Genomic DNA, 72,089 nt, shown 5'->3' on the forward strand with positions numbered 1-72,089 from the left:
ATACTAGGGTGCCAACTGACGTGACGGACAAAGGACACCTACACGAGATAGTTCATATAAGCACTTTTATTGATACTTAAATCACTTATTAAGCTACTCTTTATTTCACTTATGTTAAACTACGTGTTACTTGTTGCAATAACCACAAGACTCAAGGTTTGGACTTATATATTACCCGTTGCGAGGCGAGGTGATCAGTCTCCCTCCGACTAGTTCTCTTCCACGGTGGTTGCTCCTTCAGGTCTTCATCTTCTTCGGAGCCTCCCCTTTTTATCCAGTTACTCTCAGCTTCGAGAATGTTCTTAGTCACGTAGACCCATGACTTGGTGTCAGTGCTAGTTGCAAAGCAAAACAAAATACATCTGCTGGCCTTGTTCTTCTTATCTGTCCTTGTCTAGCAATTCTTGGGAACTGCAGCAGTCTCACAGTATCATTCGGAGCATATCTTATCATACATTGCCTAATCAGCAGGCTGTGTTCGTTCAACTGCAACTTTAGCTGTTTCACAGTCCTTAGCCTTGTGTAAGGGTGGCTAATTTTCCCTTCATGCTCTGCAGATGCTTAGCTGTTAGCCATCCGGCTACATCGGCAATGTAGAAAATTGCCCAGATATGTCCTGTACACAAAAATCAGGACAAATCCAATGTGGGCAATTACCGCTCCATTACTCTACTCTTGATCATCAGTAAAGTGGTGGAAGGTGTCATCAACAGTGCTATCAAGTGGCACTTGCTTAGCAATAACTTTCTCAGTGACGCTCAGTTTGGGTTCTGCCAGGACCACTCAACTCCTGACCTCATTACAGTCTTGGTACAACCATGAACAAAAGAGCTGAACTCAAGGGTGGGGTGAGCGTGACTGCCCAGGACATCAAGGCAGCATTCTACAGAGGAGCCCTAGCAAAACTGGAATCAATGGGAATCGGGGGAAAATTCTCTGCATGTTGAAATTAAACCGAGTGCAAAGAAACGTGATTGTGGTTGCTGGATGTCAATCATCTCAGCTCCACGACATCACTGTAGGAGTTCCTCAGGGTTCTGTTCTAGGCCCAACCATCTTCGGCTGCTTAATCAATAAACTCCCTTCAATCATAAGGTCAAAATGGAGATGTTTGCTGATGCTTGCACAATGTTCATCATCATTTGTAACTTCTCAGATACTGAAGCAGTCTGTGTGGAAATGCAACACGACCTGGACAATTCCCAGTCTTGGGCTGATAAGTGGCAAGTAGCATTCATACCAAATAAATGTCAGTCAGTGACCATCTCTAACAGGTGAGAAAGTAACCATCACCCCGTAACATTCAATGGCATTACGGTCACTGAATCCCCACCAATCCTGAGTGTTACCATTGACCGGAAACTGAACTGGAGCAGACGGATAAATACGATGGCTACAAGAGCAGATGAGAGCTTAGGAATCCTGCAGCGAGTAACTCATCTCCTGACTCCCTAAAGTTTCTCCACCATCTAGAAGGCACAAGTCAGGAGGGTGATGCAATACTCTGCAGTTGGTTATTTCGTTGCTGTTCCAACAACACTCAAGAATCTCAATACCATCCAGGACAGGGCAGCTCGCTCGTTTGGCACCCCATTTATAATCATTCACCACCGACGGACTGGAGCAGTAGAGTGTACTTTCTATAAGATGCACTGCAGCAATGCACCAAAACTCCATCGGCAACATGTTCCAAACCCGTCACCTCGACCACGTAGAAGGACAATGGCGGCAAATGCGTGGGAAAATCACCACGTGCAAGTTCGCCTCCAAGCCACACACCATCCTGACTAGGAAGTATATTCCCGTTTCTTCGCCCTCTCTGGGTCAAGATCATGCAACTCCCTTCCTGACAGCACTGTAGGCGTACCTACACCACATGGACTGCAGCAGATCAACAAGGCAGCTCACGATCACCTTCTCATGGGCAATTGGGGATGGGCAATTATTGCTGGCCTAGCCAGCGACGCCTACAACCTATTAGTGAATCAAAAGCGTGTCTACTATTCATTGGTGCTAAAGCTCTTTGAGACGTCTTGAGGTTGGGTGAACCGTCATATGGAAATAAATTATTTTGTTATGTTATATTTTGCAACGAGGTGCTATGTAAAATTTCGTCCTGATCGATGCTGTATTGAGCCGACGTTATCTTCCCAACCCGTCATTGAGTTTAAATGATGCAAGAGGATCCCTATATTTCGAAGGAAGTATATCATGTCGCCAATACAATACCATGCGTTGTCCACAGCTGCCCAGGAATATTTCCTGCACAGTAACCTATGCCAAAATAACGTTGAATGACGTTCGAGATATTAAATATCGGACAGCATATTTGCGATGCTATTAATTAACATTTAAAGGGTAATTCATTGAAAATGTGCCAATGATACAGCACGCCTTGGAAAGGCAAGGCAATTTTGGTTACGTTTTACTGAAATCGGTGTTAGTTCTTGCCATTAGTGAAATCAGCTAATGTTCATGTTCTACTGCAGAGATATGAACCCAAAACATCGATGGACACTCCAGTGCCAGTACTTAAGGAAGAATGACATATTCAGAGACCCAACGTTTCAGATGACACAGGGAATAGAGGCACTGCATATCCTTTCACATGGAGGTAGAACATGCCGCAGCACTATTTGGAAGAGCAATGGATTCCTCTTTGTCATCTGTGCTAATATGTTTCCTTCATCCAACATCAATACAACTCACATTGCAGGGTAATTGTCATACTTTTGTCCGTTGGACCTCTATGTGTGAAAAATATTTTCCACTTTTCCTACATTACAACAGTGTGAACACGGCCAAAAAAAACTTAATTAACTGTAAAACAGTTGAACTTTTCTTGCTCACTCTTGATATGCGTTCACTACAGAGGTGTAACCGTTTAGCTTATGTAGACAAAAATAGAGCAGGTGTAGGGCATTCAGGCTCTCGATCAGGCTTTGTCATTAAATTAGGTGATCGTTGATAAGAAGTGTATTTGTATCTATCTGCCTTGGTTCCATAATCCTTCATAAACTTGCCAAACATAACATCTCTTTAATTAGTTTCATTGCTAGACTATCTAGCTATCGACCTCGCCCTTCTTTCCATCTGTGCATATATCCATCTATTTCTCTCTCTGCGTCTATCTGTCTCTCTTTTTTCCCACGCACGCGTACATTCTCTCTATCCATCTATCTGTCGAACTCAACTTTGAAATTTGCAGTTTATCCCAAGAATTAACAAATTTCTGAGGGTCAGTGTTCCGGATGTCCATTACATCATTTGATGAAAGCGATATTCCCCTCAACGTTCCAACCTTAATTTGAAAGTTTTGTGTTTTATTCTGACCACTTACACCTTGGGAAATAATATTAAAATTGCACAAGTATGTCAGCCGTTTATATTTTAGATGAAAGTGAATGCAAGCCTAGCTTATGGATCGGCAATATCAACAATAACAGCAACAACCTGCATGCATACGGTGCCTGTAATGTGAAAAAAAATCCCAAGTTCTTCCACAGGATCATTATCAAACAAAATGTAACACTATGCCACACAAGGATATATTGAGGTAGGAGGCAAGAATTTCGAGAGTGCAAGTTCCCCGGAGGGTTTAATGGCTGTAGACGATTATAAGGATAGGCCGGGAGAGACTATGGAAGAATGTGAAAACAACATTACGATTTTAAAAACCGAGACAATGATCAACCTGAAGCCATTGTAGCGCTAGTGTGAGTTAGGCTATGGGCAGACGACTTCTATGCACGTGTCTGAAGGGTGGAAGAATAGAAGCTCGCCATGAACGCATTAGAAAAATTAACTGCGTGATATCTGAAATTCTCTAATTCAGGCCTCTTGCACATCCCCGATTTGAATTGCTCTACCTTTGGCAGCCATTCTTTCAGCTGCTAAGGCCAGAAATTCATGACTTTCCTCCCTGACCCTGTACCTCATCTTTCTGCTATAAGATGCTCCTTACAGCTATCACTTTGTCCAGCTTTTGTTCTCGGCATCAATATACCCTGACATGGTGTGGTGTCAAACTTTGATAACATTCCCATCCTTATGGTTTTGAGTGTTCAACCCCATTATTATTCTCGTGATTTTGTGTGACGCACTTTCAAATGAGATTCGATACCTATTTAGATACGGTGGTCAAAACTGAATGGAGTACTCTAGATGGAACTAACCAGTGTTTTGTATCGCTGCAATGTAACCTCTAGCAATTTGCATTCCAGCCACTGACACAGCACAAGTTGTCAGCACTAGATGTCATGATATTTGAATCCATGATTAAAAACGACACATTTAGCTAATTAAGATGTGTCAAACGAGATCTCATGGCTTTACTTTAGGAAGGCTATTGAGAGTTTCCAGAATCTTTGATGCAAATCCTGCCTGCAAATTTGGCTAGAAATTCAATTTCTGATATCTGACATAAAACGGGCGAGAGATGATCCACCGTTTTACGCACAACCAGTTTACAGTCATGACGCTTGTCATGCAAGAATCTAAAATAGAACAATGTAAAATGGAAAGTGGATGGAGGGCGAATACAGTCAGTTGAGGAGTCTGTGATAGAAAAAAATGATACATTGTTACTTACTGGAGTGGGATTCAGCTGGTGTATGTGTCTGTGTGTGCGTACAGAGCTCCATGATGGAATTATGTTACATAAATAAATGCAACGTTATGCAGATAAAGAAGCGTCTCAGTTGTCACATGGAACCACTGAAACAATATAACAAGGATACTTAAGCAATGATATCAATGGGTGGTGTAGTCGTCTACAATGATGCATGTTAGAATACATTGAGGTCAGAAATTCTTCATGGCTAACATTGCAAAATGGGAGGGAGCACATCGCAAAACTGGTATATTTTGCCCTAATATGGCTCAATTGAACTAAATGTATGGTTTAGTTATGACATACAGCAAAAGCACTTTCACCTTTGAATATGAATGCAGGAAATTCAATTTTCAATACAGGAAATTAAACACAAAATCGAGGCTGATATTCCATCCCAATTCGGACGTGGTGTTACACTGTTGGAGATACCTTCTATTTGATGAGATGTTAAACAGAGGTCATATATACATAAATGATCAAGTGAACAGCACTGAATTATCCTTCAATCATGGACTGTATTGCCTCTTACTGTAACATCAGTAGCTGCAACATATATAATTGTTACCACTTTGCTGCATGTGGGAGCTTATTTTGTGCTGACTGATTGGCAATGTTGCTACATTACAAAAGTTACACACTTCTAAATTGCATCAATGCCCATATAGGGCTCTGTGAAAACCGGGGTCTGTGAAAGCTTATGTAAATGTAAATTATTGTACCACGTACATCCAGTTCTGGGTGAAAGTAATCAGGTTTGGTCACTGGAAAACTCATATTACATATTCAAGGTTGATCGCGTCTGATTCGATATTATACCCACTTAACTCATCTTCAAACCCAGAGCTCACTTACCAGAGATGCATTAAGGGAGACAAGAACCCATACACTAATTTTTAGAAACAGTGGGTGATGTATATACTAAAGCATCAGCAGATGAAATGCTTTTCATGTACAGCACTCTTTAGTGGACCAAAATACACGCGCAGAAATTCAACTTAGGAAGTCGCACAATACAGGAGCATGTCATCGTTCACCCATTTTATGAAGCCACAACACAGAACTACTTGTTTGCCAAACTGTGAACGCAACATGCGATAGACAGAGCTAAACGATCCCATAACCAATGGATCAGATCTAATCTCTGCAGTCCTGTCACATCCAGACGTGAATGGTGGTTGACAATTAAACAACTAATCGGAGGAGGTGGCTCCACAAATATCCCCATCCACAATGATGGCGGAGCCCAACACTTCAGTGCAAAATATAAGGCTGAATAACTTGTAACAATCTTCAGCCAGAAGTGCCGAGTTGATGATCCATCTCAGCCTCCTCCCGAAGTCCCCAGCATCACAGATGCCAGACTTCAGCCAATCCGATTCACTCCACAAAATATCAAGAAACGACTGAAGGCACTGGATACTGCAAAGGCTATGGGTCCTGACAAGATTCCGGTATTGAAGATCTGTGCTCCACACCCCTAGGCATGATGTTGTAGTACAGCTGCAACACTGGCATCTATCCAGCAATGTGGAAAATATCTTTGTACACAAAAAGCAGGACAAGTTCAACCCGGCCAATTACCGCCCCATCAGTCTACTCTCAATCATCAGTAAAGTGATGTAAGGTGTTATCAACAGTGCCATCAAGCGGCACTTGCTGAGCAATAACCTGCTCAGCGACGCTCAGTTTGGGTTTCGCCAGGGCCACTCAGCTCTTGACCTCACTACAGCCTTGGTTCAAACATGGAAAAAAATATCTGAACTCAAGTGGTGAGATGAGAGTGACTGACACTAACATCAAGGTAGCATTTGACCGAGTATGGCATAAAGGAGCCCCAGCAAAACTGAAGTCAATGTGAATCAGGGGGAAAACTCTCTGCTGGTTGGAATCATATCCAGCCCAAAAGATTTTGGTTAATGGAGGTCAATCATCTGAGCTCCAGGGCATCACTGCAGGAGTTCCTCAGGGTAGTGTCCGACAGCCAACCATCTTCATTTGCTTCTTCAATGACCTTCTTCCAATTATAAGGTCAGAAATGGGGATGTTAGCTGATAATTGCACAATGTTCAGCACCACTCGTGACTCCTCAGATACTGAAGCAGTCAGTGTAGGAATGTAGAAAGACCTGGACGATATCCAGGCTTGGGCTGATAAGTGGCAAGTAACATTCGTACCACACAAGCGCCAGGCAAAGACCATCTCCAACAAGAGATAATCTCACCATCTCCCCTTGACATTCAATGGCCTTACCATCGGTGAATTCCCCATTATCAACATCCTAGGGGCTACTATTGACCAGAAACTGAACTGGAGTAGCCATATAACTATCGTGGCTACAAGAGCAGGTCAGCGGCTAAGAATTCTGTGGCAAATAACTATCTTCATGCCTCCCCAAAGCCTGTCCACCATCACAAGGCAGGAATCAGAGTGTGATGGAATACTCTCCTTTTGCCTGTATGGTTGCAAATCCAACAGCAGTCAGGAAGCTCGACACCATCCAGGACAAAACAGACCGCTTGATTGGCTCACTATCCACAAACTTCCACTCCCTGCACCACCGATGCACAGTGGCAGCAGTGTGTACCATCTACAAGATGCACTGCAGCAATGCACCATTGGCTCCTTAGACAGCACCTTCCAAACCCGCGACCTCTACCACCTAGAAGGACAAGAGCAGCAGATGCATGTGAAAAGCACCACCTGCAAGTTCTCCTCCAAGTCACACACCATCCTGACATGGAACTATATCGCCATTCCTTCACTGTCGCTGGGTCAAAATCCTGGAACTCCCTTCCTAACAGCACTGTGGGTGTACCTAACTTAAATGGACTGCAGCTCAAGAGGCAGCTCACCACCACCTTTTCAAGGGAAATTAGAGATGGGCAATAAATGCTGGCATAACCAGTGACACCCACATCCCATGAATGAATTAAAACAAAGCACCAGATCAGCTATGAACGTATTAAACAGAAGAGGAGGGTCGCGGGGCTTTATGGTTTACTCCTGCCTGTATTCCTTGTACGGTTATGTTCTTAACTAAATTGCCTCTGAACAATATTGTCCTTATCCAACTGTTCTATAGTATTTTGATAACTGGAGCGACAACCTTTCATTCAAACTAAGTCCCGTTCAAGAGGATAAGAATTGTTAAGAATATGTGGGTCACTGTTAAGGCGAATGGACAAGCAACTGTCCCGAGAGGCCTCTAACGTTTAACAGACAAATGCAGGTATATGATATGACCAAATAGAAAAATGCACACACAATCTGCAGCCTCCAGCCTGTTTGAAAATTCTAGCCTGATCATGTACAACCGGGATATGTGGTGGAAACAGGTTGCAATATTTGTTGGTATTTTAATGTAATATCGTGGAACAATCGTATAAAGTAAATGTGTATCGTATTATTAGTCAATGCATATCGTATCTTGTTGTTTGAACCCATTCGGAGGTGAATGACGCAGGGATTATTGTTGCAGGTAAATAAAATTTGTTGCAAACTAAATCACAAAACCCCACTGACAATAACTTCAAATGAAGAGAAAGTTTCAGATGGAATTTACGTACTTGTAGTTTGTAACAAATGGTAATACTTTGTCGCCATATGCACATTTGTGACTCTATGGGTGGAACTGGTAACTCATTATAATAGAGGAAGTTGGAACAAATTATTAAGAATTTAGCACAGGGTTTAGATTTCAAATGTTTCACCGCTGAATCTGACAGGATGCACAAATGGACCTACTTTTCCTGAAAACATGCATGATTGCTCTAACTCATGATCTCCCTCTGGCTGCCTATCTAGCCAACCATCTATTTAGTGAACATTAACTATCTGTCTATCTATGTATCCATTTATCTATACATTTAACTATCTATCTATGCATCTATCTATTCATCAATCCATACATCTTTCACACTCTCTATTTTTGCATCTGCCTGTGATCTATCAATCTATCTATCCATGTATTGATATGTCAATCGGTTGGATGCACTTACCTGTTTCTTTTTGTTCTAGGTTCTTTGCTATAATAATAATAATAATAACAATGCAGACATCTTTGGAACGAAGATTGTCAGTGCAGTTATGAACATTTTTGTTATATTTTTCATATTTCAAAGTAATACGATAGACTTCTGTTAAAGGAAGAGATTAGAAATAAAAATGTTTGGTCCTATGTAGAGCTTCAATAACTTCAGTACCGAGATTATAACGCAGCAAAATAGGTCCTTAATTGTTGCATTGCGTTATGAGATGAGGCCTACCATGTCTCCACGGTTACAAAGGAATTAAGGTAAAGTAACATCTGTGCATAAAGAAAACGCTGTTTATCACTGACTTGTGGCTGAGAATAAGTTGTTTCAATATCAGAAAATGTTGGGCACAAATTCGTCTCGTGCAGTCGCACAAAACGAGTGGTCTCGTGCTGGCCGGCTGAAATAATGCAAGGCCGATGTTCAATCACATTGACTTAAATAGAAATAAATGACAGGAGTGACAGTCTACCAGACTGGTTATATTTCTCATTCTCGTTGAATTTAGACTGTAATCTAATCAATAAATTATTTGTACATGAAAAGAATACGAATAACTCAATATTCGACATATTAACTCAGGAGCACTGAGTTCTACCGCAATGTGCAGGCACTTGCCTCATGAGAATTATTCTGCTTTTGATTCATCACGACACGCGGAACAGTGATAGATGGAGTATACCGGGCCTGCACTCTCTGGGTTTTTGAGGAATGAGAGATGATGTCATTGAAATATAGAAAATTGTTAAGGGGCTTGCAAGGGTAGATGCTGTGAAAAGTTTTCCCTGGCTGGGGAATGCAGCACACGGAGTCACATTCTCAGAATAGGGGTTGGCCAATTTGCACCGAGATGAGGCGATTGCATTTCAGTCAAGCGGTTCTGAATCTTTGGAATTCTCCACCACAGATCTGTGGAAGCTCAGTCATCGAGTATACCCAGGAGGATTGATTTTTGAGTTCTGAGGGAAAACAAAAGTCTTCTTCCAGTGTTTAAGTAGCAAGCAGGTGATAAGAGGTGGAGTGCAGTCTACCGGGGACAACGAAGTAATATATGCTTAGATGGAAAGGGCAAGGCTAGCATATTTAATTCATACTTTGTCTCATTGTTTACGTAGGAAGAGGAACCTGGCAAAGTATTAGCAGAAGCGCAGATAGTACAGGCAATGGATAAGATTAAACATTAAGAGGAAGGATGCTCTTTACAGGCTGGCTATCCTTATGGTAGATATGCCTCTTGGTCCAGATGACATGTATCCCAGGCTGCTAAAGGAAGTGGGGAGGAGATAGCGTGAGAGCTTTCCAAAATCATGCAATTTTCTGTAAATATGGGGGAGGTGACAGAGGATTGGAGAGTGGCAATTGTGACACGCTTATTCAGGAAGGGATTTAAGGAAAGTTCTAGCAACTACAGGGCATTTAGTATATCATCAATGATAGGTATGGTTTTGGAAACAATACTAAGACAAAGATTAAGCGGCACTTAGAGAGGCTTGAGTTAATTAAGTATAGCCAGCGAGGATTTGTACTGCATAATCATGTTTGACTAATATAATTAAATATTAGGATGAAGTAACGTAAATGATCGATGCAAAGAATGCTTCGATGTCATCAATATGAATTTTAATAAAGCATTTTATACAGCACCGCACAGACGGCTGGTTAAAAAAACGAGGTTCATGAAATAGGAGGGTCGGTGCCAAATTGGATAAAAATGAGAGAAGACAGAGAGTTGTGGTAGATGGTTGCTTCCAGATGGAAGGATGGCAGAGAGAGTTGGTTTCCAACAGTTAGTGCTAGTGCCACTTTGTGTGTGTGTGTGCGTGTGTGTGTGTGTGTGTGTGTGTGACATACGAAGAAGGTGTATCCTGCAATACATAGTAGAATTTCAGCTTTTTGATGATAACAAACACGGAGATGGGGGACATAGTGAGGATGGAACGACTCCTGAGGCAGAATCGGCAAACGATTGACAGTTGTTATTTAATAGAGACAAGTGTGAGGTGATGCACCTTGACAGAAAAGATGGGGTGAGGCAATATAGACTTAATGGCCCAGTTCTAAAACTGTGCAGGAGCAGAGGGAACAGGGGTGCGAATGCATTGATTTTAGCAGGTGGAAGGATATATACACAGAATGGTCAGCAAACCATACGGGATCTTGGGCTTCATAAATAGAGGCATAGTATACCAAAGCGGGGAGGTTAAGCTGATCAATTATAAAGTCTGGTTAGCCTCCAATTAGAGTATTGCATCCAGTTCAGGTCAGTGCACTGTAAGAAGAGTGTGATGGTCCTTGAGAGCGGGCAGAGAAGATTTACCAGAAGTTTTCCAGGGGAGTGCATTTTAGTTACAAGGTTGCCGTTGTGCTCCCTGAGGCTAAGGAGATTGGGGGAGATTTCGTAGACGTGTGCGAGATTATACAAGGTTAGACAAATAAAACTGTTCCCGCTAACTGATGACACAACTACTAAGGGACAAAGATTGATGATTTTGGGCAAGTGATGCGGGAAATGTGAGGAAGAACTTACGAGCCTGGTGAAGCTAACGTTATATTTGTGGAATGTCAAGTTACTCCACAACGAGTGGAACATACACATATTAAAAAAAAAGTATACTTTTTTTTCTTTTTGTGTAAGTATGTTTATCTTCATCTTCCATCTCAATACAGCAATGCATTTCTTTCTCTATATTAACATTGAAATTGAACATAAAATATCTTAGTTGTTTTTCTTTTTAATTCTGCCTTCCTGTGTGTGAATAGATCAGCTTGATTGGTTGTCTGTGTGCTTACTGTCATCATCCCTTCCTCCTGATTTGGCACCGAATTTAAACTGCCAAGAGGAAACGTGAAATGCTCTCCACATAGGTCACTAGATCTGTGTGGGCAGCTTTTGTGGAGGTCAGCAGCGAATATGTTTGTTTTGCCACTAACTACAAAATGTAGGATAGTATTAAAATTATAGGCAAGACATTCAGGAGGTGCATCAAGACACATGTATTACATAAACAGTAATGGCAATAGGTATCGGAAACGAAAACTGTTATTCTGAAATTCCAGCTTTCAAGGCTGCGAATGAGTTATGTCAGTTACATTTATCACGGGACATGGAGCAATATTGGGTAAATGAAGGTGACTTGAAGATCGACAATGATCGCATTGATTATAAAATGCAATCTCATGGAACTGGATATTCTCATCCTCCTCTCAGGAGAAACCGTATTGATGCAGAGCATTTCCTTTGCATCCCTTTTGATTGCCATTGATGTCAAAGTCTAGCTATACCAGTTTAATGAATGAAATGTGATGTAATTGTAACATGTAAGATTCTAAGGGACCTTGACGGGGTCGATGTTGAGCGGAGGATTCCCCTCGTTTGTGAATCAGAAACTGGGCACAATTTCAAAATAAGAGGTCTTCCTTTTAAGGCTAATTTGCGGAGGAATTCCATCTGTCAGTGCGTCGTTAAACATTGGAATTATGTTGCACAGAGAGTAGTGGAAACCTGGTCATTTAAGATCTTCAGGGCTGAGTTGGACATATTTTTGATCTACAATCGGGTCGACGGTTATGGGTGGCAGACGGTGTAGCGCTGTTCAGGCCACAATCTGCTATCACCTTATCGAATGGCAGAGCAGGCTCGAGCGGCTGAATTACCTAGTGCTGCTCCTATTTTTTATGTTAACCATGCTAACTGCTGAGTTTCTGACACTTAAACAGCATAGCTCCAGGAGTGTAAACAGGGAATAACGATGAACACGTGGCCATTTCATCATCAAATACTTTACACCTTCACGCCAGGTGTTTAAATCTCACCCCATGCTAACTCGCTTGCCCAATTATGTGATGTCACAATAGATTCTTTTCCCCGGTCTATGCCTACCAAGTAAAGCTGGCATGCATTATTCAACTGGACCAATCAGTTAAATTCTGTAGTTACCAGAGTAAGTCAGCGGGCAGGTATTATGTAGCATGTGTTTCACCTCTTGACTCCAAAACGTTCCAGCCCCTACATAGCATATTTCTGCCATGTGGTTGGATCCTCCCCACCAGCCTACATTTGATCAGTCAATTAACATTATTTTTGCTCATCTATCTCGAGAAAAAAGAACAAAACATTTTATCAGTAATCAGTGGACTCTCGAATTATGTTTGTACCTTTTTTTTGTACTGGGCTGGCTAGAGCAGCGTCTTGTACATGGGTAGTTTACATTTTAAAGGATGCGGACCTGTCATGGAGTTCAGTCTATCCTTCTTGCTTCAATGTACAATAAACTCCAGATGGCAGTGCAGCCACGCAAATGAAACTTACACAGAACTTGCTCTCCTCTTATACACCTAAATGCGCTCTCCACGCAGATCCCATTCCACTTCAACTTCTATCTCTCCTCTGATACGTCTTATTCCCGTCTCCTCACACACCCCACTCTCTCTGTCTTCAAACACGTCCCATGTTATCTCTCCCCACATCTGTCTGCTCAATCTCTCCTCACAAGGTCCGATCTATTACTCCTCCATCATCCCATTTTCACTCTCCTCACACCTTCCACTCTCTCTGTTCTCAAACGTGCTATTCTCCCTCACCTCAGACATCCCATTCTACCTCCCCTCATATGTCCCATTCTCAATCTCCTCCCACATCCCGTTCTACCCCTCCTCACATTCGTCCAATTTGACCCCTCCTAAATCCGGTTCATTCTACCTCCTTTTATCCACCACACACTCGAACTGTTAGCTCCTCGACACAATAACTCACGCTTTCGGGCTTGCAGATGAAATGCGCAAAGAACATGAAGGTGCACACAACATGAGGGTCTGGGCTTATGTTATGAACAGAGATAACGATTCATTTATCTCATGGACAGTGAAAAGGCCAAGTGCTCATTGGCCAAGTGCCTTGTATATTATCAATAACCTCACCCTATTGGGTGTAGTGTGTCGTATCTATAGGATGCACTGCAGCAACTCGCCAAGAGTTTGTCAGCAGCGGCTTCGAAACATGGAAGTTTTATGATCATCAATGACAAAGGAAGGAGGCACATGGAGACAGCATCAACTCTAATTCATGTGTCATCCTCCCCGGGATGTATATCACTATTTGTTAACAGCACTGGGTCAGACTTCCGAACGTCTCTTCACCACACTTACCCCTTGGTAGCAGAGACAATGATATGCTTGAATTTTGCATTCAGTTTGAGCGACAGAAGATTGGTTCCAAGAACAGTATTTTAAACGTAATTAAGGGCAATTATGAGGGCATGAAAGCGGAGCTAGATAAAATGAACTGGCAATTCAGGTTAAGGGAAATGACAATAGAGATGCACTGGCAGACATTTAAGGGAATATTCCAGAATACACTGAATAGATATATTTCAACGGGAAAGAAAAATTCCACGGGTGGGACCCGTCATCGTGGTTAATTAAAACAGTTAATTTTAGTATCAACTTAAAAAAAAGCCTTTAACTGCGAAAAGATGGGAGGCAGATCAGAAGACTGGACAGAATATTTTAAAAAAGGCAAAGTATTACTAAAAGATTGATAAGGAAGGTAAAGTTCGAGTACGAGATAAAGCGAGCTGGAAATAAAAAGACAGAAAGTAAGATTCTTTTATAGAAATTGAAGAAAGAAAAGAGTTGACAAGGTGAAGGTTGGTATTATAAAAAAGTCAGACTGGAGAATTGCTTATGGTAATAAGGAGATGGCAGATGAATTGAACAGATATTTTGCATCGGTCTTCACTATTGTGTAACATCCCAGTATTAGCTGTAAATCAGGTAATGGAAGGGAGGGAGGAACCCAAGTAAATTACAATCCCCAGGGAAGTGGTACCGAACAAACTGTTTGATCTGCGGGCTGACAAGTCCTGATGGACTTCATCCCAGGGTGGCAAAAGCAGTGGCTAGCGTGATAGTCGATACGTTAGTTTTAATTTTCCAAAATTCCCGAGATTCGCAGAAGGCTCATTTAGATTGGAAAATAGCGAATGTAAGCCCTTTATTCAAAAAGGGAGGGAGATCGAAAGCAGGAAACTACAGGTCAGTTAGTTTAACATCTGTCTTAGGGAAAATGATAGAAGGTATTATTAAAAATGTCTTTGCAGGGCATTTAGAATAATTCAAGGTAATCAGGTAGAGCCAACATGGTTTTGTGAAAGGGAAATCATGTTTAACCAATTTATTGGAGCTCTTTGAGGGAGTTACATATGCTGTTGATAAAGGGGAACAGGTGGATTTATAGTACTTGGATTTTGAGAAGGCATTTGATATGGTGCCACATCAAAGGTTATTGGTGAAAATAAAAGTTCATGGTGGAGGGAGTAACAGATTGGCATGGATAGAAGATTGGTTAGCTAACAGAAAACAGAGAATAGACATAAATGGGTCATTTTCTGGTTGGCAAGATGTAACGGGCGGTGTGCCACAATGACCTGACTTTTTACAATTTATGTAAATGTCTTAGAAGAAGGGACCGAAGTCGTGGTTGCTAAATTTGCTGATGACACAAAGATAGATCGGAAAGTAACTTGTGAAGCCCACATAAGAAGGCTACAAAGGGATATAGATAGGTTAAGTGAGTGGGAAAAGACCTGAGAAATAGAGTATGATGTGGGAAAGTGTGAAAATGTCCACTTTGGCCGGAAGAAAAAACAAACATATTATCTAAATGATGAGAGATAGCAGAGCTCTGAGATGCAGAGGGATCTGTGTATCCTGGTACATGAATCGCAAAAGCTTAGTTCAAAAATACAGCACGTAATTTGTAAAGCTATTAGAATGTTATCATTTATCGCAAGATGAATTGTGTATAAAAGTAGGGATGTTATGCTTCAGCTATACAGGGTGAGACCGCATCTGGAGCACTGTGTACAGTACTGGTCTCCTTATTTATGGAAGGATGTAACTGCATTAGCGGCAGTACAGAGAAGGTTTACTAGACTAATACACGGAATGGGTGGGCTGTCTTATGAGGAAATACAGGCTAGCAATGTATCCGCTGGAATTTAGAAGAGTAAGAGCAGACTTGATTGCAACATATAAAATCCTGAGGGGTCTTGACAGGGTGGATTTGGAAAGGATGTTTCCCCTTGGGGAACAATCTCGAACTAGGGGACACTGTTTAAAAATAAGGGGTCGCCCACTGAAGTCAGAGATGAGGAGATTTTTTTTCTCTCAGAGGGCCTTGAGTCTTTGGAATTCTCTTCATCAAAAGACAGTGGAAGCAGACTCTTTGAATATCTTTGAGGCGAGGGCATATAGATTCATGATAAGCAATGTATGTTATCGGGGGTCGGTGGAAATGTGGAGTAATCAGTTCAACCATGATCTTATTGAATGGTGGAGCAGGCTTGAGGAGTCGAGTGGCCTACTCCTGCTCCTAATTTGTATGCTCGTATGTTCTGAAATTTTTCAAGAGAGCACCCCATCATGAACGTTTCAAGGGAACACGAGCATTGAAGATTAAATGATGGATCTTGTTAATGTCGTGCAGATCCCGCAGAGTGAATAAGTCAAACATACTACTGCCAAAAAAATTACTACTCCCTTGCAATTCTTACCTGTTTGCTTTAGATCTTCCGTTAGCATATGTATTTCTGAAAAACAGTATTTAAACGTGTCTTTTAATCTATTTGCAAATAAGCATCATCAGTTACTGGCACACTGCATTTAGATCGTTAATGCTTCATCCTATTTCAGTTGATTCAGCCTAAATTGCTCTGATATATGGGTTGAAATGTGCAGGAGTGCCTATCCCTGCATTTCATATTTATTTACTGTCACAGGATGAAAAACATAAAAAGAAACGTGCTGGAATAAAACACTTTTAATTAACTCGTGACATCCCAAATTGCTTCACCTGGGAATGGAAACTCATTCTATTGAAAGGTAGTCACATTTTGCAATGCGATAAAACGAGGCGTACAATGATCTGACAAACCATTACAACTAATTTCTCTTGTGATGTTGGCATTGGCATAATACATTTCTAGGGCATTGCAAAATAAAATTAAAAAACACGTTTTTTTTCCAAAATCCAATATTTTGGATTACAGGGAATAATTTCTGTGTACAGGTCACAGGTCAAACATTAGTTCAATGCCAGTCGTCGAGGGGAAAGAATGGTTGATCAGAAGTCAAGATTACCTTCAGAAAACGCTGTCGAAGTATGTTGGCATTAATTGGTTTCACAGTTAATTGGTTCACATCAGGGATGCGATATGGAGCAAGGCAACCTCACAGGACCAAACTGAGAAACCACGTACAACAGTGCAGCCGGGGGATATGCGAAAATCTAACAAAAGTATGTTGATATCCTAACTGTTGCACTGATGTTATTTCCAAGCACTGTAGCCTAACTAGGACAGATTTATCCTGGCAGGATGCAGCATAAATTTAACAGTATAACATCGGACATAGAAGGATTAAAATCTGAGGCGCTGTTGCATGGAATGGCCCTGTATATCATAAATACTGAAGATTAACGTGATCTAATTGAGGTGTTTAAGTTGATTAAATGTGTTGATCGGGTAGATAGACAGGAACTGTTCCTGTGGTGGGAACGTTTTGAACGATGGGGCATAACATAAAAAATGAGTTATGCCATTCAGAAGTGGTAGAAAGCAATTATTCAAACGCAGGGTTACAGATTAGTTGGGAACTATTGCAATAGTGAACTGCTGCATAATTTGTTCTGTCCCTATATGTGTGTGTGCTTGAGTGCTGATATATATATATATATAGCTTTACTGAAATGTACAGATTGCAATAATGTTTGCAGTTGATCTTGACTTTTATTTATTGCATTGCTTTCCTGCCACACTTTTTCTCAGATATAAGAGGAAGTGTTCCCCATGGTAGAGTGCAATGTTCCCTCTCAGGTGCGTGTGTGCAGCATTCCGAAATTTGCCATCCATTGCAATAACCAGCTGCTCACAACAGGTCGCGGGGTGGTGAGGCTGGCTGGCTGAGAACCAAACACACTGGCAAAGTGCAGAAATCTGGTGAGAGTGCAGGAAAATATTCAGCTGTGATTGCAGGAGCAGCGAGAATGAAGAGAGGCAATCGGTTATAGGATGGGCAGGGACCTCCAGCAGACAGCAGGGAATTGGGGAGGTGCGTGTGGCAAACAGCTGCAGCTGGCGAGAAGGGCAAGAGGAGAATAGCCAGACGGGGCCTCAGCTGAGAGCTTCAGAATGTGAGACCGTTCTGGAGCAATTTGCCAAGCCTTGTAGTAAGTGGAGAGACTTAAGAAAATTCCCCAGTTTCTGGGCTGCCTGTGAGGGAAGGGGAGGGATTTGGACAGATGAAAGACAGTTAGGGCCAGCGCAGCATTTGTTTGCCAGTCCTGGATTACACCGACGCTCGGGAGTGCTCCCCAATCAGCTGCTTCCAATGAGCGAGGATACAACCTGGAGTTAAAATGCTCAAAATGTCCCAGAACAAGTAAAGGTGACCAACACAATGCTTTCAGATGGGCAGGTTGGGCTATTGATCAATAATATGGAGCGTAGCCAATTAACACATACCTTTAGAATTGACTGAATGGCTTATATCAAGCTGCAGATAACAGGATAATTGAAGCTTTCTGGGTAATCCTAAAGATTGTGAGACCAAATTAGTGAGGTTTATTTGACATTTTGGAGAGAAGCATGGTTTGCAAGGCTGATTACAAATTCAACCCGGACGTACTATCTGTGTGTATCATTCAAGCTTCTTTTGCATTTCACTACACTACGTGTAGATCAATTAAAACCGAATATAAAGGAATTTCAACAGAAACACCAGAAGCGGTGCCTCTGTCAGCCTTTCTTTGCCTTGAGATTGCTGCAGGTATAAATCATTAACACTTGGTTGATTTGAACACGAGTTCCTGTGTACCGATGTTTTGGGCGCAATCTGATGAACAAAGTGTGCTGTTGGGCGCAGTGAACAGAAACTCACGATGTTGAATTGCTAGGAGTGCATTGATCAAATGAACTTTTGAACCAGCGCAAAAGAACGAGAATATTTCAGCATAAGTTAGCGTATCTCATTTAAAATGTTGCAAAAATTGGAATTCATGTATTTATTTCAGTGCACGTTGTTGAGAAGTACTTTGTGTTTCTTTTTTTTTAATTTCATGGAACATTGCAAAACACCATGTCGCTAAAAGGGAACAACAGTGCGATGCATAATGCTTGATATCAAATTGACCGCACATTATACTCTCTGCTCGGTATTCAACTCAATTGGGAATGAAATTGTATATTTTTTGTGTCCCATTACCAAAGACAAAAATGATTCAGTCTGTTTCCTAGCCCCGCTCAGGCCCAATTTCAGCAGTCAATGATTCAGGCTGCCAGTGATAGACTTAAAGAAGCAGAATGCAACTGCTGCAATGAAGATTTATGGGAAATGAAGTAAACTTGTGTCGCTGCAAACAACACATTATTAGCATGATTTAAGCATCGTACAGTATTATTTGCCTTTGTTCAAATAAATATGTGGCACAGCATTAGCTCTGTTTCACCTCTGACTCAGAGGTTGTGGCTTCACCTCTCACTGCAGACACCTGAGCTCATAATCTAGGGTGCCAATCCTAGTCTAGCACTGAGGGGGTTCTGCAGTGGTTCCATACCTGGAATGACATTTTAATGCTCACAGGTGGACATAAGCAATCGCATGGCACTTATAGAAGAAGAGCAAGTGAGTTTGCAGTGTCAAGCAACGACAAAAACAGATTGCATGGCTGTAATCATTACTATTCATAGGCTATTGCCGTATGCAAATAGCCTGTGCGATTCCATCATTGCAACATTGATTGCACTTTTAAAGTACTTACTTGGTTGCAAGGAACTTCGGGGCTGCCTGAGGTCGTGAAATGCGCTGCAAAAATGCAAGCTGTTCCATTGCTACACAGCATGTAGATTTTCATCTTGAAAATAAAATACTGCGGATGCTGAAAAGCTGAAATAAGCCCATACATTTTTAGAAATACTAACCTGGCCTGTGGAGAGGCAAACAGGGTTAACCTTTCTGGTCGGTGAGCTTTCATAATGAAAATTCGCCGAACTGCAACATTACACTCTGTTTCTATCTCCATAGATGCTGTCTGATCTAACGAATATTCCCAGAATTATCTGATTTTAGTCTCTGATGTGTTTGCATACTTACCTCTATCCTTGTTAAGCACGGCTCGAGCTGTAAATACATAAACAGTTCAAAAGTATCAACAATGATGCTTAACTCAGTGTGTCTGCCTATTGTACGAAATGGAAAGAGAGAACAATTTTTTGCAACATGTTTTTCATGTTGAATCCCAAAAACGCACATTCATCAGTGCAGCTCTCCCTCTGTATTTCATTGAAGTTCCAAATCAAAGCTTGTTATCCTGTCTCTGAATTGGGGGTTGACTCCACTAACGTTTGGCTCAGAAACCTACACACTACCAGTGAGTGAAGGCTGACCAGCTTTTTAGAAGGATGCATGTTGTGCGTTTGTAGTTTGGTTTACATGTGACACCGGTTGGGGGCTCTTTACTGCTGACTGAACTGGCATAGCACGTCAACCAAATGCATCAAACCTCTATCATCCTCAGGAACCCCCGCCACCTCCCCACACCATTCCATGTAAATGAAGCAGCTGTATCACCTGTCTTTTTCGCCTCCTGCCTCCTCACCATTGAAATCCACAAACACACCTTCCAGCTTTATGTGTACTTTTTCCTATTTAATACTGTATGTTCCCAGTTTACAATGCAGTCTCCTACTTTGAGGTGACCAAACACAGATAGGATTACTACTTTGCGGAACACCTCCATTCAATCTGTAAGTGTCAAACTGAGCTTCTGGCCCCATGTCATTTTAATGTTACGTCGTGCTGTCAGGCTTATCTCATTAACCTCAGCCTCCAGTGGTGTTCCAATTAAACACAAAGTGAGCTGTACGAACAGCACGTCATCGGATCATAGGATCATAGGAAATGGGAGCAGGAGAAGGCTATTTAGCTCATCTAGTCTGGTCTGCTATTCAAACAGATCATGGCTGATCATCTACCTTTAAGCCACTTTTTCTCACTGTTTCCATATCCCATGATGTCTGTAGTATTCATAACTCTATCATTTTCTGACTTGAACATGGTAAATGATTGAACTTTCACAGCCCTCTGGGGTAGAAAATTCCACAGATGCACGACGCTCTGAGTAAAGAAAGTCCTCCTCATCTCAGTCGCAAATGGCTTGCCCCTTATTCTGAGACCAAATGGAGTGTCAATGTGTCCCTTTGTTCTAGACTCGCCAGTGGAGGTAACATCCTCTCCACATCCACCCTGTCACGCCCTGTAAGAATTTTGCAAGCTTCAATGATATCACCTCTCATTCTTCGAAACTGCAGGTCTAGTTTCTGCAATCTCTTCCTAGCAGACAATCCCGCCATCCAAGGGATTAGTCTGGTAACCTCCACTGTACTCTCTCTGTGGCAAGTACGTCCTTCGTTAGCTAAGGAGACCAAAACTGTACACAATATTCCAGATTTAGTCTCACCAGTGCTTTATATACTTGGAGCAAAGCATCTTTACTCTTCATTTTTCAAGTGTACGTTTTACAGCCTTCCAGATAAAGCATGGATTTCAACAATTGTAAACCATAACGTTTGCCTCTCCTTTGCGTCTTTTTCTTTACTGATGTTGCCTTTCCTTTCACTTTTCTCTTGTTTTGCTTTTTGACAGCATCGATTTCATCATTTTGCTATTCAAATCTCCGCCAGACATGCTTGTGTTCTTTTTTTATTCCATTGACACTCCATTTGGCCTTTGCACAACAAACCCTTTTGGCATTTAATCTCGTCTGTCTTCCACCCTATTATTTTCCCCATCCTCCCTCCACCCCTTTCACTTTATTAAAGCCTATTACATTTCCAACTTTTCCCAGTTCTGATGAGAGATTGAACTCTGTTTCCCGCTTCACCGATCCTGCCTGGCCCGCTGAGTATTACTATCAATTTCTGCTTTTGTATCACAGCTTTACCCACCATTCAATAATAAAGCTCTTCAGAACCTTCTCTGGGCAAATACAGTAGGGCATTAAATGCTGGGCCACTGGCTGTGTTCGCTAATCAGAAAATGACCTGTAGAAATTCAGCGAGGGACTCACGTCCTTGAAATTCGTCACAGGAGTTAAATAGATTTACACAGACTGCATAGACTTTTTTTTACATAGACTTGCACAGACATTCGTCCACGCTACTTCATCTCACTCTATCACCATATTCGTCTGTTTCTTTCTTCATCATGTACCATCCAGATTCCCATTAAGCGCAACTATGCAATTCACTTCAATAATTCCATGGGAAATCGTTTTAGACATTTTTACCACGCTCTGGATAAAGAAGTGTCTATCTTGGATCATCGAGCCTGTTTTGGATTCTTATATAAATTGTAGCATATTTTTTCATGTCTCCCCAATGCAATGGCTTCCTTATTATAAAGAATTCTATAAGATACCCATCAACCTTCACATTTGCGGGGTAAATATCCCTATTTTTTGAGACTTGTTGATGGGTGCAACTTCCCAATTCGTGCATGACCCCTTCCATGCGCTTTCCTCAATGCCAATTTGCTCGATAGAGATTAGGACTGCACATGGTACCCTGAGCATAATGCACAATTTCATTTTTGTTAGTTTTTTTTACTTCTTCATCTGTTGACCCTTTATGATCTGAATTGTTTTCGCCACCTTGCAGTGCTAAGACAACAGTTCAATAGAAATTCGTCAGGCCAAAGAATAAATATGGCCCTATAGTGTTTACCACTCGTTATGTGCCAAGCCCGATAGTCAGTCCTATTGAATTGAGTATAGAACAGAATATTGGCTGTGACATAAAAAGGTGGTTGATGCGATATCATTTGTTTCACCTGACTGGCGAATTAGTGGTGACACCCAAGATGATTTTCGACGTCATGATCAAGTCAGCCTCCGACTGATAATGTCTTAATTTTATAACGTTAAAAACTTTTGGTCCTGTTTACCTACCCATATCTTGAAGCAGTTTGTCAAGATCTAGAAGAAAAGAAGCAAATGAATTGAGAGTGGATGTCAGAGGGACGAAATACAAATGGGCAAATGTAAATTTTTAGTGATAATGCAAGATATAGCAATTCAAATGAGCTATGTGTTGTGCAAATTGCCCGATTTTCGAATCCATTGACTTAAGAAAACTCATTGCCAGAAATTTATAGCAACCATGTCTCCACTGGCAGCTCTCCCCATATGGAAGAAGTAAATGTTGGGAGGGAGTTGGAAAAAAAAGGACAGGATCACGTCTCTCTGCAGAGATGCCGTATTTTGTTTTTTAGCTACGCCTACGTGGTCACTGGTCGCCCTTAAGAATCATAAGAAGCAAAAAAATGAAATTTCAGCAAGGGCCTCTTCAACAGGCGATAGGCACTTAATTTACGTAAGCAAAGGAGTTAATGAGTTTCTGAGGCTCGGGGCGCCCAAAGCAATGATCAGCCACGAATTTTATGGTGGGAAAAATGGTATGTTGATTGGGCTCTGATCGTCCAACTGTCATATGCTTTTTCTTTAATTCGAAAAACTGTAGTAATTTATTGCAATATTGACCCCAATCTAAGCATCCACATGTCAAACTTGAATAACTTGCCAGACATAATGAAATCAGCATTAAGTACATAGAATATGCACAGCAGACCAGTACCAACTGATGCCTATCTTCCCACCTGCTCATTTAATCTTTGCAAGCGTAGGGATAGACTGGATGTCAGGATGCTTTTCTTTTCCCAGAGATAATTGAGTCTCTATATATGCATTTCCCGCTGCTGCAGTGAGTGCTGAATCTTTGCATGCCAGTGATATAGAACTGAACTGAATATTGATTTGGGTCGAAATCGCAATGTATAGAAGGTAATCACTGTATAATACAGCACTACTGTAGGCCATTTTGCCTGTTTTGCAGATAATCGAAGTGCATTTATTGCTTGCATGAGTGTTCTCCTTGATTGGTTTGCTTTGTTTGTTGAACCTCTGGAAAAAAATTCTTCCATGTGGTGTTTTGTTTTTGCATGCTCACCCTGGGCGTTTTATATCTGATGCCTGTTTCTGCCAGGAGATCGCATGGCTGTGCAGGTATGGGAGGTGTCTAATCATGACACGGATGCCGTTATGGTATAGGACAGGCTTGGTGGACCAGTTGGCCGTTTCCTGTCTCTAATTTTCTCGGTGTGTAACTAATTTTGTTCTGTTATTTACCTGAATCAAACTGGCTCAAGAATCGATCTGTAATGGAAAGAGTAATTGTGAACTTTCACACAGCATCAAGATTGATGGACTTTTCGGAAAGTTGGCTCTTTCGGGAAATGCTGTAGAAGAAAGTCACCAAGTAGCAGAAGAGATTTGATTTAGAAGGAGATTGGCTTAGGTAGGAGAGAAGGTTTTTGAATCATACAAGTAACTGGTGCAAATGAATAAAAAGTGCAAAAACTGGAGGTCATCCAAAACCCGGCTGCCAGTGCCCTATATCGTCATAAATTTTGTTCACCCAATACCATTATGTTTGTTGAGCTACACTGGGTCCAGGTAAAACATCTCGATGCCAGTATTTTCTTTTTTGTTTTCCAATAACCCCTTGACCTCGCCTTTCACTATCTCAGCAATTTCGTCCAACCCAACAACACACAGATGTGTGCACTCTTCCATTTCCGGCCCCTTGAGCATACCCAATTTTAACTACTTCACCATTGGTGCCTGTGACTTCAACTGCATAGGCACTAAACTATTTTATTCAGTTCCTAAACTGTTTCCCTTCTGTAGTTCGTTGTGACTTTTAGGTTACTCCTTAAAACGTTTTTATTTGGCCGAGCACTTGGCATCTACCCTAATATCTCACTTTGTGGCTTAGAATATTATTTTACTTTACAGTATTCCTGTGAAGTGCGTTGAAGACGTTGTATAAATACAAACTGTTGTCTTTGCTGTTGATCTATTGGGTCGGCAGTGTTGTGTAAGGTGGACAGTAAATTCGAACAACACTCAAGAAGCTCGACTCCATCCAGGATAAAACAGCACACTTGATTGGTATCCCATCCACAAACATTCAATCCTTCCACCACCGAGGCACAGTGGCAGCAGTGTGTACAATCTACAAGTGTTTTTATTTATTTATTTATTTAGAGGTACAGCACTGAAACAGGCCCTTCAGCCCACGGAGTTAGTGCCGACCAACAACCACTCATTTATACTAATCCTACATTAATCCCATATTCCTACCACGCACCAAGGCTCCTTAGACAGCACCTTCCAAACCGCGACCTCTACCAACTTAAGGACAAGGGCAGAAAATGCATAAGACATCACCACCTGTAAGTTCCCCTTCAAGTCACACACCATCCTGACTTGGAACGATGTCGCAATTCCTTCACTGTCGCCCTGTCAAAATCCTGGAACTCCCTCCCTCACAGCACTGTGGGTATACCTACCCCACATGGATAGTTTAGTTTAGTTTAGAGATACAGCACTGAAACAGGCCCTTCGGCCCACCGAGTCTGTGCCGACCATCAACCACCCATCCATACTAATCCTACACTAATTCCATATTCCTACCACATCCCTACCTGTCCCCCATATTTCCCTACCACCTACCTATACTAGGGGCAATTTATAATGGCCAATTAACCTATCAACCTGCAAGTCTTTGGCATGTGGGAGGAAACCGGAGCACCCGGAGGAAACCCACGCAGACACAGGGAGAACTTGCAAACTCCGCACAGGCAGTACCCAGAATCGAACCCGGGTCCCTGGAGCTGTGAGGCTGCAGTGCTAACCACTGCGCCACTGTGCCGCCCCTGTGCTGACCTGGCCAGCGACGCCCACATCCCATGAATGAATAAATAGTAATAAAAAAACATGCAACCTCTCACTGACTCTGGCAGCATGGAGGCAACACATGCTGTAGTAAAGAATTGAAGGTTGCAGAACCATTTGTCTATACCCCTAACTATCAAACCTGTATGCTAGATGTAGTCTACAGTTTGTTGCGCAATTATTTGTCCTACTCTGCTTAGATATTCTGCTGACTCATTCCCCAACGGAATTTGCGTGTGTCAAACTTGAGCAGTATTCCTGCACAGCTATGAACTCTTCCTACTCTGCTAGAGAAGCACCCACTTACAAAGTTTCCGAATGTTTTGCAGCTGCAGAATGATTAGCTCATTGAACATATCGTTTGGAATATTTTCAACTTTCCATATTCTGTGGCTTGACACCAGCCCAGAGAGTAGCCTGGCTTTCTGGTCCAGTGACATTACCGCGAGGACACCAGTTCCCTATAGCTTGGGGACAATGTCCCAGACACCACCATCACCATCCCTGGGTATGGCCCGTCTCACCAGCAGAACAGACAGTGGTATACTGTTGATAGGGACTTCCCCTGGGAGTTCTCAACATTGACGGAGGACCCAATAAAATCGCATGGCATCAGGTCAAATGGTCAGGGAAAATTCCTTCTGATTACCACCTACTTCCTCCCCTCCTCAGCTAACGAATCAGTACTCCTCCATGTTGAACACCAATTGGAGGAAGCACTAGAGCAGGACAAGAGAAATAATGTTGTCTCGGTGGGGTACTTCACTTTGTATCATCAAGCGTGGTTCGGTAGCACTAATACTGATGGAGCTGGCCACGTCCTAATTGCCATAGCTGCTCGACTGGGCCTGCGACAGGTGCTGAGGGAACCAACAAGAGGGACAAGCTTACTTGACCACGTCCTCGCCAATCTATCTGTCACAGTTGCTTCTGCCAATGCAGTGATCAGTGCACAGTCCTTATGGAGCCAGTTCCTGTCTTCATATTGATGAAATTCGCCTGTGTTCTCTGTGGCAGTACCACTGTGAAAAATGGAACAGATTTTGAACAGATTAAACAACACGAAAAATGGACTTTCATAAGATACTGTGGCCCATCAGCAGCAACTAAATTGCATTCAACCTCGTGGCCCCCCATATCCCACACTCTACCATTACCATCAAGCCGGGGCATAAACACTGGATCAAAGAACAGTGCAAGAGCTCATGCCAGGAGCAGCAACAGGCATACCTAAAATGAGGAATCAAATTGATGAAGCTTCAACACATGACTAGATGCATGCCAATCAGTGGAAGCAGCAGGTGACAGACAGGTCTAAGAGATCCCACACCCAACGGATCAGATCTAAGCTTTCCAGTCCTGCACAATGAACGTTCACATTTAAAACTTGTCATGTGGAAGAGACACCACAAATATTTCCATTCTCACTGATGAGGGAGACCAACACATCAGTCCAAAAAACAAGGCTGTAACATCTGTAAACATCTTCAGCCAGAACTGTCAATGCACGGTCCATCTGTGCCACCACGGCGTCACAGATTCCAGTCTTCAACCCATTGATTTATTCCACGTGATATGAAGAAACGGCTAATCGCACTGGATACTACAAAGGCTATGGCCCCTGACAACACCCCAGTAATATTACTGAAGACATTTTATCATGACAAATTACGCCCCTATCCAAGCCATTCCAGTACAGATAAAACATTGGCATGTAACCAACTATGCAGGAAATTGACCAAGTATGTCCCGTACATAAATAGCAGGACAAATCCAACCCGGCCAATTACCACCCCATCGGCGTACTCTCGATCATCAGAAAAGTGATTGAAACACTTGCTCAGCAATAACCTGCTCACGGATGCCCAATTGGCGCTCCGTGAGGGTCAGTCAGCTACTGACCTCATTAAAGCCCGGGTTAAAAAGTGGACAAAAGAACCGAACTCAAGACGTGAGGTGGGAGTAATTGGCCTTGATATCAATGCAGCATTTGACTGAGTGTGCCATCAAGAAACCCAAACAAAATTGTAGTCAAATGGATTTGGAGGAATTCTGCTCCACTGGTTTGAATCATACCTGGCATATAGAAAGATGGGTATGGATGATGGAGGTCAATCGTCTTAGGCCCAGAACATCACTGCAGGAATTTCTCAGGGCAGTTCGCTATGCCCAACCACCTTCAGCTGCTTCACCAACGACATTCCCTGTTTCTTAGCTTCACTAGTAGAGATGTTCGCTGATGTTTTCACAATGTCCAGCACCATTCACGACTCCTCAGATACTGAAGCAGTACATGTTAATATGCAGCAGCAAGACCGGGATAACATTCAAACTTGGGCTGATAATTGGCAAGTCAGATTCGCAGTGCACAAATGGCATGCAATGACCATCTCCTGCATGTGACATTCCAACCATCTCCTTTGACGTTGAATGGCAGTCCCAATGGCTGGCTTCCCCGCTATCAACATTCTGATGATACTAGTGACCCGAAACTGAGCAGGATCCGCTATATGAGTACTGTAGCAAGAAGAGCCAGTCAGAGGGTTGCAATTCTGCAGCGAGTCACTCAATTTCTGACTCTCCAAAGCATGTCCACCATCTACAAGGCACAAGTCAAGATTGTGATGCAATGATCTCCACTTGTCTAGATGAGTGCAGCTCCACCAAGCCTCGGGTAGTTCGACAGCATTGAGGATAACTAGCTAAATAGGTTAAAATTTTATCAAACTTAAATAAATAAAAACACATAATTGTGCAAAGATGGGTGGCAGGCCAGTAGATTGGACAGAATATATATTTAAAAAAACAAGAACAGCAAAGAATAACGAAAAGATTGATAAGGAGGGAGAAATTATATTACAAGAGAAAGCGAGCTATAAATATTTTAAAAAATAGTAAGAGTTTATACAGATAATTTAACAAACATACAAGATAACAAAGTGAATATTGGTCCTAAAAAAATGAATCTAGGGAATTAATAAGGGAAAATAAGGAGACGACATATGAATTGAACAAGTGTTTTAGAGTTGCATACAGCACACAGACAGGCCGTTCGGCCCATCGTATCAGCACCGGCCATCAAGTACCCATATATTCGAATCCCATTTTCCAGCATCGATCCTCACTATAGAGGATACAAGTGCCATCCTGGAAATAGCTGCACTTCAGGAACTGAAAAGCAGGGAGGAACTAAAGAAAATTACAATCACCAGAGAAGTGGTACTGAGCAATGTTTGGAGCTGCGGCTTGCCAAGTCCCTGGGTCCTGATTGCACCTTCAACAGCACCTTCCAAACCCGTGACCTCTACCACCTGGATGGACAAGAGCAGTAGATGCATGGGAGATCCAGCACCTGCAAGTACCATTTAAGGCCAAAGAAAATTCCCAAATCGAATGTTATCCTTGTTCTATCACTGTCACTGGGTCAACATCCTGGCACTCCCTTCTTAACGGCACTGTGGCTGTGCCTACAGAACATGGACTGCAGCGGATCAAGTAGACAGCTCACCACTACCTTCTCAAGCGCAATTCGGATTGGGAAACACCTGCTATCCTCGTCAGGGAAGCCACATCCCGTGAATGACCGAAAACAAAATCTGCCAATTGCTGTCAACTTCCTCGCAATCACAATAATGAATCATTTTTAAAAATTCATTCATGGAATGTGGGCGACGCTGGCCAGGCCAGCATTTATTGCCCATCACTAATTGCCATTGAGAAGGTGGTGGTGAGCTGCCTTCTTGACCCGCTGCAGTCCATTTGGGGTACGTACACCCACAGTGCTGTTAGGAAGGGAGTTCCAGGATTTTGACCCAGCAACAGTGAAGGAACGGCGATATAGTTCCAAGTCATTTTGGTGTGTGACTTGGAGGAGAACTTGCAGGTGGTGGTGTTCCCATGTATTTACTGTCCTCGTCCTTCTAGTTGGTAGAGGTCGCGGGTTTGAAAGGTTATATTGATAAATTGGTGTGAAAGGAAGCATAGATCCATAGGGATGAATGATTTTAGTTTGCTCTTAGGTATATTTATATCTACATAAAAGATACTGTATAACCACTTACAATAAACAAAAACATTGTCACATTAGAAAAGTATTTTTCATTGCCTTTACCTTTCTCACACTGCCGTAGCTTTTCCTCTGAAAATATGATTGGTGCTATGCTTAACAAAAATATTGATAAATAAACAGGGACCTAATTATTAATGTTAACATTTTAGCACATTATAAGCAGATTGTAGACTAAATCTGAACTTCATTCATTTATTGGCTAACACTTATAGGCTATTGAAAAGCTGCGTGTAAGATTAGGTGATATATCGTGATGGAGTCACTGTAGAAATTGTTGGTTCCACCTGCTTCCTGGGCACTCACTTATCCAATTGTGCTTAAACTGTGGCAACATTAACAGAATTTATTAAACAAATGGATATGTGTTGTGGCCTTTACAGTATTAAGTTAAATGTAGTGGTTATAGAGTTTGGCACATGGAAACAGTGAAGTGCAAAGCACAATTCCCTGTATTGCTCCTCACCTCAGTCAACTTATCATATGATCACGCAACACAGAAGAAGGCCATTCAGCTTAGCTAGCCTGTATCAGCTCCTTGAAATGCAAACCTTGTTGGATTGGCTGTTCTGCTCATTCTACACAGCCCTGTCTAAGTTTCCCCCAGCAAATATTTGCCCAATTCCCTTTAGAACGTATCAAATGCATTTGCCTTCATCATCCTTGCAGGGAATACATTCTAGATCAGACATTTAGAAAATATATCTTCACCTGCTTGCTCACCTTTAACTTAAATCGGATTTCTGTGGTTACCGACCGAACTTACAGCTTTCCTGTATTCACTGCATGAAAACGACTTTGAAGTATGGCACATGTTCCTGCGAGACTTCTGCTGTGTGCTGGACAATGTGAATTTTGGGCAATGAAGTCTAACAGGCGATATAGGATTTGCCGCTTGTTATATTCCCCACCCCATTTTTCCCTCCATTGAGCTAAATTGCTGAGAATGTCATCCAGGATGTATAATCAGCGACAAATTGATACCAACCTTATAACATTGTCAGCCTTAGTTTAATATTATTTATGATTAGCACAATTTTGACCAACCATAGGAGAACTGAAAGACAAAGGCCTGAGCAAGTTCGCCACTTGGTTGTTTTACACATGCAAATTTAAATCCTCAGTACTGAAAGCAGACATGCTTATCACGGACTGCCCGCTACATTGAGCAAATAACGCTAACCGTTACCATTAATGTAGGTGCCAATTCATAATGTACTGCTTATGATAGGTCATGCATTTCAAGTGGTCGTCCATGCCTCATGAACACATATTACATATTTACAGTATTTCAGTGTAAATTGGTTATCACCATGGAAGACTCCAGATGCAGTTTTGCTATTGGCTCCTTTAATCCCACGGAACATATATCGAGTGGAACCTGCATCCCACATCAATCTGCAGTTTAGTGAATATTCGAATGGCAGTCAATTATTTATTCCAAGCAGGTTTTGTTAACATCACACATGTGCGCGCGATTGAATGGTTTTTTTTGAAGCTCACCTGTTCTTTCATCAATGAGACTAAATCCTAAGGATGTATTTGAAAATCAATAAACACAATTAAATGTCATACAGTGCGGAAGAACTCCCGAGAACAATTGTTCCCTGGCACTCAATTCTTCGAATGCAATAGATTGCTCTAAAATCTACTGCCATTGCATTTTTTCGTTCATCCTCGAGATATGGGCAATGCTCCCACGGCTGACATTTATTACCTAATCCTTGTGACCGTCGAGAACGTGGGCTTTGCTTTCCAACTGAGGTAGTCTGTGTGTTGACTATGCCCTCCCAAAATGCTGGCTCATGTTGAGATCCTGGATTTGTGACCTGGTACTGATGAAGGAATGCCCACATACGTTTAGGCTGTGATCGTGTGTTTGACATAGATGGGGACATTGCAGTAGATGGTGCTATTTTGCATCAGATATCATTTTCCTTTGACATTGGTGGAAGTTGTGTGTTAGGAGGCGCAGTCGATGATGATTCGGTTAGGTGTTGCAGAGCATGCTGTTGGTAGGTCCCGGTGCATCCATGGCTGGCAGATTGAACGTTTATGTTACTGCTTGCATTATTGGTCAAGTAGACTTTACCGTGTGATCTTCCATTTGTTTGGAGTTAAATGAATGAAATGCATTACCATCTGTCAGATCACAATGAATTACTTTGGATTACACTGATGCAGTTCCATCAAAACGGTGCTCTCTATTTGAGTAGCAAAACGAGGAATTTAGGGTGAATGTTTATGAATAGTCACTGGGAGAAATGAACTTGCTGAGACCCGAACGCATAAATTTACAAAATATATGATGATGAATGGCTTTGATGAAGTAGGTCTAGAATTATTACTTCTTCTAATTAGTGACAGCTAACAAAGTGGGCAGCTTTCAGATTCGATGCAGGTCAATGAGGCATTCTATCAGTTACTTTTTTTTCACAAAGCTTGGGGAAATTTGATATTCTCACATTCTCACCCACGAAGGGATGGTCAGGTTAATTCAGTTCAAAATTCCGAAACTGAGGTCGATAGTTTATTTTTATGGAGGGAATTAAGGGTTCATAACCCGTGGTGGGTAAATTGAGCTTAGATACAGATCGGCCAAAACATGATTGGATGGTGAGATATGCTTGAGAGACTGAATGGTTTCCTTCTCTTTTCGTATTGAGTAAGTGGCTTTGAATTAATGGGGTCATTTTCTCTGCTTTTATTTCTGTAATTACATACCAGCCATGAAGAATGGATAGCCCACATTGTCTACAAATTCCTTTTTATGCTGAAAATGTCCATTCCCCCTCACAGCCCTGATTCACTCCACTTTGCTGTTTTAACAGATGATTTTTGTCTCATGCACTTTCTTCCAGGAGCTGATGGCATTTTTTATTCATTCGAGGAATGTGCCATTCCCTAATCGCCCTTGAGAAGGTGGGTATATGACCACCAGAAACGTGGCAAACGGTGCAAGATCCAACAGAAATTCTTCTTTATCACTCCGCGAGGAGAAGGGACAGTGCATATAAATTCGACTTCAGCAGTACAGCAAAACAGGTGGTATCACATCGGCTGTCGCTTACAAAATTTGAATTAATACTGCTTCATCAAGATGGGCATATAATGGAGGTTGATTATGATACCACCCACCGTGCAATACAGCCCGTGATCATTTCAATCACTTGATCTCTCAGTTGCTAAATCACTACTCTCATACTAGTTTCCTTACTTTCTATCCTCCTGTATCCGAAACCTCCTTCTAAATCGTGCTCAATAAACATGCGTCACTCCAGTGCAAGTGGAAAGAAGTTGACAATTATCACCTTTTGCTTTTATAATTTCGGTCAACCTTTTTATTTCTGAAGGAATACAATGAAAAATTGCTTTATTTCTTTGCAGATATATATTGCAATTTCAACTGATTTCTCTTTGTAGTAATTGAAATATGCACAACACCTTAGGAATTGGAACTGATCCACGATCAGCTTGATTAACCATTTCATATCGACGAATCCTTGATCAAGTCTTTGTAAGGGTGCAGGAGCGAGTTTGTATGTAGATGAAGTGCTATCTTGTACATTGTTAAGCTTTTAAGTTTATAGCAAAGAGGAGACATCTGATAATTTAATGATGTTCAAGCTGATTGTGTTGGTACATAAATGGAATGCAGCCCAGGTTGAAGGAAAAATAACATACTCACAGGAGAGTTAGAATTGTTGCAACTGTTTGCAGCCTAATAATTTGATTAATGGAACAGTCAGGATATCTAAAACTAAAGTCATTGTTGAGGAACATGTAATCTACTTCGGCTATTATTCTGGAAAAAAAAACATCGCCCAAGTTGGTAGGAGTTCACTGTTGATTCTCACTTCACCACGGGTCACAGGCTATCAATACATTTTCCACTAACCAAAAACCAGCAAATTTCATACTCTATTTGTCCCCCAGAATAAATCGCATCAACCAGGTTTCCTTAATCAACAAGGCAATCAACTCTTTATTAATAAACTGCGTTTTCACCAATAATATGATAAATCTAATAAGAAAAGCTCCTTATTGCCTTAGCCCTCGTGCACACACACGTGCATTTAAAAATAAAATAAATAACCTGTTAACTGGGGAGAACTGTTTTTTTTTTTTTGGTTTACACCTGTTTCTTTAGAATAGAAGGAATAACAAAATAAATCAGCTTGTCACGTTATGGTAGGATATTCCTCCGTTTGGTGAGGTGTCCAGAGTCGAATAAGTGGATACCATTCGAAGTCTCTCCACGGGAGGTTGATGAACAGTCTGTGATGGGTAGGCGTTCAAGGCAATTGGACTGCAGCAGGTTTAACATTGGTCTTCATCAGGGGTGTAGCAACTGGTCTGCTAGTATAGCTGTAGAGACTTTCATCAAATCTGTGGACTTCTTAAAACACAGGAGACAACGGGAACCACACTTCGTGCAGTGATTCTTCAGAGAGAGGTCGTAATAGGACTCTGATACCTCTGACATACAGTAATTTCCTATCACTTCTCAAACTTCCTCAATAGAGAGAGTTAACACCTTTTCTGGGTCTCTCTCTCCAATCTCCAAGCAGGTCAACGCCAAATTTCAAATTCCTGCACTTTGATAAACTCACTTTTCTTTTGAAGGATGCAAAGTAAAAGAACACCTTCCTGAGCCGATCACAGGTCCAGACATAGGGTATAACCTGTCATCCAAAGTTGCTCTGAGGAGCTCAAACCCCTTGCTGGTTTTCTTGAAATGCTTTGATTTCCTCCCCTTGTATCCAATATCAGCTTCCTTTCAAACCACCCTTAACGTTTAGCTTTAGTTTTGAACGTCTTTGCAAAACATTGGAACATTTTCAGCTATGTGTCCGTGACAATGTTCATTGGCAGATGCTTTTTCAGTTTTTTTTAAACACAGAGAATTTTATATCTTATTGATTGCAGGATGGTGCGGGTTGTCAGATTGATCCAAATTTGTTTAAACTCTATCCGCCTCTAGCTTTGCTACCATCATTTACAAATTCTGTGGGAAACTCGCAAGAGTTTGCTGTAAGTGATGCTGAAAAAAAATGCATGTTTCATTATTGGCAATACCACTTATTCACATTTACTTAATAAATCGGTGCATACCTAACTTCAGAATTATTTTTGAGGCTAGTTTAGAAATACCTGCATCCCTTTTACATCAAAAAATTAAATATGGAAATATTAAGGGCCTTTCCGAACCTCTGGTGACCCACGCCACTTCACACACACAACTAAGTAATTTGGTTTGTACTGCAGCAACATGGTGAAATGGATGCACTTTTTTATGCAGCAAGCTAGATCACTGACCATTTTAATAATCTTTCTTCCTTCATTGCACTGCTTGCGCTTTAGGTTTTGGTTGGGCCACGGTGGAGTAACGTCAATGGCATTCTCCTAATAGTACCATAAATTTATTTTACAGCACCAGAGAGTGATGACCAGGCCTTGGTTTAATTGGCGTAGCGACGGATGAATCAGACCTTCATTACTGCATTATAATTGTTATCCTAGATTTTATGCTCAAATGCTTGGAGGACAAATATAATCATGTGGTCCTTCTGACTGAGTGCGACCCACCGAGTCACAGTTAGGATGACGCAATTTATCCACAGCACAATCTGTGCTGTGGCAATTGCGCACAAACGTATAATTCTGCATTGTCTGTAGGTTAATTATTTTAAAGAAGAGATTCATATCTGCACAGGAACAAAAGTGCTGGTAGTTTAACATCTTAATGTAGTCATCCCTCAGTATACATCGGAGCTATTATGCATTCCGGTATGTTAATGAAATCAAAGGTGATGAAATTGGACATGTGTGGAAATACACAAACACTGACGTCACTTTTGCCACTTGTTATATTCCCAGAGATATTCATTTCTCTGAATGGGCAGCTGAAGTGAATCTATTTGTTGTGCATCCTGGTCAAGGGCGGTTCTGATTGTATTGAATGCAATTGAGGTGAACATCGAGCATGTCTTTATTTCTCAGTGCTTCTCAAACTGGGGTCAGCCGATCAGTCAGAGTATGAGGGTGTCTGTAAAATTATGTGAAAGGCTGTTTCCTGCTCTTTCCATCCCGCTTCTCTCTACTTGCTGCGCTCTTCCAGTGCCTCTTCTGTTCCTTTCCTCCTGCAAACGCTGTGTTCCTTCTCACCCCATCATACTGCTCTTTCCATTCTGTTCCATCATTCTGTCCTTTGCCAGCTCAGTGCTCTTCCGCTGCACATATGCTCTATGTTCTGCTACTGGCTCCGTGGTCCTGATCGTTCCTTGCCTTCCACCAGCTTCCTCCACGTTCTGTTCTTTCCATACTTCTGCTCGCTCCGTATTCTGCCTCCTCCGTGCTTCTGCTCTCTAGGTGTACCTTCCAAGTGTTTACGGATTCGGCAGAGAAAAGTAGGAGTAGCCATCTCACTGATATCTGAAACTAATTACATTTTATGCTTAAAGTAATGATTAAAATACTCATTGCAAGCAAGACTCTCATATTATCATTATTATGTACCAACATAGTTTAAATAAGGATTCGTGGTCACAAGAATTATTTTGAGGGCCACTGTTATAATTGACTGAAACATGGATTCTGTCTGAATTGCATACCAGGTCGTGTCCCAATCACCTTAAACGATAATGGGCTTTAATCTAAAAACGGTGAAAATTAATCGACTGATGTTCCTCATTATGTGCAATGAACCAGAATTAAAACTGGCCAACACAGGAAACTGAACGTCTAATTGCTGTTGTAGAATTCCATGCCAGTTGGTGTCACAGATCTGGCTTATCAATCGGTTCTATTGTCATCAAGAGAATTAAGTAATGGGCAGTGATAATTACAAGCACTTGATGCAACAGGTCGTGTCATGCGCTCCCATGAAAGATGAATAATTGGCCATGGAACCTCCTGTTTAAGGTCAATTCCTCCACCCTCCCACGCACAAACACAGACACATATGCCTTTTCCAGTAACGACATATTCACCTTTATCCTTTTCGATTAGTGCCCTTGCTGTAAATGGAGAAGAATTAGAAAATATTAACATATATGTTGCATTCTATGCATTTGCACATTTAGAGAAATATGAACCAATATTAAACAGTGTGATTTCAGATGCAGTTTTATGTTTGCAATTCATTGACAGCGATGTAAGAGGAAGCCAGATTGTTTGCAAAGTTGGTGTCATATTTTGAACCAAAGTTGAGCTCTTCATCACATCTCAAACATCACATATTTCCACCTCTGCGGTATTGCTCGATTTCTACACTTCCCAGCTCATCCATTGCATCCATTTCATTCACGTCTAAAGTGACCTTTATAGTTGACTTTGCCAACGTACTGCGAGCTGGTCTCCTGCATTCCATGCTCTGTAAACATGAGGTCATTCATAGCTCTGCTGCCCGTGTTGTTACTTTCACCGAGTCCCTTTCACCTACCACCCATGTGTTCGCTGACCTACATTGCGTTCCCACATAATGACTTGATTTTAAAATTCATAGTTTTTCAACTCCATGCATTTCCTCACCCCTCCTTATTTCTGTAATATCCTCCAGCCCCACAACACAGCAAGATATCTGAAGTCATTTAGTCCTGCTCTCTTGAGCATCCCCGATGTTAATCGTTAAATCATTGCTGGTACTGCCTTCAGTTGCCCAGGCTCTTAACTCCAGTATTACCTCCCTGCAACACTTTACACGTTTTTGTCGGTTAATAAACTCATTCAAACCTACCTTCGGTCGACGAATTTCTCACCTAGCATAATATTTTTTTCTGTGATTTACTGTCACATTTTTTAACCAAGTGGTATCAATTATGAATCCCTTGCATTTCTGGCTCCATCATCGGCGATGTTAAATATGAATTTGATAGCCCTTTATCATTCTTGCATACCTGTTTCTTGAAGAAGTTTGTCAAGCTCTTAAATTAAACAGAAACAAATTGTGGAGTGGTTTCAGTAAAACACAGACTTTACCAAACACCCTGTTGGAAAGACAAAACACAATGGGCTTTGTGTTAATTTTGTTCTGGAGGTAGGTGATGGGGATGGGGATGAAACAGATGATACCAACCACTGCTGTAATCTTCCAGCGTTGTCATAAATAAGTAAATCTGCTAATATTGGCCTAAAGAGAAGGTTTACACAAATTCAGGAAGACGTTTTAATGCAGCAGAGAGGGATAGCTATCGAACAGAAACAAGAGATACGTACAACATAATACACAATGCATGGAAAGGAGGAATCTTCTGGGTTTAATACATGTAGAAAATGGCATTGGACACATGCACGGGTGATCAGATGGTTTCCATCTCAAGACGGTAAAAGTGTGATGCGAAATTGTTGAAATAATTTTGCAAAACGCTCTTGATGTTACTTCAAATTGGAAAATAACAAAATTCACACTATTTTTTTTAAGACAGGAGGGATGGAGAATTCAGAAGAGCAAATCCTAGGCATTCTAATGGCTCCTATCGGAAAGTTATATAAATATATCTTCAGTGGCTGGATGACTGCACATTTGATAATATATGAGAGTCAGTATTGATTATTGAAGAAGGTACGTTGTGCATTTGGACGTCGTGTATATAGACGTCCAGACTGAATTAAATTATGTTCCACAGTTAAGTTATTTTTTCCCCCTCTTATCAAAAATGGAAGCCATAGAACTGAAGGTTATCCTGAGGCATGCATCGGTAATTTGGTGGGAGTTAGCAGACAGAAGGTTGGGAAACATAAATAAATCCTGATTGATGGAATATGAAATGTGGCTTTCCTTGGTGATCTGTGCTATGTCTCAGCGCTGCGCACAAAATATCAATGAGTTCGCTGAAGGAATGGAGGCTTGGATATGCAGTCGAGAGCATGAAGTTAGCGTGGGATGTAGGCAAAATCTTCAGCGACATGAGGAAATGGCAAGGGATTGAAACAGATTGGTAGCGGTTTCAGAGAGCTGGCATAGTTCCATTGGGCCGCTTGGATACCGTTTGCAGTTTGTAACTGTATAAGATAATAGAAATTATGAACCATTATCGTGTTATAGATCATCATATTGATGATTATCGAAAATGATTGCACTATTATAGATATTATATGTTCTGCATGGATCATTACAGTAGGACAGTTTTAATGGTTCATTACATTATCATTGCAATAATATGGATCAAAAATAAAACCTGGCAGATGGAATTCCAGCTAGTGAAATGTGAAGCCAACCGCTTTGCTTCCAATAGAGTTGAAATCTGTTCACTTCAGTGCACGAAACTAGGAACTTGGTATGACAGAAGAGATTTGGGGTTCTACGCAAGCATAGTCAGTAAAAAACACGGATTGGGTCCTCAATGGCAAGGCCAACATTCAACAAACATTTATGATAGTTCCTGGGAAAGCCGTGGTGAGATGCCTTCACTGCAGTACCTGAGGTGTAAGCACACCCCACAGTGCTAATAGGGAGGGTCTTCCCGATTTTGTCCCAGCAATGATGAAGCAACAGTGACATTTTTCCTCTTCAGGGTGACGTGTGACTTGGAGGGAAACTTGCAGGTGGGGGTGTTCCAATACACCCGTTGCCATTCTCCAATCTAGGTAGTAGAGGTGACAGGTTATGAGGTGCTGTCAACGAAGACTTGACAATTTGCAGTGTTGCGTCTTGTAGATGGTGGACATTGCAGATACGGTACATTGGTACATTGTAGTGGAGGGAATGAATACTTGAATTGGGGGGTCTAGTGGCATTCACACATAGTAACATAGAAAAATAGGAGCAGGAGTCGGGCATTCGGCCTTCGACCAGCAATGCATTTGCTACTTCTAAAGCCACTTGCTTAAGTACTCTGGGATTATCAGGCCCTGGGGATTTATCGACAGTCAATTTCCCTAACACCGTTTCCAAACTAATACTGATTTCATACAGTTCCTCCTTGTCACTAGACCCTATTTTCCACAACATTTCTGGAAGGTCATTTGTGTCCTCTTTTGTGAAGACAGAATAAATGTATGTATTTAATTGGTCTGCCATTTCTTTGTTCCCCCTTTCTGTCTGTAAGGGACCCACATTTGTCTTCACTATTCTTTTTTTTATTTTCACGTATCTATAAATGCTTTTGCAGCCAGTTTTTATGTTCTCTGCAAGATTGCTCTCATGCACTATATTCCCCTCTAAATCAATCCCTTTCTCTTCCTTTGCTGATTTCCAAACTGCTCCCAATCCTTAGGATTGCTGCATGTTCTGGCCATTTTATATCCCCCCTCCTTGGATCTAATACTATCACTTATTTCTTTTGTAAGCCATGGTTGAGCCAACCGTCCTGATTTATTTTTGTGCCAGACAGGAATGAACAATTGTTGTAATTCATCCCTAGGCTCTTTTAATGCTAGCCATTGCCTATCCACTGCTAACCCTTTAAGTAACGTTCCCCAATCTATCATAGCTGTCTATATATCTATCTATCTATCTATCTATCTGACGTCTTATACCTTCATAGCTTCCTTTATTTAGATTCAGGACCCTAGTCTCGGAATCAACTCTCTCACTCTCCATCTTAATGAAGAAATCTATTATGTTATGGTCGCTCTTCCCCAAGGGACCCAGCAAAAGATCCTTTTTCATTGCACAATACCCAATCTCGGCTGGCTTGTTCTCTAGTTGGTTCCTCAACGTATTTGTCCCAAGAAAAACATGTGCGCACTCCAGGAATTCCTCCTCTACAATATTATTGCTAATTTGGTTTGCCCAATATATATGTAGATTAAACCCACTCATAATTATAGTTGCACCCTTATTACATGCGCCTCTAATTTCCTGTTTAATGCCATCCTCTACATCATCACTACTGCTTGGGGTCTGTATACAACCCCCCACCAACGTTTTCTACCCGTTGGTATTTCTTAGCTCCACACATGCAGATTCCACATCAGGATTCTCTAAGCTAATATCCTTCCTCATTATTGTATTGATTTCCTCTTTTACTAACAACGCTCCTCCCGTCCTTTCACTTTTTGCCTGTCGTTCCTTAATATTGAGTACCCTTGGCCATTCAGTTCCCATCGTTTGTCTCCCTGCAGACATGTCTCTGTGATCACAACTATGTTGCATTCATTTATATCTATTTGCGCGGTTAATTTTCCTACCTTACTGTGAATACTCTGTGCATTGAGACACAATGCCTTTCGGCTTGCCTTTTTAACATTCTTAGTCATCTTAGCAGTATTTCGCACTATGGCCTATTTGTTTCTTGCCCTTGATTTCTATGCCTTCCAACTTGTGTCTTTTGTGTCCTGTCTTCCGTTTCTATCCTTGTTTCCTCCTCCTCAGTCTCGCCACTCAGGTTCCCATGCCCCTGCTATTCTAGTTTAAATGCTCCACAACAGGAGTAGGAAATGCCTCTGTGAGGACATTCGTTCCAGTCCTGACTGAGTGTAACCCGTCCCAGGTTGTTTTGTCCTGGATGCCGCGGATCTTTTTTGAAAATATTTGGAGCTTCCGTCGCCATTGTAAGTGTAGCATATTCCATCGCACTCCTGGCTTGTGCCCTGTCGAACGTGGAAATGCTTTGAGGATATAAGACGTGTGTCTCTTTCCATTGAGTGCCCAGCATCTGCCCTGCTCATATAGATGCAGTTTGGCTGTGCCAGTTAGATTATTGTGCAATGGCGAGCCACAAAATGCCGACACTGTTAACTTTCATGACTGCTTAGCCTTTGATTTCTACGTCCTGTTCATTGAATTTCACCAGTTCTAGATCGTGACTACGTGTCTCGAATGTTGTTTCCACTTATCAGTCGAAACCTGGATGTTGTCAATGCCTCGTGGGTGTGGCCATGGTCTGTAAACCTATCTGAGGAGTTGAGAATATAACTTTCATTATAGTCCTGTGTAGACAACCAACATCCCAAAAGATTCAAATCCACTGACTAACCCCAATTTAGGAAAACACAACAAAAAACAACAGTTCACTTCTATTTTTTTTATTATTTAGAGATACAGCACTGAAACAGACCCTTCGGCCCACCGAGTCTGTGCTGACCAGCAACCACCCAGTTATACTAATCCTACATTAATCCCATATTCCCTACCACATCCCCACCATTCTCCTAAAATCTACCTACAGTAGGGGTAATTTATAATGGCCAATTTACCTCACAACTGTAACACTCAAACCAAAACTAACATAAATTGAACATGAACTGAAAGTTAAATAGGGATTGATGTGTGTGTATCTTAAATGTTAATAGGCAATTCGCAGATGCAACAAAGATAGTTCTTTTTAATCCCCTGAACAGGCTTAAACGCAAAATGGTGCTGAACAATTCTGCAGTACAACAAAATCAGAAACCTCCTCAGGTAGTTGGCCAACTGCTGCCCTCCAGGATGCTGAATCGGATGGCTTGAGGTTCTGCCATTCTTGCCTTTACCACTTTGTTTCGTCACTTCTCGAGCAACCTCAGCCTTACTCACAAATGTTCTGACGGCTTCTCTCTGCTGATAACTTTTTACGTCACTGAAGGCAACTGCTGTAAGTCATCCACCAGTAGTTAGTTCTAACTCCAGGCCCATTTTCCTGCAGTAAAACAATTATTCTAGCCTGCAAATTTGTAGTCCGGTGGGGGTGAGAGGGGGAGGGTGGGGGGTGGGGGTGGTGGGTGTTGGAAATGAAAGCCATTCCCAATTTACATGGGGACAGCTGCCGCTCAACGATCACATGGGGAAATAGTTTTACATGTTGGAGGAGCTGGCTCCCCCAATCACATGGCAGGGCGGGAGGCGAGACTTGCAACACATCATTAGGTTGCCTTGGAGCAGGTGCTGACGTCATAGCTACATGCATACCAGCCCTGCATTCTCTTCTGTGTTTTGAGAACGATTGCCATGCACACTACGATTAGCTGCACTAGCACTCCTTCAGCTCCGACTGTTGCGCCAGGACTCCCCTGCACTGCAAATTGTACCCCAGGAGCCCATTATCTGACTGATAGACCAGGAAGCTTCAACCAACCCTGCATCGACCATGGCAGAAGGAAGACACCAGGAGTCCCTACAGTTTAGCGATGCCTACTATCAGGATCCGCCTCCAGGCTGCAAGGGAAAGGTAGGTGATTCCCTTCTACAGCGAGGGAAAGAGGTGGTCCTCCTGCCTGACCAAGCAATCAGGAATAGAATTCGCTACAGTTAGCATCCGTTCAGTCATTCTCTACCGCGTCAGAGCTGGATGCAGTACCACAAGAGGATCAACAACATTCTTCATTCTGCCAGCATGACTGCTCCTTAGTTCTCTCCTTTAGAGGGTTTACAGGAGGTGACACAGTAGAAAGCTGGACATGAGTAGGGAGGCACCACAAAGATTTTGGCAAAGGGAGTCAGCTATTGCTTCCTCCTGGCAGATGCACGAATTTGCCTAGGCCGCACCCCACCCTATTTTGCATCTCATCCAATGAACTCCCCTGAAAGCTGCCAGGATGACGATTTGCATGCGAAACACCATTAAAGGACGAGGGTCTGAGACTATCAGAACTAGCATATCGATGCTTCAACGTGGTAAGTGTCTCCCGCTTTCCACTTGCAGGAAATGAGGGCATACAACACGAGGGAGATGTCATGGAATGGTGGAGAGATCCCCGGCATCAGGTCTCTCTGCTTCGTTGAGAAGGATGCCCTTGAACTAGTGGATACCCAAGGCTGCTGCTTAAAATTGAATGGTGAGACTGGAGGCTCCGCATAAAAGGATGAGGTCTGACTTCTATTGACATCAAGTTCGACTGTGGAGATCAACCTCACACATGCTTGGGATGACGGGATCTGCTCATTCTAAGCCACACATGCTTTTCGGCTGTGATGCAGGTCGATGTCTGCAGGAGGCACCAGTGGAAGGGAGGTGGTGGGTGGGGGGACCCAACTCTGAGAAGGATCAGCAGTCATAGGACGCATCATCCCATGACTCTCTTGTACCTTCAAGCAGCGAACACACGTTCACCTGAGTGGGTTTTCGTTCATCTGTAGAATGTGGGTCATCAACTGGTGAGAGCACTGAACACTTAGAAGCTGTCTGAGTCTGAGACAACCAAGGCCACGGACTGCCAGAGTACTGTGAGTGGCGAGGCCCATACTGAGATTCAGTCTCTTGGTCAGCCTTTGGTGTCGACAGTACAGGGCGTTTTGGAGTTGCAGAAATTAGTATCAACTGACTAAGATGCTGGAGTCTGTGCACAAAAATGAACGAATGATGGAGCAATCCATCCATGCCATAACTGCAGTCTCAGGCATGTGAACACATGGACTCTTCCTTCGAAATATTGGCAACCCTCATGGAGAGGCAGATTCCAGTGATGCACACGACCTGTGCACAATTGCATTGGCCATGAGCTCAATGCAGTCGTGGCAAGTCAAGGGAAGGAGAAGGATCCTGGAGTCTTTCCTAGGTCCTCGACCTTCTCTGGTTTGCGGGGAGAGGGGGGTGTGGGGGTGCTCAAGCGAACCTGAAAAGGGAGGAAGAGAGTTTCGTCTCCACAGTTCGAACTACACTCTGAGCATTCTGACTGCGGGCAGCGGCTCCTCAGCCCCTCGGCCACTGAGCCCAGCTCAATTATTATAGGTATGCTGGGCATTCCAGGCCTCAGGCAGCCAGAGGACAGCTGCTAATCTCAGCAAAGGCCAAGAGGCCGCCTGATGAGCAGCCTAACTCTAGCCCAGTGTTTACATTTAGAACAACACCTCGTAGCAACACTCGCCAACGTTTCAAGAACAACACATGGCAGCACTTGGGGAATCACCGGTGTCTGATATTTGACACAGAATTATTTACATAAAGTTCCTTTGTGCAATTCATTGATGATCACTGTGTAACGGGTATTATTCCATTATGCTCCAATTGTGCGCTGCTGCCGTCCCCCTTCAACCTTTCTGGTATGTCAATGTAACCACGGTCCTCCTTAAAATGTAATTTCCCATGGTCACTAGCGCGTTTTGAAGATGGGCTCAGGTCACAAAGACAAATGTGAAGGAGGCGGCATGCTACATGCATTGATGTGAGTCTTTATTTGTTTACCTGTGAGTAGCCATCAAGGAAGTTGGAAACGAGTGAGTATAGGGTTGTGTCTTACCTTATTCACAAGTTGCCCGATTTGCCAGGCTCCAGTGCAATGGGTTCCACATCCAGTCCCGATATTCCCTCTGCTTCCTTTGTGTTCTCCTCATGGAAGGAATGCCGGTCAGTAATTGCATCGTCATGTAAGCCTTCAAGCCTCTGCAGTGTTAGATTATATAAGGTGCAGTAGACCACCAAATATCAGAAACCGTGAGGGGAATACTGCAGCGCTCCACCAGGTCAATCTTTGCATCATTACCTTTTCAATGGACTGATTGATGGCTGCTTGTATGAAACCGTAGCAAGAGTTACTCCCTGTCCTCCCTGCATTCTGAGGGTTCATCACCTGCGTGCGTAGCCATGTTTTCAGTGGGTTGCCTTGTATCCGTTAATGCAGCATTAAGGACTTCCGGGGATGGCGGGGATGGGATTGGGGTGCTGCAAATCTGTGGCCCCTGGGATTGTTTTAGTATGTAGGCATTGTGGCTTCTTCGCAGGAAATGGCCACATATCCGCCTGAAATCATTCTGGTTTTCACTGACCAGTTGAACTTTGATTGAATGGGAGCCCTTCCTGTTGATGACGGTGGCTGACTGGTCAATGGAAGCCTTGATGACCACATGCATACAATCTTGCAGCGAGGGAAACCTAGTGAGGATGTAGAAGTTGATAGCCCACACGGCCTGAATGCATGGGTTGGCCAGGTAATGCACATAGTCGCCAACACTCTTGAATATTGCATTGATCACCTTCTTGATGCAATAGTGGATTGCTGCTTTGAATCACCATGCTTATCTCAGTGAATTCCTGAAACAATCCAGAAATCTAACAGTTCTGTGCCACTGTAATCATTAGAACCACTGGCATAGGATGACAGTGACCCCAAAATCCCATGTTCCACAACTCATCTTGCAGGATTTGTGCATATATGGGTGGTGGTCTTCCTGGATGCTATAGGTTTTGCTCACAATGGTTCTCGGTGATTTGGAGGTAGCTGACTTATGTCCGATACACTAAGATTCGGCTGAGCTCTTCCTGGCATGTCCATCAGCTGTTGCTGTTGTCGTTGAGCTTCCCTGGATGCGGTAGCTACCTTCTGGCGCACCCTATGCAGTGATGCTGCATTACGTTACAGGTTTGAAAGTATATGAGACCCATGCCAGGTAACGGCTGGACATCCAGAGTGCTCTCGCTGCCGACGCTGCCTTGGCAACTGCACTTTTGAAATTTATACCTGCAGAATCACAGATATCGCTCACTGCCCACCCTTGCTCAGAGCTGACAACCAAAGGTTTCACACAATAGTTTGGTCACCCATTACATCCAAACAAACGGAAGCCCCCACCTTGTTGAGCCCTGGCAACACATCCCGCCTGTCAGAGACCCCGACCGCATGAACCCCATCAGAGATACTGAAAAAATCCGCTGCAAATCCTTTTAATGGACTCAATATGGGTCACAGCAATTTTGGTCACGTGTCCTTCGCACAGTGCACATCTCATGGAGGGTCCCGATTTGAAGCTGTCAGTAGCCCTACAGCTGCTTGGCTGTTAGACGACTATGTCCAAGCCTTTTTTCAAACATGTCGAGTTTCTGTACATGCACTAACAAGCATTGCTTCCATACAGTTGATTGGCGCCCCTTCCACGAGGTGAGTCGTGTCTTTCAAGGTTGCATCATTGCTTCCCATTATGCCACAAACATTATTCTTCGGTATTCTCAGCGGGAACATATTTGCACTTTCTCATGTATTGACCTGGAGTTGCACCCTCTGCAAGCTAAACTTCTCTTGGAGGAAAATATCGATGGTATTGAATGCATCATGATATGGAACTCCATACACGTGGTGTAAAACGTTAGGTCAACTGCAGAGTTCTCTTCATAGCTCACGTCCTTATCTATCTGGCAGGCATGTCTAGGATTGGATTTGCCTCATAAGAATGCAGCCTTTTTTCCCACAAGTTAGTGTCTGCTTCTGGACAGCTCGTGGCCTGTTGCAACTTCTGGCCAATTATCCAAAACTGAAGCTGCTGCACAGCTTTTAACAGTGTTTTCAATCTTACCACACACATTGCAGTGATAAAGTAAACATACAAATATACAAAGTAAGAGCAGGAGTAGGCAATTCGGCCCTTCGAACCTGTTCCGCCATTCATTATCATCATGGCTGATCATCCAACTCAGTAACCTCTTCTCGCTTTCACTCCATATCCTTTGATATTTTAAACCCAAGAGAAATATGCAACTCCTTTTTGAAAGCATACAATGTTTTGGTCTCAACTATTTTCTCTGGTAGAATTTCACAGGTTCACCACTCTCTGGGTGAAGAAATGTCTCATCAACTCAGTCCTGAATGGTTTAGCCCGTATCCTTGGACTATGACCTTTGGTTCTGGACTACCCCACCATCGGGAACATCCTTCCTGCGTCTACCCTGTCAAGTCGAGTAAGAAGTTTATCGGTTTCTGTGAGATCCCCCTCACTCTTCTGAATTCCGCGAATATAATATAACCGACTCAATCCCTCCTCATACGTCAATCCCGCCACCCTAGGAATCAGTCTGGTAAACCTTCGCTGCACTCCCTCTCTAGCAGGAGCATCCTTCCTCAGATAAGACCAAAACGGCACACAATATTCCACTATGGCCTCACCAAGGCCCTGTATAGTTGCAGCAAGACTCCCTGCTCCTGTATTCGAATCCCTCGCTATGAAGGCCACATACCATTTGCCTTTTTTTTATCGCCTGTTGGACCTGCATGCGTACCTTCAGCGTTTGGTGTACGATACACCTAGGTACCGTTGCATATTTCCCTCTCTCAGTTTATAGCCGTTCAGATAATAATTTGCCTTCCTGTTTTTGATATCAAAGTGGACAACCTCACATTTATCCACATTATACTGCATCTGCCATGCTCAACTCAACTGGTGCAAATAATCCTGAAGCCTCTCTGCATCCTCCTCACAACTTACCCTCCCACCCAGTTTTGTGTCATCTGCAAATTTGGAGATATTACATTTAGTTCCATCATCTAAATCATGAATGTATACTATGAATAGTTGGGGACCGAGCACCGATCCCTGCAGTGCACCACTAGTCACTGCCTGCCATTTGGAAAAAGACCCATTTATCCCTGTCTGCCAACCAAATTTCAATCCTTCGCAATACACTATCTCCAATCCCATGCGCTTTCATTTTAATTTGCTAATGTCTTATGTTGGACTTTGTTGAAAGCCTTCTGAAAGTGCAAATAAACCACAACCACTGGTTCCCCCTCATCGACTCTATTAGTTAAGCTCGACTATGTTTTTTTTTTGGTGCATCAGGACGCACTTCCCACATAGCTTGGATGTTTTCATCCTTCTTTTCCACTGCCTGGTACATCTAAACCCTGAAGCCTGAGCTCAAATCTGACGCCTGTGGTAACACAAAATAATGTTTTTTTTACGCTGATTATGATCTCCCAGAACAATGAGACTTTTAGTTTTACTTTCAAATCAGTGTCTGGCTCAAAACCACGCTTTGCATGCAAAGTCATAGCACCCAACTGGTCAACCACACAGAACACAGTCTGCGCACGAGGACCCCATCAAACTTTGCACTTATGTTATCATCAAACAAAAAGGCGAGTACAATGCCGATATGCGTGTCAAGGAAACTGGAAGAGCAATGGGGGGAATTAATCTTTCAGTTGCAAAGCGAATTGAGCAGGCTCTGTGCTCAGTTTTGGCCATCGATATCAAGAACGCTAGATCGCCACACAAACACTTAATGGTTATTCCATTGAATTTTAAAGCTTCATGTGTGATATGAACGAGGTTTTAAAGTAATGATTTTATTTGATAGACTAGATGCAGAGAATTCATTCATTCTTGTATGACATTGATAACGCAAGGAGGGAAATAGTTGAGGGTATCAATGGAGATGAAATTAATGTGGGCCAAAGGGGTGAGATATATGTCATGATTTATCTATTTGAATGCTGCATCAGATTTGTTGAGATGACGTGTCTATTTCCATCATACGACACAACATATTAGTCCAAAATAAATTCCCGCAAGCAATCTGCCTCATTAATGTCGATGTCATTTCTCCAGACTAATCATGATATATGAACATTTAATATGGTTTATCTTCCCATTATAATTGTGTTAACCTCTGTAATGTACCTGCATCAAATGTGGACAGGAATCTCTCTGCAAAGCAACACGCAAATATGAAAATTAACACTGGTCCAAGATTTACAGTATTTTTTTGTGAAAGGGAGGCACTGCAATGGAAACATCATGCAAATTGTGAAGAGGGAGAGAGGAAGAAATGGCAGAAAAAGAAAAAACTTGTATTTGCAACGAAGGCAAATAATAAAAAAAGAGAAAAGCTTGCATTTCTATCGCACATTTTCACGATCTCAGACGTCCAAAAGAATGTACAGCAATGGAAAAACCTTTAAAGTCTAGCTGTTGTTGTAATTGTGACAGCCAATTTGTGCGCCACATGCTCTCACTAACAGCAAGGCGATAATGATCACAAGCACGGTGTTGAGTGATGTTATTTGACAGATAAGAGTTATATCACCACCCGGGAAAACTCGTCTGCTGTTACTAGAGTATTGGCCATGGGATCATGCACGTCCACCCGATAGTGCAAACAGGGCCTCAGTTTAGCATCTTATCAGTAAGATGGCGCAAACAACAGTGCAGCACTGGAGTAGGACTGAGCTGTCTGTTCTATGAAGTGAAACTGTTAAAAAAAGAACTCTTTGCCACATTTCGTATCACTTTACCTTTCTGACACTGCCTCAGCTTTTCCTCTGAATTTATAAAATGTCAAAAATACATTACATAGTGAAATTCCAAAATTAAAATGCTAATCATACTAAACAAAACACGATTGCAATGAATCACATAGCAGAATATCACAGTGATTTTCTGTCAGATTTGAGTTTGAATCATTTTCCAACCAATGTCCATAACTGCCGGAATGTCTCAGATAATTTTACGATAACTCGCACAGCAGGAAGAGACAAATTAGTCGGGCTCCCTTTGTTTACATTCACCCTATTTTCACCCCATTAGCTTCACAAACGTCTCGGCATTGGCAGCCAAACTATAAATGCAGTCAACGCTTGTAGATGTTCATATAATGCAGGAATGCAGAGTACTGGGCTAATGGGAAGATTCTTGGTAGTGTAGATGAGCAGAGAGATCTTGGTGTCCAGGTACATAAATCCCTGAAAGTTGCTACCCAGGTTAATAGTGCTGTTAAGAAGGCATATGGTGTGTTAGCTTTTATTAGTAGGGGGATCGAGTTTCGGAGCCACGAGGTCATGCTGCAGCTGTACAAAACTCTGGTGAGACCACACCTGGAGTATTGCATGCAGTTCTGGTCACCGCATTATAGGAAGGATGTGGAAGCTTTGGAAAGGGTGCAGAGGAGATTTACTAGGATGTTGCCTGGTATGGAGGGAAGGTCTTACGAGGGAAGGCTGAGGGACTTGAGGTTGTTTTCGTTGGAGAGAAGGAGGAGGAGAGATGACTTAATAGAGACATATAAGATAATGAGGGGGATAGATAGGGTGGATAGTGAGAGTCTTTTTCCTCGGATGGTGATGGCAAACATAGCTTTAAGTTGAGGGGTGATAGATGTAGGACAGATGTCGGAGGTAGTTTCTTTACTCAGAGAATAGTAGGGGCGTGGAACGCCCTGCCTGCAGCTGTAGTAGACTCGCCAACTTTAAGGGCATTTAAGTGGTCATTGGATAGACATATGGATGAAAATGGAATAGTGTAGGTCAGATGGTTTCACAGGTCGGCGCAACATCGAGGGCCGAAGTGCCTGTACTGTGCTGTAATGTTCTAATTCTAATAAGTGGCATCGATTTAACATTACAAGGCAGAGTTCTGGTTGGGAGGTAATATTTGCTTTGTAAATATTGACGCCGATATGAATAACCAGCAAATTCGACTCACCTGTATCTTCGAGAGTTGCCTTTATTTCTTTTAGTTCTGAAAGGCCAAACAAATGTGGCTCAGGTCTCACGTTATTCCAGCAAGTTACAAGAGTAGCATTTTAAATCCAGATATAGTTTACGTGGGATGTGAAGGCGTACACAGTGTAAGATAAGGCACAAAAAAGAAGTATCTGTCACATAGGAAGCCAGTGAAGGAGTGCAAATAGAAAAAAAAATACAATTCGGAAAACAAAGTGGGCATGAGTGAATTTAAAAGTAAAAGCATTAACTAACTAAGATTTTTTTTTCCAGAGACATAAAGAGCAAAATAATGATTAAGGAAATAATAGGATAGATTGGAGACCAAAAAGGTAACTTGCGTGTGTGGAGGAAGATGATGTGAGCATGGCTCTTCATGAATACTTTCCATCTGTCCACATAAAAGAGGGCGATGGTGCAGATATTTTAGTTCAGCATGAAGAGTGAGAAATATTGGATGGCAAAAACATCGTAAAAGGAAATATTAATGGGGTTAGCATTTTTCAAAGTAGATAAAAGGCCCTCATGAAATATATCCAAGGCATTAACAAAAGAAGCGTTGTGGTGTAGAGTGGAGGATCCTTCCGTCATTTGTCATTCTTTTCTTTATATGGGTGTGGTGCTGGAACACTCGGGATAACGTTGTACCAAAGTTCAATAAGCAAGGAAGGGACAGACTAAGTAATTATCGGACATTCACCCTAACATCCTGGTGGAAAAGTATTGCAAATATTCTGCTGAACTGTATTAAAACCATTGAGAATGGTTTGGATTGATGAAATACAACCAGAATGGATTTGTTAAGGGAAGATCATGTCTTAATGAATTGAATAATTTCAGGAAGAGCACAGAACGTTCATCAGAGTTGCACATTTGATACACTCTACATGGATGTTGCCACTGCATGGCAAACTGGGCAGAAATGTAAAAGACAATAAGATTCATGGGCAAGTAACAACATGGATCCAACGTTAGCTCAGTGGCAGGGAAAACAAAAACAATGTTCGACCGGTGTTTTTTGATTTTGCTTCCTGTTGCTTCCACAAATCTCGCCACCAGATCCTTCTTTTGTAGTATACATCGATGATTTTAGATGTGAATATTGGGGGACAATTAAAAGCTTTGCAGATGGACCAGAAATTTTTAGCATGGTCGATAGTAAGAAAGAAAGCTGTAGACTGCAAGAAGTTTAAAATGGACACATTGCTTAGGTAGCAGTGTGATGAATGGAATTTAATCCTCAGAGGTGTAACGAAGTGCATTTGGGAACGTACACAAGGTAATAGTAAACACAGTAAATTGTTGGATGCTTGGAATTGCAGAGCAGCAGATGAAAATTTGGATGTATGTCCGCAAATTCCTGAAAGTAAAAGAATTACAGAATCCCTGATTCACAGAACTATATACAGTGCAGAAGGAGGTCATTCACCCTTTCATGTCTGCACTGGCTCTCTCAATGAGAAATTCAACTAGTGAGATTTCTCGCCTTTCCCCGATAACCCTGCACATTCTTCCAATTAAGATAGCATTTTAATTCCCTTTTGAATGCATTGATTGGGCCTGCACCCAACTGTCGGAAATTTCATTACAGTCCTTAGTCAGGCGCTGCAAGAAGAAATATTTTCCTCATATTGCTTCTGCTTCTCTCACCACTGACTTTAAATAGGTTCTCACGGGTACTTCGTCCTTTCACGTGTGAGAACAGTTTCTCCCTATCTACTCTGTCAAGACAGCTCATCATTGTGAATATCCCAATCAAATCACCCCTCAGCCTTCTATTCTTTAAGGAAATCAGCAGCCAAGAAAGCAATGACCAAGAAAGCGCCAACGCCAAAAAGGGGAGCGAAAGATCGGCTGGTAAGAAGGCAGCAGTGAAGAAAACCAAGACCCAGAATAAGTAGCACCGCAAAGGCTCTTCCGAGATTCACCAGGTCTCTTTTAACGGAGCTGATCCCGCAATAAAATGATAACTGACCCTTGGTCGGGCTCATGCTCAACAAAATCATTTCACATAAAGATTTCCTAAATCCGAACTTTCTCCGTCATAATAAAGAGAACAATTTGCCTGGCAGTATCAGAGTGAGATGGTCACACTGCCGGTTAAAGGTCGCTTTCCTACTCCAACCTTAACACAGGAGTTTTCCCAAACAGCTGTACTAAGGTGTTGGTAAACTTCTGGAACCGTATATGCGTGGGAATGATTATGTTAGAGACAAGTTTTTTTTATGATAGAATTAACTGTTCTGAGCTAGGAATATTAAATCATTGGACCACCAATTACTTAATTGGAATTGGTTTCTGGAAACCATTGACAATGAATTCCGAATCTCAACGGGTTGGTTTGGAGGGCTGAGTTTTTTTTTGCGCTTTCCTTTAAGGGTATGAAATTGGTGGTCCGGAGGAAAGTGGAAGTGGAGGTGAAAGATCAAGGGCCATTCTCTTTCTGTCTCCTCGATTTAGTTTCTATCACCTCCCGCTATCTATTTAATCTCTCTGTGCATGCCCTCTCTGCTACCACAGTGCCTTTCTCAGGCAGGTCGGAGCAAGCTGTATAAAAGTAAGCCGGATTGAGTTATCTCTCACATTACATTCTGCATTGATTTGAGTGAAGAATCGTCATGTCTGGTAGAGGTAAAAGAATCGAAAGACTGAGCAAAGGCGGAAGAAACAGGCACTGCAAAGTGTTTCGTGGTGATATCTGGGGCATCACCAAACCAAGAATCCACTGCCTGGCTTACCCTACTGGTGTCAAGTGGCTCTTGGGCTTAACATATGACAATCGCGGGGTGTTGAAGGATTTCCTGGAGAATGTGTTCAGGAATCCGGTCACTTACACTGAGCAGACCATGCACCAGATGATCACTGCCATGGATGTGTTGACTTACCTGAAGACCAGAGTGGCGGCAGGCAGACCTGGGAGGAGGTTGATCCAAAGCGGGACCTGAAAAAAAGAGCGCGAGGCTTGAGGCCCTCACTTACCTGAAGTCCGGAGCGGCAGCTGGAGAACCTGGGAGGACGATGATCCAGAGCAGGACCTGAAAAATAGCGTGTCGGGCTCGAGGCCCTTACTTACCTGAATATCAGACGAGCGCTGGCTATCTCTGTGTGCCCGCATGCGCTGAGATTTGAAGGAGGGAAAAAAAAACTTACAGAGACATCACGGGAAATCTCCAAGGCAATTGGTTGGATAAGTAACAGCTGCTAGTGTCTTTAAACAGCGTAACAAAGGGGGACTTAAAAAAAACTCAAGTGATAAAGTGAGTACGACTAAAGTGTGTTTTTTTTAATTAGTGCAATTTAATCAGAAGTTTGGATGTAGTGGGTATTGTTTGGAGCAGAACAAGGCCTCGAGTGCAATTAGTATTTTTTAAAGGGAGTAACCATTTAATCTAAAAGTAAGTCATGGCATGAGAGCTTGCACCAGTGATATACTTGCGTTATGTGGGAAATCAGGGACGCTTCCAGTGTCTCTGACGACCACGTGTGCAGGAAGTGTATCCATTTGCAACTACTGGCTACCCACATTACGGAGTTGAAGCTGCAGGTGGATTCATTGCTGAACATCCACGATGCTGAGGAAATCGTGGATAGTACGTTTAGCGAGGTGGTCTCGCCTCAGGTAAAGGCTGCACAGGCAAAAAAAGGATGGGTGACCACCAGGTAGAGTAGTAGGCGCAGGCAGGTAGTGCGGGAGTCTCCTATGGCCACCCCACTCTCAGACAGATATATCATTTTGGATACTATTGGGGGAATGGCCTCAAAGGGGAAAATAGCAACAGCCAAGTTCGTGTCACCAGAGATTGCTCTGCTGCACAGCAGGGGAGGAAAAGGAGTGGAAGAGCTGTAGTGAAAGGGGATTCAGTCGTAAGGGGTACAGATAGGTGTTTCTGTGGCCGCAAACGTGACTCCAGGATGGTACGTTGCCTCCCTGGTGCTAGGGTCAAGGATGTGACGGAGCAGCTGCTGGAAATTCTGAAGGGAGAGGGTGAGCAGTCAAAGAACCCGGTACACATTGGTACCAACGACAAAGATAGAAAGAGGGACGAGGTCTTGCAACAAGAATTTAGGGAGCTAGGTAGCAGATTAAAAAGCTGCACCTCAAAGGTTGTAATATCTGGATTGCCCCCTGTGCCACGTGCCAGTGAGTTTAGGAATAGGAGGATAGAGAAAATGAATGCGTGGCCGAGGAGACTGTGGAGGAGGGAGGGCTTTAGTATCCTGGATCACTGGGTCTGTTTCTGGCAAAGTTTGGACCTGTACAAGTTGGACGGGTTGCACTTGAACCAGAACGGGACTAACGTCCTTGCTGGGAGGTTCGCTAGTGCTGTTGCGGGCGTCTGGGTGTGGGGGGGGGGGGGTGGGTGGCTGGAGGTGTTTAAGCTAATTTTGCAGTGGGATGGGATACAGAGTGCAGGTACAGTAAGGGGTGATGCACAGACAAATGTAGAATAGAAACTGACTCAGTCTGGAAGGCAGAGCAAAAATAGACCTGTTAAGGCACAATTGAAAAATGCAAGGCTGAATTGCTTCTATTTTAATGCAATATATCTTCCTAGTAAGGGCTATGAATTGAGGGCGTTGATTAGCACTTGGGATTATGACATTATTGCTGTCACAGAGACATGGTTGAGGGAGGGGCAGGACTGGCAACTCAATATTCCAGCCTGACATGGAAGGTGGTAAAAGAGGAGGTGGCATTGCACTGTTGGCCAAGGAGTCAGGTACTGCAGTAAGGAGGGTTGATATCTTAGAAGGTTCCTCAAATGAGGCCATATGGGCAGACATTAAAAACAAAAAGGGGTTAATCACTTGGTTGGGTGTGCACAACAGGCCTGCAAACTGTCAGGAAGAGATAGAGAAGCAGCTACGTAGTCAAACCTTAGAGGGGTGTAGAAATAATAGGGGATTTCAACGTCCCTATTATCAGCATGGATAATCTTAGTGCAAAAGGCTTAAAGGGGGATAGAATTGTTATAAAGCATACAGGAGAGCCTTTTGAGCCTTTACATAGGAAGTCCTACAATAGAAGGGGTAATACTGGATCTAATCCTGGGAATGAAGCTGGACAAGCGGTAGAAGTGTCAATGAGCGAGCATTTCGGGGATAGTGATCATAACTCTGTAAGATTTAAGGTAATTATGGAAAAGGATAATGACGGGCCAGAAATAAAGGTACTGAGTTGGGGGGAGGCTGATTTCAATATGACAAAACGGGATTTGACCAAAGTGGACTGGGAACAGCTCCTTGTAGGAAAGTCTACATCAAACCAGTGGGAGTAATTGAAAGAGTAAATGATGAGAGTTCTGATCCAACAGGTACCCGTTAAGGTGAAGGGTCGGACCAACAATGCAGGGAACCCTGGATGTCAAGGGATATAGAGAATTGGATCAGGGAGAAAAAAGAGGCTCAGGGCAGATTCGGAGAGCTGAAAAAAGTGGAGGCACGAGATGGATATAGAAAGTGTAGGTGGGTACATAAAAAAGTAATTAGGAGAGGGAAGAGGAGACATGAACAAACACTGACAGGAAAATTAAGGAAAGTCCTAAGGCCTTATAAAAGTATATTAAGGACAAGAGTATAACCAGGGAAAGAGAAGGGCTCATTAGGGACCAAAGTGGCAATCTGTGTGTGGAGTCAGAGGAAATAGGTGAGGTTTCAAATGATTATTTTTCATTTGAGTTCACTATGGAGAAGGACGGGGTAGAGCGTAGAGATCAGGGAGGGAGTTTGTGATATATTTGAACATATTAGCATTGAAAGGGAGGATTCTTTTTTGCTGTTTTAGAGGGTTTAAAAGTGGATAAATCCCCAGGGCCCGGATGAGATGTATCCCTGGCTGTGATGTGAAGCAAGGGAGGATATAGCAGGAGCTCTGACACAAATTTTCAGATCCTCTCTGACCACAGGAGAGGTAACAGAGGATTGGAGGACAGCGAATGCAGTGCCATTATACAAGAAGGGTGGCAGGGATAAACCAGGTAATTACAGGCTGGTGAGTCTAACATCAGTGGTTGGGAAACTATTGGACAAAGAGTGTGAGGGACAGGATTAATCTCCACTTGGAGAGGCAGGGATTAATCAGGGATATTCAGCATGGCTTTGTTAGGGGCAGATCGTGTCTAAATAACTTGACTGAATTTTTCGAGGCGGTGACTTGATGTGTAGATGAGGGTAAACCAGTTGATGTAGTCTACATGGATTTCATTAAGGCTTTTGGTAAGGTCCCACATGGGAGATTGGTCAACAACGTAAGAGCCATGGGATCCAGGGCAATTTGGCAAATTGGATCCAAAATTGGCTTCGTGGCAGGAGGCAGAGGGTAATGGTCTAGAGTTGTTTTTGTGAGTGGAAGCCTGTGACCAGGTGTACCACAGGGATTGGTGCTGGGACACTTGCTGCTTGTAGTGTACATTAATGATTTAGATGTGAATATAGGAGGTGTGATCAGTAAGTTCGCAGATGACATGGAAACTGGTGGTGTCATAAATAGTGAGGAGGAAAGCCTTAGATTACAGGATGATATCGATGGGCTGGTAAGATATGCAGAACAGTGGCAAATGGAATTTAATCCCGAAAAATGTGGGGTGATGCATTTTGGGAGCACTAACAAGGCAAGGGAATATACAATGGATGGTAGTGCCCGAGGAAGTACAGAGGTTCAGAGGGACCTTGGTGTACTTTTTGTCCATAGATCACTGAAGGCAGCAGCATAGGTAGATAAGGTGGTTGGGAAGGCATATGGGATACGTGCCTTTATTAGCCGAGGCATAGAATATAAGGGCAGGGAGGTTATGATGGAGCTGTATATACTGCTAGTTATGTCACAGTTGGAGTACTTTGTATGGTTCTGGACGCCACATTATTGGAACGATGCAATTGCACTGGTGAGGGTGTAGAGGAGAATCACCAGGATGTTTCCTCTGCTGCAGCATTTAAGCTATGAAGAGAAAGCTGAGGGGGACATGATTGAGGTATAGAACATTATGAGGGGCTTTGATAGGTTAGATAAGAAGAAACTTCTTCCCTTAGCGAACATACAGTAACTAGGGAGCACAGATTTAAGGTAAGGGGAAGGAGGTTTAGAGGGGATTTGAGGAAAGAAATCACCCAGAGGGTGTTTGGAATCTGGAATGCACTGCCAGAAGTGGTGGTCAAGGAAGGAACCTTCGCAACATTTAAGAACTATTTAGATGAGCACTTGAAACGCCATAGCATACAAGGCTTCAGGCCAAGTGCTGGAAAATGGGACTATAATACTTAAGTGCTTGATTGCCGGCACAGACACGATGGGCCAAAGGGACTGTTTATGTGCTGTATAACTCCATGACTCTATACGCTCTGCAAAAGTAGGGCTGATCTTTCGACGGATTCGGCGGCTGAACAACTGGACACTTGCTGGCAACAAAGAACAAAGGCTTACCTATGAGCCACCTACCACCTTACAGATCAGTGACCTGGGAACGGAAGCTGGGATATGCTGTTCACAACTCTCTGTACTAAATCTGCATTGTGTTCAGGGTACAATACCAGAATCACCGAACTTAATATTATAGTTGCATCAATGACGTGGAGTGTATTTAATTTTCTAAACGGGTTGTCTAAACAGACCCCGAGGATTTACAGCTATTTATTTCCAGAATCGCCACATTCCCTAGATAAAAAGACGCATTACTCCTACAGATACGCTTATTATTTTAATAGATTTCAGCAGATGTGTAGCTGCAAAACGAAATACGGAAGATTTGCAGCAGCCGTTGAATTGCTCTCTCTAACCAGCCCAAGTTGTGATGTTATTCTCGGGCCTCCAATCCCAATACCGATGTTTCTTGGACCGAAATTGACAGGGTTTGTGAAACTGACCAGTTTCAGCTCAGTCATCCAGGGACCTGGAATTACCTGCATATTGAGCACGCTCCAACCAGTGCTCACTTCTGATTGGTCACCGCATTATCATCCGCATGTTTTACCCGATTGCAGAGCCTCGAAGAAGACAATGGATCAAATTGCAGGGCTGGTTAATGAGACCTTAAAATGATTTTCGATTCATTTCCTTTATTATCCCTTTCATAGAACATAAGAGCAGGAATGTTATGCTGGAACCTTTTAAAACATTTTAAGACATAACTACAGTAATGTGCACAATGTGGTCAACACATTGCAAGAAGGCTGTGACAGCTCTACAGATGCTATAAGGGGACTTATAAAAATGTTCCCAGGACTGCAGTATGATACCTATAAGGAGGGATTGACTAGGCGGCGTTATTTTATTTGCGACAGACAATTCTGAGGAAAGGTCTAATTGAGGTATATGGACTGTTGAATTAAACCACTTGGTAGAAGGATGAAAGGGAAATTGAGGCGATTTTTTTTGATCCCGTCAGTCAATGCGTTCTCGACTTCTCTGCCAAAACGTGTGGTGGAACCGTTAACCTTCACGACTTATGAAAAGTACTTGAATATGCATTTTAAATGCAGTAACAAGGCTACTGACCAAGAGGTGGAAAGAGCATTAGATGGGATATTCTTTTTTTTTCTCTCGTAGCACAGACCCAATTGGACAAAGGGCTTATTTTTGCACTGATGATTTATATGATCCCATATGTCTATGATTGCTTGCAATTTTAGAACTTTATGATGCAGCTATAGAATGACAAATAACCTATAACTCACAAAGAAACTATTCGACGAATTGGTCTGCACCAAAGTTCATGCTCCACATCAGCCTCATTTCACTCTGTTTACTCTAATGCATATCCTGCTATTGCTTTCTTCCCGATGTACTCAGTTAAATTTCCCTATAATGCCTCCTTTATGTGTGCCTCAGCTCGACCTTGTGATTGGGAATTCCATGATTTAACTAGTCTCGGGGGAACAATTTTGCTCCTTAATTGTTTAATAAATTTATTAGTGAAAAGCTTAAATTCGTGAACACTAGTTTCCATCTGGAATATATGAACGTACGGAATAGGAGTTGATGTCGACATATTTGGCTCTTCAAGTCAGCTCGGCTATCCAAAAAAGACCGTGGCTGATCTTCCACCTCAGCTGTACATTCCTGCAGTACCTCATATACCTTAATGTCCTGAGTACCCTGAAATCACCAGCAAAATATAAAAATATGTAAAACACTCTGTGTTTACACTGCTGTGTACACACCTGGAGAACTGTTTCCAGCTTGGGCCTCCATATTGGAACAATGAAATAATTGCCTTCACAAGGGTGCTCCAAATATGTATTAGATCAAATCCCAAGACGTGCATGTAAGCCTTGTCCTATGACGTGAGGTTGAGTACAGCGGGCATCTCCTCTTTGGAATTTAGACAAATGAACCCTCAGATGAGCGGGTAACCATATGAGGAAAGTGTGAACAGATTGTGTTTGTATTCTTTGGAGTTTCGAAGGATGAGAGGTGATCTCTTCTTGAAACATGCATGATCCTGAGGGAAATTGACAGAGTGGATATTGAAAGGATTGTTTCCTCTTGTGGTAGCGACTAAAGCTGGGTTGAACAAGGTTCTCCTTACCTCTGTAAGGGGATGTGTTTTTCTCTCAGAGGGTCTTGTGTCTGTTGAATTCACGTCTCCAGAGACGGGTGGAGACAGGATCAGTGAACGAGGAAGGACACCTTTATGCAGCGTGTGTACATTACCTGGAATTCGTTGCCTCGCCGTCATGAATGCAGATTTAGAGTCATAGGACAGAATTTTATGAGCACGGCGCAAATGAGGCAGAGCGTTCTGACCATGGTGGTCTTCGTGCATGGATGCACCATCGCTGAACCCTCGCACTGTTTTGCACGTGGGCTTATGAAATGGAGGGGGCGGAGCGGCTGCCCCAATGACATAGAGAGAGCGGCTGTTCCATCCCTGGCAACGCCGTTCGGCGCCACTGATACGGAGCCAGCCTCACTTTTAAAGTGCTTCAATCACTCAGAATAAATGTGAATGTTTAAAGTAGCATTATGGTGCATTGTGTTAAAATATCAAATGAAAGCGGCACAGTGGCGCAGTGGTTAGCACCGCAGCCTCACAGCTCCAGCGACCCGGGTTCAATTCTGGGTACTGCCTGTGTGGAGTTTGCAAGTTCTCCCTGTGTCTGCGTGGGTTTCCTCCGGGTGCTCCGGTTTCCTCCCACATGCCAAAGACTTGCAGGTTAATTGGCCATTATAAATTGCCCCTAGTATAGGTAGGTGGTAGGGAAATATAGGGACAGGTGGGGATGTGGTAGAAATGTGGAGTTAGTAATAGGAGTAGGGTTAGTGTAAGTGGGTGGTTGATGGCCGGCACAGACCCGGTGGGCCGAAGGGCCTGTTTCAGTGCTGTATCTGTAAACTAAACTAAACTAAACCTTCTTCCTCCCCCACATCCAGTGTTTGGCGTTGGGCTTGTATCAACAAAAGTAGCTTTATTCCAGCTCGAAATTTCCACGCAACCTCCTAACATCTGCCGTTCAACCCTATCCCAACATTCCCACAAGAATAAAGAGTGCTTTCCCAATTCTCACTCCCGCCCTGATAATTTCACTCCCAAACCCTCCCCACCAGTGTCACGCTTCAGACTTTAGCTGTGGAGCGACTGTTGCGACCAGGTAAGTAAATAGTCATTAATTTTACAATATTTGCCTATGAAAATGATGGCTCCGACGCCGAGCAGTAGGGTGGCTTCTCCGAGGCCTCGCTGCTGTCAGTAAAATGCGCGGGGGCCTTCCTGGCATTGGGAGTCGTGGTGGGCCTCTTGCTGAAGAATTTTCCGACCCCCTAACACCCCTACATGACTGCTGACCCCGGAGTCCTAGTGAAGTTCAGCCCATAAAGTAATTTATGGCACGCAAGCAGGGCATTCGGCCCATCGAGTTCATGCACGCTCTCCTCGGAGGAATCAAATCAGTTCCACTCCTCCACTTGATCCTTGTAGCCCAGCAAGTTTATTTAGTTCGAGTAGCCATGCAAGTTCCTTTCGAAATGATTCATTGCCTCAGCTTCCACTACCCCACTGGCAGCGAGTTCCAGGTCATCACCACTCGCATCCTCACATTACCCCTGCATCTCCAATCAATACTTGCAATTTGTGTCCTCTGGTCCTTGCACCAACAGCTATCGAAAATAGTTCCTCCTTGTCCAACTAACCTAAACCTGTCATATCCTTGTACACCTCAATCTCGCCTCAGTCTCATTTTCTCCAGGTAGAACAACCCTTGAGTTTCAAAACAAGCCCCCATCCGCGGAACCATTCTGGCAGATATCCTCTGCACCCTCTCAAGGGCGCTCACATCATTGGTAAAGGCTGAAAGAACGGTTCCAGTACTGCCCCACACAGAGCTATATAAATGTTCAACATAACTTCCCTGATTTTGTCCTCTATGCCACTACTTATGAATCCCAAGATCCCGTATGCTTTGCTAACCATTCTCTCAAAATGCCTTGAAACTTCAAAGATCGATCCACATGCGGTACAGGGTCTCTCTGTTCCTGCACACTCTTCACAAATGCCCAATTAGTCTGTATTGCTATACTCTATCCTTTCTGCCAAAATACTTCACCTCACACTTGTTTTTATGAAATTCCATCTGCCACATACCTGCCCATTCTGCTAACCTATATATCGATGATTACAAAAGGGACATAGATGGACACTTGAGGGAAATATTCGGTTAAGACTATGGAGTGAGCGGGGGCGATGGGATTGACAGTATTGATCTACAGACTGCCAGAATGGAATCGATGGACAGAATGGGTTCCTTGTATACCGACGGTCTCTGAAAATCCACAACTCTAAATTTTCAAAAGAAGACATTTGAAAAACCTTAGATAAAGAGCATTGGAGTCGGGCCAATTTGCACATCGCTTGCAAAAAATCAGTTCAGACACAATGGGACACATATTCGTCTTTTCTTTTCCTATAAGATTGCATAAAAATATTCCACTTGCAGCAGTCTGAGTGTTGGTGCCTTGATGATTTTAAATCTTTAATCTCCAACCGCTATTCCCCATCTCCTGATGTTAAAGGGTAATTGATCGGAATTATAATGGTAAAGACATCATGTTGTGAATATAGGTTCTTGCATTCTACTTACCAATGCTTTCATACTTTGAAGACAATCCTAACAATAAGCATTAATATTAGCAATAATCATCGCACTAATTATATAAACACAAATAATGAACAATAGCAAATATGTTTTATTATCTATATAATCAGAACAAATTTGAAAAAGAAAACAATTTATTTTGGATGGTAGCACCAGATTATACAGTACATATTGAACAGCATGAAATATCAACAGTTGGGCAACACAGCCCAATGTGAATTTCTGGCCCCGATCTCTTGGATTCCATTTCTGAGGCATCACAATAGTTTCACTCCTCCACTCCTCTGTACCCTCCTTTAACCTAAGAAACTCTCTAGTCAATCGAAGGAATTTATTTATTCATACCTCTCTGTTTTAGATAATGTCTCATTCTTTGTGGTTCTGGAAGAAGATTTATTTTTTTCACACACACATACATACACACGCACGCACACACTCACACGTACACACACATACGTGTGTGTGTGTGTGTGTGTGAGAGAGAGAGAGAGAGACAGAGAGAGAGAGAGAGAGAGAGAAAGAAAGGGATTATAATATATCACCGAGAATTGGAAGAAACATAAACGTAAACATGCGTTGAAAAAGGGTGGCTCCAAACCTTAGTTACTTCACAGACACCATCATGTCTCTTACGAATGTATAAATATCACGCTGAAACTGAAGACACACATCCATGTGTGCAGTAAATAGCAAGGTCAAATAGTGCTGTGAGAACCGATGCATTCAATTTAGTTGGGAAACTGGGCTTTCAGTTGACAATAAAGACGTCACCTACGACAGTGCTCCGTGTCCTCAGTGCTTCTCAGCCTGGAATATGGACTCAAGACTTTTAAAGCAATCTTGAATCGACACATTTCCGATTCAACTGCGAGAGCTTTGGGGACTGAATTAATGCCAGGTGGAGAGCAACATCAGTTCTGGGCTCTAAACTATTCCAAGGCAACAAAACCTTACGGATTGTGAATTAAGTGTATCACAACATTGATGTGATTTGCAACTGGGAATGGCAGAAATAAAAAACCTTGTCCAATCCCGTCACTGTATCAAATAGAAGCTAACAGATTGCAATATACAAATCAAACAAATGTGAAAATTAGACATTGGCAGAGGCGAAAAAACAGGCTGTATCTTTCTGGTCGCCTCTTACGCGCCACACCCGGTATCCCGCTCGACTGAGGGCAAAGGAACTAATATCGTGTGTTGAAGAGAACAGGGGGCTGATAATTAGAATTGGAATTAGAACATTACAGCGCAGTACAGGCCCTTCGGCCCTCGATGTTGCGCCGACCTGTGAAACCATCTGACCTACACTATTCCATTTTCATCCATATGTCTATCCAATGACCACTTAAATGCCCTTAAAGTTGGCGAGTCTACTACTGTTGCAGGCAGGGCGTTTGACACCCCTACTATTCTCTGGGTAAAGGAACTACCTCTCACATCTGTCCTATATCTATCACCCCTCAACTTAAAGCTCTGTCCCCTCGTGTTTGCCATCACCATCCGAGGAAAAAGACTCTCACTATCCACCCTATCTAACCCTCTCATTATCTTATATGTCTCTATTAAGTCACCTCTCCTCCTCCTTCTCGCCAACGAAAACAACCTCAAGTCCCTCAGGCTTTCCTCGCAAGACCTTCCCTCCATACAAGGCAACATCCTAGTAAATCTCTTCTGCACCCTTTCCAAAGCTTCCACTTCCTTCCTATAATGCGGTGACCAGAACTGCACGCAATACTCCAGGTGCGGCCTCACCAGAGTTTTGTACAGCTGCAGCATGACCTCGTGGCTCCAAAACTCGATTCACCTACTAATAAAAGCTAACACACCATATGCCTTCTTAACAGCCCTATTAACCTGGGTAGCAACTTTCAGGGATTTATGTACCTGGACACCAAGATCTCTCTGCTCATCTACACTACCAAGAATCTTCCCATTAGCCCAGTACTCTGCATTCCTGTTACTCCTTCCAAAGTGAATCACCTCGCACTTTTCCGCATTAAACTCCATTTGCCATCTCTCAGCCCAGCTCTGCAGCCTATCTATGTCCCTCTGTACCCGACAGCATCCTTCGGCACTATCCACAACTCCCGCCGACCTTCGTGTCATCCGCCAATTTACTAACCCACCCTTCTACAACCTCATCCAGGTCACTTATAAAAACGACAAACAGCAGTGGTCCCAAAACAGATCCTTGCGGTACACCACTAGTAACTAAACTCCAGGATGAACATTTGCCATCAACCACCACCCTCTCTCTTCTTTCAGCTAGCCAATTTCTGACCCAAATCTCTAAATCACCTTCAAACCCATACTTCCGTATTTTCTGCAATAGCCTACCGTGTGGAACTTTATCAAACGCCTTACTGAAATCCATATACACCACATCCACTGCTTTATCCTCATCCACCTTTTTGGTCACCTTCTCGAAAAACTCAATAAGTTTTGTGAGGCACGACCTACCCATCACAAAACCGTGCTGACTATCGCTAATGAACTTATTCTTTTCAAGATGATTATAAATCCTATCTCTTATAACCTTTTCCAACATTTTACCCACAACCGAAGTAAGGCTCACAGGTCTATAATTACCAGGGCTGTCGCTACTTCCCTTCTTGAACAATGGGACAACATTTGCTATCCTCCAGTCTTCTGGCACTATTCCTGTCGACAATGACGACATAAAGATCAAGGACAAAGGCTCTGCAATCTCCTCCCTGGCTTCCCAGAGAATCCTAGGATAAATCCCATCTGGCCCAGGGGACTTATCTATTTTCACACTTTCCAAAATTGCTAACACCACCTCCTTGTGAACCTCAATCCCATCTAGCCTAGTCGTCTGAATCTCAGCATTCTCCTCGACAACATTGTTGTTCCTTTCGCACTGCCACCGCAGACCCATATAAGTTTTGGCTGTAATGTGTTGGTTCCCTTTCTCCTCTTCAACCAATGCCTTGGCTGTAAGGAGACAGGCAAATAAAAATATATTTTAGCACTGTGGCTGCCTCCTGCATGTTTGCGTTTTGTCAGAATATAAAACAATACTAAATATATTGGATGATGATTTCCAAGTCTAACACGGTTAAAAGTTTGAAAATTTCAGTCAAATAAATGTCAAATATTGTGCACACTTGTTAACTTGTGGTGTCGGAATTCGGCTTGATCACTGGAAGAAAAATGATCAATATTGCATGTGTGGGGATATGGATATTTGATTTGTAAATCTGGACTCACTCGCTTAAGAATCTCACAGAATGCTATATGTAAGTCTATCAACATTGTTTTCAATGCTATTACATTTCTTCTATATTGAAGCAGTTTATGCAACAATATCAATGAATGCATACGACCTTCCTAAGTGGGGATTCCAGGATCAATGCAGAAGAGCGGTTAAGTCTCCTGAAGCTATTGACTTTTTATGTTTCCCTTTTCATGGTCAGTCTTCCGCTGCCGCTGGACCATCAATTAAGCCTCCTGTGACTGTGTATAAAATGGCGTCATGGTATACCGTTTTTACATGTTTAATTGAAAGACGGGGTGTTCATTACTGCCAACACAATTCTTATTTTAGGCACTCCACTTCTATTATTGATGAAGGATGGTTGGCAGGTCTACTCCAAAGAATGTGAATCGGGTGCAGGCTTGCCACCATGCGACACCAGCTTGCAAAATCTTGTGTAGGTTAATGCGAGTCTGAAACCAGTCACGGTACTTTAGTAGCCTTTTGTAATGATGTCTCACTGCCTGCACACTGCTGTAGCAAGATAGCGATTTTGGGAATCAAAGGCCGGATCGAAGCTTCAAAAGCTTCTTGCCGATTCTGTGACCATGCAGTGCAAAACGACAATGCCCAAAGTTGAATCATCTCTCCATCCCTCCTCAAGTGATTTGGTCAAATCTGCTGACTGATTCACATCATGAACATTGCTCATCGCTGTTGTTTGTTACTTGTGATAATCAGGGTTTCATCTCTGGCTGATAAGGGGTTGCCTGTGGCATCCGCCAAACAATATTGATTATCCATGTTTCCAAATGAAGCGTCCCATTCCTTTATTCGTTCATAGGGCGTGGGCGTCTTTGGCTTGGCCACCATTGATTTTCCACCGTTAATTGGTGGTGGTGGTGGTTAGCTGCCTTCTTGAACTGCTGCAGTCCTTGAGGTGTAGGTGGACCATCAATGCTGTTAGGAAGGGAGCTTCCAGATTTTGACCCAGCAACAATGAAGGAACGGCGATATAGTTCCAAGTCAGGATGATATGTGACTTAGAGGGGAACTTTCAGGTTGGTGTTCCCCTGCATGTGCGATCGTGGTCCTTCTTGGTGGTAGAGGTCGCGGGTTTGGAAGTTGCTGTCAAATAAGCCTTGCTGAGTTGCTGCAGTGCATCTAGTATATGGTACAGACCGATGTAAAAGTGCGCCGGTGGTGGAGGGAGAGAATGCTGAAGGTGGTGGATGGGGTGACAATCAAGTGGGCCACTTTATCCAGGATGATATGGAGGCACTTGAGTGTTGTTGGAGTCGCACCCATACAGGCACGTGGAGAGTATTCCATCACATTCCTGACTTATGTCTTGTAGGTTGTGAATAGGTACTGGGTGTCAGGAGGGGAGTTACTTGACCCAGAAATCCCAGCCTCTCTGAGCTGGTTCGCTTCAACTTGTGATCAATGGTAACCTTCAAGGTGATGATAGTGGGAATGCAGTGAAGGTAACTTCATTGGACATCAAGCGGAGATGTTTAGACGCCTTCTTGTTTGGGATGGCCATTTCCGGGCATTTGTGTGGTGTAAATATCACTTGCCAGTTATCAGCTTAAACCTGGATGTTGTCCAGGTCTTGCTGCAACTGGACACGGGTCGCATCAGCATCTGAGGAGGCACGAGTGGTACTGATTATTGTGCAAATCCGCTTCTGTGCTTGTGATAGAGGGAAGGTGATTGATGAAACAGCTGAGGATGATTCCCATTGCCTCCAATTTTGCTAGGGCTCCTTACTCGATGCCATACTCGATCGAATGTTGATCGATGTCAAGAGAAGTCATTCTCACCACACTTATCAAGTTCAGCTCTTTTGTCCATGTTTCGACCACGGTTGTAATGATCTCAGAAGCTGCGTAGCCCTGGTGGAAGCCAAACTGAGTATCAGTGAGCATGTTATTTGTGAGAAAGTGCCACTTGATAGCAATGTGCATGACACCTTCCATCCCTTGCTGATGATGGAGCGTGGACTGATAGGGCAGTAACTTCCTGGGTGGATTTGCCTTGCAGGGCATACCTGGGCAATTTTCCACATTGCCAAGTAAGTGCCAGCGTAATAGTTGAACTGGAATAGTTTGGATATGGGTGGGGCTAGTGGTGGAGCGCAAGTCTTAAGTACTATTGCTTGAATGTTACCACAATCCATAGCCTTTACAGTTTGAGGAACACGTTAGCAAGGAAATGCAACTGATAGGGCACAGATTTAAAATATTTCATAAGAGAAGCATAAGTGAGATGAGGACATACGTTTTCTTGCAAGGAGTGGTTACGATCTGGAATCCACTGCCCTGGAATGTGGTGGTGCCCGGTTCAATTGACACATTCAAAAGGGAATTAGACAGTTGTATGAAAAGGCAGAATATGCAGGGTTATGGGGAGAAGGCACGGGAATGGAACGAAGGGAATTTCTCTTTCAGAAAGCCACTGCAGACACGACGGGCCTAATGGCCTTCCTCTGCACTGTAACGATTCTGTGATTATGTGATCTGGTGCCTTCTGCTCTTATTTCACACCATGTGGAGTGACTCTGATTGGCTCAGACTGGAATCCATGCTGCTGCGGACCTCTGGAGGAGGCCTACATGGGTCATCCATTTGGGACTTCTGGCTGAAGATGGATGCATAGGCTTCAGCTTTGTCAATTGCACTGATGTGAACTGTTCCCCTATCGTTGCAGATGGGGATGATTGTCGAGCCTCTTCCTCCTTTTAGTTGTTTAAGTACCTACCAGTATTCACAACGTTTTTTTTGTTCATTCATGGGATGTGGGCGTCGCTGGCTAGGCCAGCATTTATTGCCCATTCCTAATTGTCCTTCATAAGGCGGTGGCGAGCTGCTTCTTCAACCGCTGCAGTCCATGTGACGTAAGTACACCCTCAATGCTGTTAGGAAGGCAGTTCCAGGATTTTGACCCAGCGACAGTGAAGGAACGGTGATATAGTTCCAAGTCAGGATGGTGTGCGACTTGAAGGGGAACTTGCAGGTGGTGCTGTTTCCATGCTTTTGCTTCCCTTGCCCTTAAAGTTGGTAAAGTTAGCGGGTTTTCAAGGTGCTGTGTAACGAGCCTTGGTGCGTTGCTGCAGTGCATTTTGTAGATGGTACCCACTGCTGCCACTGTGCCTCGCTGGTAAAGGGAGTTAATGCTTGTGAATGGGGTGCCAATTAAGCGGGCTGCTTTGTCCTGGATTGTGTCGAGCTTCTTGAGTGTTGTTGGAGCTGCAACCATCCAGGCAAGTGGGCAGTATTCCATCACTCCTGACTTGTGCCTTGTAGATGGTGGACAGGCTTTTGGGAGCCAGGAGGTGAGTTCCTCGCCGCAGGATTCCTAGCCTCTGACCTGCTCCTGTAGTCACGGTATTCATGTGGCTACTCCAGTTCAGTTTCTGGTCAATGTTGCCTCTCAGATGTTGATAGTGGGTGATTCAGCGATGGTAATGCCATTTAATGTCATTGGGGGATGATTAGATTCTCTCTTGTTGGAGATCGTCATTAAGAGGCACTTGTGTGGCACAAATGTTACATGCCTCTTATCAACCCATGCCTGAATATTGTCCAGGTCTTGTACATTTCTAGACGGACTGCTTCGGTATCTGAGGAGCTGAACATTGTACAATCAGCAGCGAACGTCACGACGTCTGACCTTATGATTGAAGGAAGGTCATTGATGAAGCAGCTGAAGATGGGACACGGCCCTGAGGAACTCCTGCGGTGATGTCCTGAAGTTCAGATTATTGACCTCCAATAACCACAACCATCTCCCTTTGCACTAGATATGACTCCAACCAGCAGAGAGTTTTCCACCTGAATTCCATTGACTTCGGTTTTGCAAGGGCTCCTTGATTACCATAGTTGATCAAATGCTGCCTTGATGTCAAGGGCAGTCATTCTCCCCTCATCTCCTGAGTTCAGCTCTTTTGTGCATGTTTGAGTCAAGGTTGTAAAGAGGTCAGGAGCTGAGTGTCCCTGCCGGAACACAAACTGTGTGTCAGTGAGAAGGTTATCGCGAAGCAAGTGTTGCTTGATGGCACTGTTGATGACACCTTTCCATCACTTCACTTTGACTGGATGCGGCAGGACTGTCGAGCTTAGATTTTATCCATTGGTTGTGGACAGCCTACCCCTGGCTGCTTCCCTGTTTGGCATGCACGGAGTGCTGTGGGGTAGCTTCACCAGGCTGATACCATTGTTTAGGTAGTCCTGGTGCTGCTCCAGCCATGTCCTCCTGAATACTTCATTGAAGCAGAGTTGGTCCTCCAGCTCAATGTTAGAGAGGGATATATGGATGCCATGAGTTTACAGATGGTATTTGAATGCAATTTTGCTGCTGTTGCTGGTCCGGAGCCCAGTTTTTACTTGCTAAATGTGTTTGGAATCTATCCAATGCAGCAAGTTGGTAGAGACACAGACATAATGGTGGGTATCCTCAATCTGAAGACGGAACTTTGTCTCAAAATGGACTGTGCAGTGGCCAATACTACCAATACTGTCATGGACAGATGCATCTGCAAAAGGTAGATTGGTGAGGATGAGGTCAGGTAGTTTTCCCCTCTTGCTGTTCCCCTCATCACCTGCCACAGATGCAGTCTAGCAGCTATGTCCTTTAGAACTTCACCAACTGCGTTAGTGGTGGTGCTACCGAGACACGCTTGGTGATTGATATTGATGCCCCCCAGCCAGGGTATGTTCTGTGTTACCCACAGTGCTTAATCCAATTTGTTTTCAGCATGTAGGAGCGCTGATTCATCAGCCCATCACAGTTGGAGGGGAGAGGGTGGTAGGTGGTAATCATAATGTTTCTTTTCCCATGTTTGGCCTGATGCCATGGGACTTCATGTGGTCCGGATTCAATGTTGAAGACTCCCAGAGCAACTCCCTTCCGACTGTATACCATTGTGCCACCACCTTTGCTGGGTCTGTCCTGCCGGTGGGACAGACATACCGAGGTATGGTGATGGTTGTGTCAAAGACATTGTCCATAAGATATGATTCAGTGAGCATGACTATGTCAGGCAGTTGCTTGAGTAGTCTGTGGGACAGCTCCCTCTTTTTCGGCCCAAGCCTCCAGATGTGAGTAAGGAGGACTTTGCATTGTCGAGAGTGTCATGTTCGCCATTGCCATTTCCATTGCCGAGGTCGATGCCGGCTGGTTGGTTCAACTTCAGCCCTTTGCACAGACATTCCATTAGTTTTGATACAACTGAATGGCTTGCTAGGCCATTTGAGAGGATATTTAAGAGTGAACCACATTGCTGTGGGTCCGGGATCACATGTCAGCCAGGGAACCAAAGCAGATTCCCTTCCCTAAAGGAGCATTTACCTAAAGGGGAACATTGGTGAATCAGATTGAATTTTTTTTACAGCATTCGACATGAGCTTCTTGACTACCTATGACACTAGCTTATAATTCCAGATTTATTAGTTGAAATCAGTGTTCACTATCTGCCGAGGTGGGATCGACCCCATATGCCAGAGTGTCAGCCGAGGCCTCTGGATTACCTGTCCATTCTCATTTTCACTCTGTTGCCCCCACCCCATTACATACCAAAGAATTATGATAAAAGTACTATTATAAAACATGGCCATACTGAAACTAAATTAATCGTTCTTATCTGCTGGGCTTCCCCCACATCATATGCTATTTTCCACCTGGATTTATACCCAAATGTGACATTAATCTACTTCTTTAATAGTCTACCACATATGATGACGAAAGGCTGCATGACATAGTGATTCTGTAACCTGGCAAGTAATTTGCTAGTCTGTGTTAATGCTCTGAAGACATAAGTTCAAATCCCACCCCGGGAGTTGAGGAATTTCGATGTTTTCGATAGATTTGTTTTCTGGAACCAAACGCAAGTATCAATAATGATAACAATGAAACTTCCGGAAATACATTTAAAAAATAAACAACAGCTTTAATACTGTCCTTCAGGGAAGCACATCTGCTATCCTGGCCCCATCTGAGTCTTAAAGTGGGTCCAAACCCCTAGCAATCTGGCGAACTCTTAATTACCCTCTAAAATGGCCCAGCAAGGCACTCAAGTGTGTAGAAACTACTACAACTGATCACAGCATTTCAAGAGGGCGGCTCACCACCAGCTTGTCCAGTGCATT

Source organism: Heterodontus francisci, chromosome 39 (genome assembly GCF_036365525.1).
Source record: "Heterodontus francisci isolate sHetFra1 chromosome 39, sHetFra1.hap1, whole genome shotgun sequence".
Taxonomy (NCBI): Eukaryota; Metazoa; Chordata; class Chondrichthyes; order Heterodontiformes; family Heterodontidae; genus Heterodontus; species Heterodontus francisci.